Here is a 68,786-nt window from a genome sequence, read left to right as displayed (position 1 = left end):
TTAACCTTAAAGTGACCCACCAATGTATTCATCAAGGTCAACGCTGAATAATTTGACGCATTTACAGGAAGGTCGTGTAGTTTGATCCAAATTACAGGAAAAAAAAAAAAAACTTTTTGTGTGTTAGCTCAATTTATTGACGTTCCAGGTGAAAGTCCCCGATGAACGTTTAAAACTCGTGTATTTATCGCTGGAACTTTATTTTTTCCTTCCACATTTTTCATGTTTAGCTCACGTGCTCAAGATTGTGTTAGCTTAGCATTTAGCTTATTTAATAACAGGAAGCGTAAAAAGTAAGCACTTTTAGTTTTACCTGTCATCAGCAACAACGTTTGTGTTTCTTTCCAAGGAACTTCTCGGGATGATGTTTGAAATAGATAGGACTTTTTGCATCTGTAAAATACTTCACTGAAATCGCCTCGACATAAAACACAAACATCCTTTTCACGATAAAATAACACATCAAATGACGCAAATAAAGAGAAATGACCAAAACTGAGGGTGTGGTTCTTTGACTTTCGCTTTCCAAAAATGGAAAAGTGCTAAAGTTTCACTTGTGCCACAAAGTGCCAGGTTGTTGGGACTAAATTAGGAGGGGACACTTTTCTTTATGGCTTGTTTTCAGGCTCGTTAGACTTTTATTTTTGTTGCTGTAACGTTGAGGAAGAAGTGGAGGAGTGTTTTTCATTTTCCAGATATTATGGTTGGCCAGCACAAAGCTGCAGAGTCAAAAGGTTAACTGTGTGACAGCGACATGCGTATCTTCGGTTTTATGGCTTTTAGCTCATCTCACTCTACATTTTTCCACCTTGGATGCAGATGAGCGAGGCTTCTGAAGGTCTTGACGTGGAGGCATCAGAAGAGCCTTAAGAAAGCAAAGCGTGCCATCTATGGCCGGTGCAGCTCTGGCGGTGAGTCACCGGGCAGACGTTAAGACAAGTAGCTTAAACAAAGTACCATCTTACACGTCGCTCTTGTTTTTTTTCTCCATCCTTCATTCCTTTGTATCGCGGTTGCCATTCGCTTGGAACGTCTCAGGATCGTCTTTTCCATTCCCAGACAGCTGGAGCGAGTTACTGGCTGCCTGGCGATCAGGCCGGCGAAGGGAGGGAGGGAGGGATGGAGGCAGTGGTGGTGGTGGCGGGGGGAGGGACGCAGATGGTTCAATTCTCATGTCACCCTGTCTGCTTGGCAGAGACGTTGCTGAGCAAGTGGAGAAGGATTTACTCACACACAACACATACATTCATACACAGGCCCATGCACACACGCACACAAATAAGATCCGGTGCATACGGAGTCCCGCATGGATGTGTGTGGAGCTCTCACACACATTTTTTCCATTTACATGGAAGGCTTTTCACTTGACACTCTCGTCCGGAGACACTTGAACAGAGTGAGTTTCAGCCGGAGCCACCAAAACAAGGGAGACAGAAAGGTGCCACAACATATCGAGGGGATCACGTATCGTACACAAACAACCGCATAAACACTTTGCAGAAAGGACCCACAAGTGTTTCCAATAACAAATCTATCTTGGTCAAGGTGGAAAAGCCACAAAAACAACATTCAGACCTTTGGAAGTTCGGATAAGTGATTTGTAATCGCCACTTTTGGAATCAATGTCGTTTTTTGTGTATTAAACGTCCAGTGTTTGACTCTTTTTCCTCCATTTTACTGGAATAAAATGACATGTTTGCAGTTTTGGGAAGCAAAAATCATCTCAGTACAGTTTGAAATTTCTTCTGTCAAACGTCTGGTTTGCTCTCTTCTGATTGGCTGGCTGCTTTCTAAAGGGACTGGATGAAAAACAGCAGATTGCAGGTAAACACTCCCATCATGGACTCTGTGGCTCTATAGATTGTAATTTTCGTAATTGGATTAGTAATTTTATAATGAAATAACATCAAAGACTGAACAATATTTCAAAAAGACCCATCACATTTTCCCAGAGCTTAAGGGGTTGCGTGTTTTGTTCAACTATTCAAAAACCCCAAATTATTCAATTGCTAATAATTCAAAACAGAGAAAAACAAGCAAGTCCACAAGAACGAAGAGCTGGAATGAGCAAATGTTTTGCATTTTAGCACGATAAATGGCTTCAACGATTCTGGAAATTGTTATCAGTTGATTTTTATTTTCATTTTTTTTTCTGTTTGATTAATTGTCTTATCGCTCTTTTTAAGCTCATGGAAGTCGTATCTGACCGCCGTCCCCCCTCCCCCCTCCCCCCACCGCCTGACGGGAGGTCTTACATAGTGTTGGAGAGAAGAAAACAAAAACACAAATCATGCATCCCCAAAACTTAAGAATATTTACCTAATTATGACCACATTTTTCACATTACAAGTGACCGTGCCATGCACTGCGTTCGCACTTTATTCAAAACATGCGTCGAATCCAAAAGCTCTGACTGACCGATTCCATGGCGGTGGGGGCCGGGGGGGATTTTGGAAAAGCCCTGAAATTACTTTGGAGAGGAAAACAGTTTTGGGTCTCCCCTTGTTGCACTCAAAAAGTTTTTTATCTCTTTTTCTAAAAGTTTGTTTTCACAGAATGGGCCGTGTTACAGTTTCCCGAGTAGCTCCGTTCCAATAATTGTTTGCCGAATGTTTTAAGGTTTGTTGTCGTACCTAATTCTGGCAGAGGGGCAGCCTGCATTCCTGCGGTGCACGGCTCGGTCATTGTGCTCATCGAGGCCTCTCTCCTGCTGAGGAAGGGGACTACTGTTTGTGTGTGTGTGTGTGTGTGTTAACACTGCACACACAGTAGGTGGGAGGTATCCATAGCAAGACGACCCTGCTGACAGCTGCAGACAGGTGGGAAATCTTACAACAATATTACTCTGCAGTGAAGGGAATGGGTGTGTGTGTGTGTGTGTGTGTGTGTGTGTGCACGTACGTGCTCTATATGAATGTGTACAGGTATATCTGCGTCAGACTGCTGACATGTTTTCATGAATCAGCTGATGTGTAAAATCTGTTTTGTGCGTTCTTCTGATTTGTGTTTACCAGAAAGTTCCATTATTGTTTTTATTCTGTAGTTGCAGTCTTATTATTATTATTATAACATTCACAGATCTCTTCTTTCAAGCTTCGCGGCTGATAGTTCGCCTTGTTGTCAACATATTTAATTAGCGTTTGTCTGTTTGTCTATTTGTTAAGTTCATTTATGACGTGTGTGTCCATATTTGTGTAGCTCATTGTGGCTTTGGCTCGTCGGCGACACAAGAGGTCAGAATTGGTGTCAGAGATGCGCCCTGAATCTCAAACTTCCAGTTATACTGTGCAGCGCTTCGTCACCTAAACTGATTCGCAGTGTCGTGTGAAGCTTTTGGACTCATTAATCGACCGCTCGATTAATGAGCTGATGTCGTCTGAACACCTTTATGGTGTAAAATGAGTAACAAACACATAACAAACAGAAGCACAGAGCGGTGAATCTGCAACAGGTGTTGAAATAGCGTAAAAGAAGCGTAACATCTCGTGAAGAGTACGTTTGACTTTTAATTCAGCGGCCCAACCAACAATGAGAGCTTCATTCGACACGTTAATCTGTTTTACAGTTTTGACTTTCAGCCCCCACCGTAGGAGTGGTGGGTTATCCTGCTTTAAGACAAAAAAAAAAAAAACGTGCTGAACCCTAAAATGATTTTATTAGTCTGCATTACAGTGGAGAGTTTTAGTGTCCCATGAAGGTTTTAAAGCCTCACGGGTTTTTCCCACAGAGGTGGAAAGAAAATTCCCAGGGAAACTCTGAATTCTTGTCATTTTTTTGCCCATCACGATTTGTCAAATTTGTGGATGTGGAACATCGAGGCATGATATCCGTAACAGCCTGTGGAACTGCGTTTGATCCTCACCTGTCTCACCTCTTTCATTACGGAGAGGCTGCTCGGACACGCCTGCAGTGGGAAAACTTCACATGCAGGGCGAGGCCTGCGCTCGATAACAAAGCAGAGAGTGAAAAGGACCCCCCCCCCTCCCCCCGGCCCCCTCTGCTTCACAAACGTGTGCAGGACACCCGTAACTGAGCTTTTTTATGGTCAGACAAAAGAAAGCCAAGGAGGTTATCTCCAATTCAGCTGACATTCCAAGTCAGAGGATGGTGTTGACTGCAGCCAGCTAATTGAAGACACATTTGAGAGACGTCCTGCCGTTTGCCAAACGGGCTCCGACCGGGCCGGCAATCCTGGTGCAAGAGGGACCTCCAGTGGCCGGAAGCAAACTCCGGGCTCTTCACATGTCAGATGTGATGAAGAACATACGTCTGTGACTGAGTGGAGTTCCTGCAACCTACAGCAGTCGCCTTGATTGCGGTTAAAATTGTGCGCATTGAGAGGAGGTTAAAGGTCACTGACAGATTGAGCGAAGTTGACTGTAAAGTGAGGCGTGTGTGAATTAATTTAAGGCAACAGCTTCTTCTTTTTTTTTTTTTTTATGTTGCACCTCAGTTTACTGACTTCAGACCATCAGCTCAGTCCGATGCTCGCACTTTGTCAGATTCTTGGACAAAGATGGTCAAAGTAATTTTCATTTTTCAGATCTACTCCGTCGTCGTCTCCGTCACGTTCTGCAGTGCAGACATGAGGAGATCCATTTTTAATCAGCTGAAATATTGGCAGGAAAATATATTTTATCAGCGTTTTGGTTGGTAAAATCTATTTCCCAAAGCCAAAGGTCACGTCTTTAGCTGCTTGTCTCTTTCAAGCAGAAAGCCAAAGATTCCTTATTTGTCACCAGAGACAAAGATGCTGGAAGCAGAGAATATCTTTTTCCCAAGAAGTGACTGACAATTATCATATTAGTTGCAGATGAGTTGTTTCATTGGTTTATTATTGCAACACTCAACGTCAAACGGAAACGCTTAACTTGCAACATTAAAATCGCAAACAACTTCATTTTTAAAAAATTCAAAACAGAACAAGCTCTTGTTGATGTCTTCTTTGGCCGTCCACGTTTGTCGTCATAAATCAAAGTGGAGATGGTCAGGCTGTTGAGCATTACGACGCTAAATGCGAGACTCAGTTTTGTATTGTTTTTTATTTTAACTGCTCTTTTTTTTTGCCGAAAATCCTCTCTTCTGGTTTACGTCTTGTTTGAAAATGTGAGTCTGGCAGTGAGCTGACTGAGGCTTTTTAATGCCTGGTTTTACCGCAGCTTTCATCGTGGCTTCGCACGCTGAGGAAGACCGTCCTGATTTAAAGAGTACTGACAAATGCCCACCAAGAACCAGGCAGCAGTAGCTGAAGTCATTCTTTAATGGCCAAAGAGAGACAAAGCAAAGAAAGACATGCCCTCCCTCTCTTCTGATGTCTGACAAAAACCTTTGACTTTCTTCCCAGGATCCTTCACAGGCCTCTGTCTTCTCGTCCTCTGAGGTGCCAGAAAGAAAAGAAGAAGGAACAGAGATGGAGTTAAAAAACAATCCTGCACTGGCACACAAAAGGCATTTCAGGTCTGAGAGAAAATAGATGGCAGATGTTTCTGCCAAAACCTGAGGAGGAAATGTTTACAGCCTGGTGCACCTTGTATACCGGATGGGAGCCAGCAGCACAAACTCAGATTCGACAGTTCAAAGACGATCGGTATCCGGCATCACCACGTCAGATCAAAGTCGAGCCCTTAAAGGAATAATTGATATTTTGGAAACTACTATATATGACTCTTCATCGCTGAAAAAACAATATATTTGATTTCTTGCTGCGTTAGATGAGACAACATCAGACGGTTAGCTTAATAAAAGAGACTGAAAACAGCGAGGGCCTGCGGGGCCAAATGATGCGGCCAAAAAATTTAATTTATTGTCTTTATTTTCCAGGGAGCCTGGGGACGAGCCATATTTTAATCTTTTTATTTGCAAAATGCCGAAACTAAAACATGACATTTTCCAGGACTTTGTGGGCAAAGCAAGCAAGCAAAGCGTGAAAAAGCTTCACACACACAAATCAATGCTATATTAACATTTATTTGGTTTGAACTGTTAAACACAAGCGTGGGGAGGGAAAGAAATGCCCATTCATTTACTGTCATTGAGCTACGATAACTCAGACCTTCTGCAGCATCACTTATGAACATGTTGTATATGTATATATGTAATTAAAACGTAAAAACAGGCAGCGCAGACAGAACCTGTTATGATGGATTTGTTGGTGCTTCCCCCTCTTGAAGGATTAGTCTCCCTATCTGAGTGTCAACAAGTGATAGAAAAAGTTGTGTATGTGCTGGCTGAACGCAAATCGAAGGTTCGCTGTCTTCTTGAACTTTTTGTCCCCGTTCATGTACCTGAAGTTTCGAGAAAAAAAATTTCATCCCCACCATCATCATCTGTTCACCAATGAGATCATAAGAAGTCGATTTAATAGCTGAAAATCAAATTAAGCTTGCGGCTTTCACCTCCATCCATTTGGTCAGCAGGTCATCCTGGAAATCTCCTTCAGAGCGATTTATCAATAAATGTAAGTAATAACAATGAAATACAGCCACCATAATGTCGGTCTAAATGGCCTGCCAGTGTAAACACTCCATAGAGTGGAAAGTATATTTCTCGACATAAAACACATCTGTCTTCCAGACCATTGATATTAGGCTGCGTACGACAGAGAAGGGAGGCTTTTCCTCTCAGCTGGCCAACGCTGGAACAACCTTGTCGCTGTGCTTCACCTGTGCACTCAATGGTCCGGACGGCTTTCAGCATCTGTCTGGAGCTCTCCGCTGCTGCTGCACACACACGCTCACAGTCACCCTTCGCTCACCCCGTGTGCTGTAAAATAAGCTGCCGCCACATGCCAACCAGGGGTCAACGGCGTGTCAACATCTTGTCTCTGTCACGCAAGAGAGGACGCGCGTGCCCGGGGCGTGCACGTGCACGTGCAGCTGCACGCGTTTTGGCGTTGCTGCAGCTGGGGAGGGCCTTCATTGTCTCGCATTCACTCCCCGACCTCAAACCGTTCCCCTTCCAGGCCTACATGCTCAAACCGCAACTTTTACCTTAAACTAAACCCGAGCCCAAAACCCATAAACACTCCTTGAAGAAGTGAAGAGCGGCCAAAACAGACCTCACCCAAAGAAAGAAAACTCGCACTGGCCCTCGTTGGAGTAGCTAAACAAAAAAACACAGCCACTCAGATGGTGTTACGACTGACATCAATCATTCTTCGTGGCTGCGGGGAAACTATTGAATCCATACGAGCCAGAAAACAGCAAGTTCTTCAGTGTATACGTAGTGACGGCGTTACCACAGACGCTCAAGGTTGTCAAAACCTTTATACATTTCTACATTTGGATGCGAATGTGTTTGGCCCTCCGGCTAACGAACACGAACATACTCTGTTTCCTGTTGTTCCTACCGACAGATCTCCCGTTGAACCGCAGACGCCTTCAGGTCGGGCCCTGATCATCGGCTACATTCGGCTTTTTGGCGTCCAGTGTCAAAAACACACCAGCCACCGGACGAGTCCTGTGTGATGCTGAGAAGTATGAGACAGGAACTGAGGATGACATGCAGGAAGGAGTCCAACACAGCCGGTCTTCCTTTAGTGGATTTGAAACTGCAGAGGACGCACGTTTAATGTGTTGTGACAGGATACCTCAGTATCTTCATACATTATTGAGTCGCTTACTGTTCTAATCTGTAACGCTGAATAATATTTATGTTTGTGGTGCATTAATGTCACAATCTAAGAGGAAACTAGCAGAGCTAGCAGAGAAGATGCACATGTTCACCGCAAAGACGACTCCCAGCATGCATTTGTGTGGAAGTAAATAATTTGTCAGAGCCCAAAGTTCTCCTCTAACACTGACCTGCATCGTGTTTTGTTTGGTTTAGCAGAACTCTGAAATATCTTTGAGTTCTTCTGACAACCCTGTGAGTGTTGTAGTGTGGTGGTGGAATCTGGACACTGAGTCCTGGAAAGGCTCCCGGTGAGATGGAGAAGATCTCGGTGAAGTGAAGCGCACGTCTGTCTTCAGAGGCCTAATTTTAGCTGTTGGTTTTGGAGTTCCTGCCAAAGGCTGACGTAAAGACGCAGAACTCCCTCTGGAGCTCGCTGCCAGGCTTGTTTTTTCACTTGTTTGCTGGATTTGTTTACGGGGAGGATTCCTGCGTGACGTGATGTCAGGACGTCTTTCGGGTCAGAGTAGCTTTTGTGTTTACATGCGGTCGTATATCGTGAGCTAGCTCGCCGTCCGCGCCCCGGGCGTTAACAGCGACGATCATCGGCGGCCAAACAAGGCCCTCTCTCAAAACCCCGACACCTAACTCTTGTGTGTGTTTACTCACGCCGCCGTTAAACATTTACATACCCGTCCAAACAGTGTCAGGGGAAAAAACCGCATCGTCCCGCTCTGTCTTGCATTAGCATGCAGCTGAGCAGTCCGCCGCTTCCTCAGAGAGGGTCCCAAAACACCCATAATAATCAATCTGGCGAAGCCAAACGGCTTCATACACAGAGGACACGGCGGAGTAAACAACCTTTAGCTCAGATGCGTTGAAGTCTCATCTCCACGACGAGGCAACACAACGTGACTCCGGGATTCAGCAACATTTTTGTCTCTTAGTTTAAACTCCGGGCCGCAAACAGCCGCATGCCGAGCACATCAGAGTTTGTTTTGTGAGTTTAGACAGAGGGATATTTCTCTAAACGGACCCTGGCGCTCGTAAATGTTTCATAAACGCTTTCTTATTCACGGCAATTGAACCTCCTCCAAAACCATGTGTTATTTATAATCTGTTTGAGTTATGTGCAGTATGTGCTTTTACCGGATAATCCGTGTTTGTATAAGCAAGTACACAGACAAAAGTCACACATGGAAATACAAGTCTCCTGGTCTCCGTTTTAACAAGTCTCACTTTTTTTTTAATGGGTATATCCTGGTGTTAAATATCTGTAATGTGTTTTCCCTGGCCGTGACGAGGTTCAGGCATAAACAAGCTATTCTTGCTCTGCCTATAATTGTTCTATTAATAACACCTATAACGTCTGGGTCTCGCTCGGCCTCGGAGGGTGCAGCAGTATTTATTGTGTGCAAACGCGACCTGTTTCCAGCTGCCACACGTTGTTAATCTCTGGCTACACCTCCGCCATTCACAGCCCATTTAGGTCAGACTCCTTCGGCGCTTGGCGGTCAGAGGGCAGACTGCCGCCACCTGATGTCCCTCGCGGTCGAGGGAGACGCGACACCGGTTTCCCGCAGCGTGACACAGAGAGAGGCGGCACCTCTGCCTCCGTTTACGTAGGCCCCAGCCTGGTTACACAACCCTCATTGCCGTGCGCACATTCCTCAGAACTCCGTCTATAACCCGGTTAGTGCCAGAGTCTGGAAACTCATCGGCCCATCGAGGGCGAAGGGTTCACGTTAGAGTCACCAGTTCACCCAAAGCTGCATGGAGAGTCTGGAGAACACGCATAGGGGTTCAAACACAGGACCTTTGTGCTTTGAGGCTACAGCGCTAACCGCTGCTCACCGTGCCGCCCCCCGAGTGCAACCCACATTATCCTTGAAATTGAATCAAGATCTATCTTTACTTCCGTCATCTTTGGCTTTTTAGCTCGCTGGACTCTTGGTAGTTGTCGGTGTGTGTTCTCGGCTGTGCGTTTGCTGGTTGTGTTTCAGTCCTACTGTCCATCCATCCGGCTGGCTCCTCTTCCACTTCGGCCTTAACATTCACACGGACTTGAGGATGAACTGATTGGATTTTGGAGGTCAAAGGTGAAAGTCAACAACCTTCTACGACTCTGGATAAAAAGAGATGTAATCTGAAACTGAGAGCTGTTTTCCTCCTTCTGTAATGATTTAATAATAATTATCTGAGTAAACGTGGCTTCACCCTAACACTGCTGATGAAAAGGTTATACCAACTATGTGGCTGGTTCCTCTTATTATCAGTTCCTTAGCAACTGAACTGAACATACATGTCACACGTTTCATCATATGGTTCAAATTTTCGGAGTCGTCACGGGTGCGTGAAAACATTTTCCTCACATGCTTTTTAGATTCTCGCCAACGAGGAAAAGTGATTAGTGAACTTTACTAATCTTCAGAGACAAAATGCAGCAGACTCTGCGTTTTGAGAACGACCCACACGGCTTCATTATGGCCAAAGCAGCACATTGTTTGTTGTTTCCTCTGTGCACCAGCTGCGCTCCATCTCTGGCGAGGATTCACTGGCAAAATGACAAAGAAGCAAACATTCTCAGGTGCTTTTGCTCTCGGTGGTGGTGTTTGATTACAAGGTCTAAATAACGGACAATTAGGGCAAAATGTGAGCAGAAAATGTTTGGCGCACATGACGTGCATGTGTGACAGTAAAAGGAGGACGTCAGCTTTATAGCGCCGTGTTTAATACGGTCGTATATCACCGTGCAGACATGTGAACAATCGTGGGAGACGAGCTGCGACTTTATGGTTTCACAGGTATGTTTTTCCAGGATTGGTTGGTTTTTTTGTTTTGTTTTTTTACACAATGACTGGGAAGTAGTCCACATAGCTAACAACACACACAAACATCGAGTCATTATCTTGTGGTTTGCTGAAGGTGGGAAGAGCAAAGAAAGATGAGTCCAGGCTCCAGGCTTCTGTCCTCAAGGAGGTTTTTGGTGTCCGTTGATAGGACTCCCCACCTGAGGACAGAAAAATAAACTGTAAGTGAAGATGACCAAAGACAATAAACATAATGTGTGTGTGAGGAGGGAACTCAGGGTGAGAAAATGCCTTCAGGGAAGATGTCCCAGTAAGTATCTGAGGGTCAGCATAGTGAGAGATCCAGGATAAAATTGGGCTCAATTTGGAGAGAAACTGTCTTGACGTCACAGTTCTCCGTCCTGCAGGCCACTGATGGTCCAGCTAATTAAAGCGAAGTGATGCAAAGTGAATTTAGACCTCACACACAGCGGAGGCTGCCTAACTGTAGCTTACAAAGAACGGTAGCCTTGCGGGACAGACCCATTTCTACTTAGCTGATGCTGCAGAATTGCATATAACAACTAATGACTGTTGAAGACGGATAGCTTCCTACAGTGAAGCCAAACCAAAACATCTGGCGGTTGGCTGCAGTACGGGTCATTAAAGGCCGTCCCCTCCATGTTAACGGGTAAGACGTCGAGGCCAAGCTAACAAATCAAGGGAGACGATGATGGTTTCTGTTGTTTTAGGTCCTTCTTGTTCTTCTGTATGTTCAAGTATTTGCTTTTCTGACTGAAGTTTTGTTGGAATGAGTTGTTTGTTGCATTAAACGGGCTCAGGTGGTGCAGGAGTACCAGCCAGAGCTTGTGCCATAAGTTCACCAAGTCTCGTGACGAGTGCGCGATGGGAGCACTCATCTCTGAGACGTCTTTATTTTATTGCAGTGGACAGAAGCGGAGACGTCCGTCCGTCCACTGAGTCAGTCTGAGTGAGAGCACTTAAGTCAGTGGGAGAGAATGTCATCCAAACCCACAAATAATGAACCCATTAGTTCGTGCAGTCATTCATTTCGATCCGTTCTACACACGGAAATGGAAAAAAAGCTTTTTCCCAGCAAGATTTTGACTGAAGTTTAAACATAATTTGAGACACAAACTGAAAGCTCTGTCTATGATTTGCTTCCCATCTCTGCATCATCCGAGGAAAAGGTCTGACGTGTACATACGGTGAATCTGCTGTTTATATGATCATGTCAGAGCTGGTAATGTGTTTTATCATGGCTGTTTCCTTCATGTCTCCGGCAGTCCCTGCTCCTCCAGCTACATTTTCTCCCTCTTTCAGCTCAGCGGGGACTTGAAAAAAAAAAAAAAAAAAAAACCCTCTCTGCATCATCTGCACTCAATCACAATAATTATCCCGAGAAATGCACTGCAGAGCCCGTGAGAGGTGAGGGGAATGAAGCACAGAGGCTATTGGCAATCACCTCCCTCCAGTCATTATTAGTCATCTCTCTGCTGCTTTGGAAGAAGACCTGGACGGTTTTGGGGGGAAGCCATGTGCAGCCGACAGACAGGCAGGCAGGCAGGCAGACAGACAGACAGGCAGACAGACAGACAGGCAGAGGAAAGGCCTGATGTGACTCTGCTGCACAGAACAGTTTCAGTGATCTCTGAAGGCTTCTGGCAAGCACAACAGCTCCACTGGGGACTGGCAGTCATCCGCACATGAGCCTTAGCCTTATGTTCTGTCTGTGAGGCCTCCTCTTATCCGCAGATTATAAAAACACTGAACTTGTCACTCTGAAGAGGTGGGAGCTTTTAAAAATCCAACACCTTTTTTGGGTTCCTCTTTATAGAAACCCTCCAGGAAGATGAAGCATTTGAGGTCCTGTCAGGATTTGTGAATGCTTCTTAAAGTTTGTGTGTGTGTGTGTGTAGCATTGTGGGGTTCCAGTTTGATTGCAAAATGGCTTTGCAATCAAAAAGTTTCTCAAAGCCCTTTAACTTTTTCAAAGCAGACAGAAAGACAGAAAAAAAATATAAATAAAAACGCTGATTGGGCTCCAGTGCCCATGAAGTAAGTATCAGTTTTATGAATGTTCTGGCAGCACTACAAGTCCACAGGGGGCTGGCAGTCGGTCTCTGATGAATATCTATGTGTTTTGAATTTGAATTTCACCCCTGAGATTTTCACTTGTCTCTGCTCCAAAGATTTTATGAGAGTGAACTGGTTACTTTAAAGGTAGAGGTTCTTTTGTAAAAGGAAAAGAGATGCTGGTAAACCTGCATCTCGACTTTAGAATATAAACAAAACGGGCACATTTTGGAGACTCCCTTAAGTTTATCTAAATACTGAGTATCCCTTCAAAGTGCTTATTTGTTTAAGATGTTAAGGAAAACGTTTCTCTGTGATTGTTACTGCCAAAAACACAATTCAGTTTCAGCTCCACTGGATCTTCAAAAGGCAACTTTGGGTGAGTGTGTGTGTTTCTTTTTTGAAGAATCAGTTTTGAATTAAATTGATTTTAAGGGGGAAACTAACTAAGAGACAGTAACATTAAATAGATTTCCAAACAAATTTTGACTGAATTTCAAGAAATCTGGCAAGAGAAAATGAAAGCTAATGCACATTTCCATTGAAACGCTTGTCAAGATTGACGGCTGCAGAAGAAATAGGTCTAAAAAGAGGACGTGATTAAAAAGCGCCAGTCAAACTTCAGATGTTGAAAATAGGATATTTGTGTTTGTTGGGCTTGCGTTGTCACTTGTCGCTTGCAGATAAGGCCCCCGTACACATATCCCCTTTGCCCTCGTGTGGCTGTTTGATGGTGGTGCTGCGTCGTCCGGTGGGACAGCTGAGCTTTCACGCTCCGCCTCTCTGCAGACAAACACTGTGTGGCGTTGCGTGTCCTCGTTATAATAAACAGCAGACAGACAAAATAAAAGCACAGATGAAACTTCAGTGACCATGAAGGATTGGAGTTTTGACAATCCTGGCTAGAAAACGAGCCCCCAGGCTGGCAGCTGTGCCCAGATGAACATTAGCTTTGTGTTTTGGATTTCTTAAATTTCACCCTTGAGAGCTGCTGCTGTCTCCGATCCAGAAATTTTAAGAATACTGGGTCACTAAGTGCAAAGAAAATCATCTCTTTGTTATTATATAAAATTAAGTCAACTGTAGACAGCATGCACCTGTTTTTTTTATAAGATGGCAGTTTTGGTCGACTGGTCAAGTGGCTCAGTTTTCTCAGGCATTCATCCATGAACCCGCTCTACCTTAGTTTGTGTGACTTTCCCGTTCTTCTTCTCCAGAAAAGCCGTTTGGATGGATGATTGTAAAAGCAGATAAAAAGAGCAGCATAAGCGTCCTTTCTTAGATTTGACGCTCCAGTGTCAGAAGCTCAGACATACTGTCGGCATTCATCAAAATCAAAGGGACTCCTTGAAAAACGCTCTGCGGTTTCCCATTAATTGCATGAAGTGTTGCATTCAAGCAACCTTTAAAAGGCAAAGGCGCCGATGATGCTCCAGGACCCGTGAAGTGTCAGCTGGCTCCGTGTCAACTCCTGTAGGGATCGGCAGTCTTGCTCAGATGAATATTAACTGAATTTTTTTTTAGATGTCTTGGATCAGTCTTCATCTCTCATCCAGAAACGTTAAAATACAGACGGGTTTCCGTTTGTTCATCCATTCAGGGAGCGTTTGGCTCCAGCTACAGGTTTCTTTAAGAACATTCATGTTACGGCTGCATGTTATGGATAACATGCTATTTTGATTTGATTTATAGTTTAACTTGTTAAAAAAATATATTGATTATATTAAGGATGCAGAATACATCTTCTATAGTTCTGAGATAAAATAATCCACAAAACAACAGACATATTGGATAATGGCCCCACATTCAGTTGACAAAGAGCCTTAAGTGACCAAAAAGGTACTTCAGATGGTGTTTATATTTAACAGAAAAAACACAGGACCTAAACAGGAACTGCTCTGGGGATACACACCTGCTGGGAAAGTCTCACCTGAGTAATGAGCTGCTCATACAATGGGTCGGACTTCTCCACCTCAGAAACTGCATCTACGCCCCATGATGTTGTGCTGCTGTGGAAGAAAGGCAGGTTACGCATGCTGTGAACACCGTGAAGATTAGACATGCTGAGGAATATAGAATAGTGTACTTCACAGGTGCAGCATGCAGACGATGTGTCGTATAAACAAAAACATAATTCCTCCAACGGTGACTTTAATGCTTCTGTTCATGTGCGACTCTTATTGTTCAGGCAGCTGCTTCCTGTCTGCCTGTCCGTTTTCTCTCACCCGTCACGCAGCTCGCCATCCTGCAGGCGGCGGAGCAGACTCTGTGTGCGATCGTCATCTCCGGAACGCGTCCTCAGTTTCTCAGCTTCCTTTTCCAGCCTTCTGACCTGCTGCACCAGAGCTTCTCTCTCCTCCATCAGACAATCTTTGAATCTGCAGAAAAACAAGATTTCAACAACATCGCTTTCATTTGATCATGCAGCACATTAAACTCAGAGCGCACAACAAGGCTGCAGATATGGCTGATTAAACTACAAAGAGAGCAGCAATACAAATTCTGATCAGTTTATTGAATCTGAGGAAGGTTGTCTTTCATCTCAAATAAATATTTGTTCCAGATTAAGTGGCGCCACAATAAGGAAATACTGATAATTAAAGGCAAGATTAAAACATAATTACGTCTCATGTCTTAGATTGAAACACCTGATAGATCTAATATTCATAAACTGAACCTAATTCATGGTCCGTAATGAAACAGGATGTTGCTTTTCTTCATCTTTAAGATAAAGCAGTACCAAAAACTCCTCAGATCATTTTCACATACAGTGCAATCTTCACGACATCTCTCTACAACAACCCAGCAGCTGGCATCACACTTTGATTGTCAATTTCATATGTTCAAATTTGAATTGGTGCACAGAATCACTTTTCCAACCAGTCACCAATACTAAACAGTGCTGGTGTGTTTGTTACGGGATGTGAAAACTGTTTTTATTGTCCTTTGATCAGGTAACAAAGCTCACCTCTTCACGCAACACATCCAGTTGCGCTGTTGATGACAAAGCCACTCAAACTGCTCCGCTGTTTCCTGGAGTTTCTTCAGACTTCCCTCGTTCACCTGCTGCAGTTCTCTCACCTTCGAAAGCAAAAGCAAGGGCAAGATCATTTTCTGCACCGAGATGTGATCGAGACATGGAGAAAGTAATGGGGCTGCTCGCTGCCTGCACGTCTGTCTGGGCTTCCACATAGATCAGAAAAAGAATAACCCACCGCTGTCATGTGGAAAGATGAGCAAACGCAGCGGGGTCGGACTTAAACTCAGACTCCCGTGACTTTCCCAATAACTCACAGACTCGATCCACCTCAAACAAATGTTCTCATTAAATTTTTGTCTGACATAGGAGCCTGCTGTTTTGTTCTCTTGGACTTGGGAAGATAATGGATTGTTTGCTGTTTGATAGACTGGTTGAAGCAGAGGCCAGAGAAGGGAGTGAGTCTTTGAGGCCAAGTGTAAATAAAATGTTAAATGCCCGGACCGCACACATGCTAACACAAACCCAACGCCAGCAAAAATCTGAAATAGTGTGCTCTCTCTGGAGTGGTAGGTCATTTTTTTTATTTATTTATTTTTTTCAATTTAGTCACGGTACATAAATTTGAACCTTGAGGTTTTATGTTTCATGAAATTAATTATTCTAAGTCCTGAGGCAGCACTAGCTAACTTCAGATTGCAGCAGCTTGGCAGACGCCTGATGCTGGGCTGTGTTATTTCTGAACGCACTGGCCGTGAGCTTGACAAAGAGAAATTTGCACCGTTGACTGTAAAACCATTAAATCTCCATTACTTATCTATTTATGTTCACTCAGACAGGAGCAAAGGATGCTGGGCAAAGTGTCCGAGCCCGACATCTGCTGGACGAAAGCAACATTACAGCCACGAGCGCCGGATTGAGCTGTTGTTTACATGTTCCTGCTGAACAAAGACATTCAAATCTCACAACAACTCTGCCAAGTTCTTATTTTGTTTGTTTATTTCTTCTCATTTGTTAAAATCCAAAAAGCCAAAATTTAGAAATCCAGAATTTAGGATCACTAATCACCAGCTACAATTTCAGCTTTCCAACTATCTCTGGAAAGGAAATCTATTGTGTTTTTATTTTAATCACATCCATCATGTCTCTTACAACACCAGTTTATTAAAATTGCTTCAGGTGCAAAGCTGTTATCAGGAAGTGGCAAAGTCATTTCTGATTGCCGTCACAGCACTGCTGTCGTCCTGCTGTGAGGGTGCTAAACGCTGTCGCCTCTCAGCACGACAACAACAGATGCCCAGTCTGTCATGTAGAGTCTCGTGAAGCAGAGCTGGATGTATATCTCTTTCCCTCACCTCCTTCCGATGAGCGTTGCACGAATCCTTCAGCTCCTCCGTCAGAGTTTTGTTGAGGTCTTGCAGCTCCTGCACCTCCGCTGTCTTACTGTTGGGGACAGACACACAAACGTCACATTTATCTGATCTCTGTTCTCTGTCTTAACACGCTTTTGTTTCTATCTATCTATCTATTTTCCTTTACTGTGGCAGTCTAGCGAAAATAAAAAAAAATAAAATTGGAAATTTCTAATAAATGTCTGTTCAGTGTCTGGATTGCTCTTTACAGTTTCTCATTTTTAGTGTTTTTACAGGTGTTTCTTGCACAGTTGTGTCTGTGAATCTGGATTTCCAATGCTCAGCCCTCACAGTCCAGCGAGAGAGATTTATTAAAGCAGTTTTGTGTCAGTCTTGATAAAGATGCGCTTTCATCTTCTCCCTGGCTGTTTGCTGTGTCCCTGAGTAATAACACGATCACGTACTCTGACACAAAGCCGACTCTCTGGGCTGTTCGGGGATTTACAGCCGGCAGATCTCTGAATTTCTGCCGACTCAAAAATCACACGTTCGATCTGCGTGTTTTTGTTCAGCCTTGAGACAACAGTTTGAGCTGAAGGTGACAGCTTCACTTGGCTCCAGTTTGCTGTAGATGGTAATCAAAATATCATGGGGTTTTTTTTGTTGTTGTTTTTTAATGAAGTTGAATGTTTCCCCTCTACCTCTGTGGCCTTATCTTTCAGGTTATTGCTTCGTTTTTTTTTTTTTTTTTTGGTTCAGTCTGAACAGCTGGGTCAAACTGAGGAATGCATTCAGATCGACCCAGCAACAGTTCAGCACAGCTAAGACAAACATGGAGAGTGGCAGGTTTGTACAGTCATTTCTTCAGCTATTTCCTCCACAGCTTCTTCTCTGCCGAGGAGCAGATTTGATTTAAATGTTCACTATCATTACTGCTAAAGTACATCAAACCGTGAGCGTGCTATGACCACACAAGGGGATGAACATGTTCACTTTTCCCCCTTATATTGTCCCTTAATATGTCTAAAATAATCTTATTCCTCATTAGCTGGAAACATCACATCCAGTGTAAATATTCTAAATGTCTTTGTGCATCATTTGATACATTTCACCATAAATTTGTCCGGACACATCTGGAATCTGTGGAAAAGGTTTGAAATAAAGCTATGTAGGGGTGAACGATCCCTGCTGAGTTTATGATGTCTGACTGACTGGGTGGCAGAGCGGCTCGTCCTCTAATCAACACAGGTTCGGTCCTCCACTCCTCCAGTCTGCTTTTCAACTACGATTAATTCTCTGGAAATGCAATGAATTCATATCAGAGATGTTACAAAGTGCAATGTGTGCTTTGTTTCAACAAATTGTTGGAAGTTACAGGAGGAGCCAAAAAAAAAAAAGGGAGTATTGGTCTTGGGTGAGTTTAAGGGTCAGAATGGTGTATAGTACTAAGTCTGTAATAAAACTCAATTCAAAGTTTTACTTCTTAGGTGTGATCTACAGAGGTGTGGCCTTATTGTTACAGCTATGTTTCAGCAGCTTTAATCTAACTTATTCATGATTAGTTAGTGATGACGGTGATAAGTTGTAGCATGCAGTCTCACATAATGTCGTCTTTGTGTTTATCGGGGCAGCTTTGGGAGAGTACATCTGTAGAGAGAACACATTCTGCTGTCCTTCTTGGCCTGTTTGTTACTGAACACAGACCCAGCGAGCAGTCAGTGTCAGTATTGTGGATTTAAACTGGCACAGTTTTTGTGCCTGCATTTCTTTGTCCGTGTTAGGATCGAGGTGGCAGTTGCTGTGGGCCTACCTGCGCAGCTCTTCCTGGAGACTCTCCGTCAATTCAATCCTGCGTTGTGCCTCAGTGCGCAGCTCCGCCTGGAGGCTTTCCGCCACCTCAGCCCTGCGCTCTGCCTCTGCGTGCAGCCCCTCCACCAGGCCCTCCAGCTTCATCTCGGAGCGTTGCAGGCACAGCAGCTCGGCGCCGACCTGCTGCAGCAGCTCTGCGTCCCAGGAGCTCTCCTCCACCAGCAGGACCACACGCTGCTGCAGGGAGTTCACCAGGTCCTGCAGGAGAGACATGTGCACAGGCTGATGCACAGATCATCATCTAAACACATGCATGGCATTGAGGCACATTATGGTCATAAACATGACCTCTGCAGCATATACTAACTCAAACAGTCCCAATTTATGGCTTTCATTGTTTGTTTTTATTCCCTCACTGTGCAAATCCTGTTTCCACCATCTGTTTTATAGCATGTATTCCCCTAGTTTCATGGTACCTTCATCTCAGCAGTGAATATATATAAATGCACCATATTAATCATACATATTTGTCTATAAAGTGAGAATTGGACTGCACTATTGTACTACGTCATCTCCCTGCGGACATCCTGATCGGCGCGTTATTATCTGTACATTTTTCATCAAACACACCTTCAGTGTACATGCAAGTCAAAGAGCTCATGGCAAGCCCAAACCTGATTCCAAATCAAATCCATGTGGGGGGAAAGTGGGTGAGGCACGCTCTCCAAATCTCTAACAAATACCATTGAAGTTGTGTGGAGGAGCTGAAAAGCCTCCTAAAGCCCCATAATCAAGGCACGGCCCAGTCAAGAAAGAAGGGAGCCAAAAGGCAGCAACATTTTTCAGTTGCACTTTTGTTTTCTCTCTCTAAGAAGCGTGAAAATTAAACCATTTGAGAAGTAAAACGAATCATTTTTTAGTTAAACTGTTCACAGTTCACATCTCACACCCTTATAACTTGCGTCACGCAACCAAAATCCCACAGCAGGGTTGGTAAACTGCTGCCAAAACGCTCTGAATTTACGGTATGTTCACGCTGGTACTTACTGGTATCTCAATTCCAGTGTAATTACAGCAATTGTGGCATAGGTGGCCCAGTCGTATGGTCGTGGCTCTGTGCGTTCAAATTATACAGCTGTAATGAGGTTAAACACTACAAGGTTAAATGACACAATTTAAAAAAAATCACTCTGAATCGGTCTTTAGGTAAGCATTTTCTAACAAGAATCTAATTGCTACAGCAACGCTTGAGGTCGAAATGAAGCTGAATGTTGGTTTGAGAACCATTTTGATATCAATTAAAGTAAAATACTGGCTGACATCTGAACCCAATTTCAACAAATTGGCCTGTGAATAATTTAGGTTAAGGGCTATGTGTTTGTCTCATTATTATAAAAGCTGTAAAGTGAATGAAAGACAAGCGTTTACTCTCTCAGAGAGTAGAGTTCAGCCTTGGCCTCATGTAAAGGTCAAAGTTTTGTTTTGTTTTTTCAAACATCAGGCTATAATAGAAAACGGTTAAAAACAAAATGTCCACAAATGGACACGAGACAAAATGCTATAAAGAGAAGCTCAACCAGATACTCAAAGTGGCCACAAATTGGCACAAAACGACCTCAAAACAACTGCAAAGACGCGCCAAGTGACCACAAAGGATCACGATGAAACTATATAGAGATGTAAAACGACATTAAAATTATGAAAAAGGTTACTAAAAAGATTCTGAAAACAACGAGATGCAAAACAACCAGGAAGAGAAAAAGGAAAAAGGTCTCTGTCTCTGCCTTCTTCTGCAGCGGTTTAATTAAATATGAGTGTGAGATGTTAATTTATCGAATAAAACACAGACGCCTGCTCCCGATAACCAAAACGCCAGGTCAAATGTCTAATCTGTACAAACTGTGTTTTCTTTCCAACCTTTGAATCAGCCAGAGCGCCAGCTTCAGCCAATAAGAGCACTTCTTTCTTTCGTGCACTTAGCTCACCTGTTGCTGGTGGATCCTGCCGACCAGCTGGCCCTGCTTCATCCTCAGCTCGACATTAACTTGCTCCTGTTGGAGGAGTCGAACGTTTGTGGCCTCCAGCTCGACCTGCAGCTTCCTCTCCCTCTCTCTGCACATCAGGAACTCCCTGTCCAGCACCACTGCAGCCGCACCGCAATGAGAGAACATTAACAAACACACACAAGTAAACTTGATGTAAAACTGAATTATTATTATCATCGTTAAGGTTACTGCAGCCAAAGTCTTAGCAATCAAGATGAGTATGATGAGCGGGGCTTTAGTGGGAAATGTGAAGGAGAATTTAAAATAAAATTAATGAAATATTTGGCATGCAACAGGAAAACAGGATTTGGACTTAGAAAAGTCTACAAATGGCAGCTTATTTAGCAGCTGCCGACATTTCACCTGTCGTTTCTGTCAAATGTCGTCCCTGTAGTTGTCATCTGCTACTTGTACGCGGTCATAAACGAAGGTCAGAGGTTTAATTTGGAGCTCTTCCAACAGCCTGACGTCTCCATTTGACTGGTGATCTATCTCTATTTGTGATGATATGTAGAGCTGCGGGTGTTTTAAATTACAGTCATTAAATTTGAGCTGCTGCAGTCATTACAACTACAAATTACACAACGCTAGCTCATCCCGACAATGTATGGAATGATGCTCTGTTAAAATTACGTCGTGGCTAAAAGTATTTTACGTCGTATCTCTAAATCTAGTTTCATTAAAACGTGTCTCTCAGGTGAATTATTTCTAACATTCAGGCAACATGATGGGATGCCCAGAAAAATGAAAACATCTTATTTTGTCTGTTGCTAAATCACGCTAAACACTATTTGAAGGCATTAAATGGGTTGATATGAGCAGCACAATGAGAAGAAAAGCTCCTGCAGGTAGTTTTTTTTTATCTACTATCCATTCTTTATCTCTGGGCCTTTTTTAAAGCACTTTTAAGGGAGAGCTTACCTTTAATTCTCTTAAAATGACTCTCTGCCTTTGCTTAGTACTTTGTAGTGTCCATTTTGGAAAGTTCAGAAATGAACTCCAGCTTCCTCCCACAATCCAGTGACATGTAGGTTCAGTGTATTTGTGACTTTCAAGTGCCCGAAGGCGCCAATGTGACCACGCACATAAACATGATCCTCACGTGTTCAAACATCCAGTAAAAAGCAGGAATACCACAGCAGACAATACATTACATTTCCTCTCTGGAAATCACCAGCCATTGTGAAACTGTGACTGGGCTTTTGGGCTTTTCCTAATTTAACATCAAGCCAACTTAATTACCAGTAAAATAGTGACTTGAATAGTTGACAGTTTATTAGTTAAAACTAACGCAGTCCTGCAACAAAGCAGACCTCCATATTTTCATTTTGTTGATTCTGCTTTGTGTTCATTTGAATTGTTGCACTGATACATAACATAAACCAGCAGTACCACAAACTCCATCCAGCTGGATCGGACTGCGTTACGTTCAGGCAGGTGTTCCAAATAAACTGAGAATAAAGAACACAAAGTGTCACACTGCCTGTTCTCCGTGCTAAGATATAAATTAGTAACTTGACTGTAAGAGGTCAAAGTCCTGACCTTACCAAGGGCTTACCTTTGTCATGAGCCAGGCGGGTGCACTTGGCCGTCAGATACTGGATCTGACTGTAGTCCTCGTCCCGGTGCGCTCTGAAAAACCTCCTCATGCTCATCTTTCTCCGAGCGACTCGCTCCCCTCTAAAACTTCTTCCACCTTTCCATGATCGTCAGGTCCTGAGGGCAGGGTGGGCGTGTCCCACATGGTCAGATAAGACAGGACGTGCACATTTCCTGCAACACAGAGCCCCCCCACCTCCTTGTCTGTCTCTCTGGTACAAAGAAGATAGACAGCAAGTTTAAGCATTAATCCAAGCTGCTGTTTTCATAACACAGAAGCAAAGGGAGCTGCTCTGTGTGTGTGTGTGTGTGTTCAAGGCCTGATGTGTATTGTTGCCATCTGGCTCGCTCCTTGAATAAATAGGAAAATTATGACTTGTTTCATGCAATATTTGAAAGCTTGATTTGACTTTGCATGTGCGTTAAAGGGCAACAAGTGCTGCAGGAGAGAGCTCAGGAAGGCCGGGCGTGTCGTAGCAGGAACAGTTTTATACCAGAAGCCTCAGGTTGGCACTTTTATTATATAGGCTTGTATAGTAATTTGTGCGTTACTTATTGTCTGAAAGGAATGTTTGCCTCATGTGTGCTGATGCGATCCAGATCCTGATCAAAGCTCTCTCTGACAACAAAGTGACTTGTATCCAAAATATCAGAGTTGATTTTGTTGAGGGTTTCTTCTTCCTGTTGTTTTAATTTTAACGTTTAACGTGTGTTCTGATCCAGATCCAGCAGCAGGCCTAATGTTTAAGTGTTCTCAGGTGTCCATAGTGAGTTTATGGCAGAAATCTTTGCTGCTTTATTTTGAAAGTTTACTCAGTGGTTTTCCTAACATTGGCAAAGATTTGAGTCCAAACACTTCAGCTAACATTAAATACCGGTGAAATGTAAAAAAAATGAGGCTACAGGAGGTAAAAGTTGATACTTTGAGAAGTGTGAAGTTGTGACTCCATGCTGACAAATATCTCTCAGGAGAGCGCACCATCCTCTCACGAGTCTGATTTTCTCTACTTCATTTTTAGAGCTGAAGAGTGTAAAGCCGAGTGAAGGTGTTGGAGTCAGCTGAGCAGCTGCAGATGTACCAGCTGTCACACTTCCTCCCAGCTGAGGGAGACAAAGCAAAGATATCCGTCTTTTTTCCTGCTCCCTGTCACTTTACTTTGTACAGCTTCAGTAACACTATATTTTCGTTAACCAACTTATAATTGAAAATATAAATATCTACCCCAGGTAATTTTTCTTTTATTCATGCTGTTTAAAAACCAGAGTTGCTGTCCCCATGATTAAATGTTTTCCTACATCGTCATGAAACGATCCAACTAGTTTTTAGGTTTGGGTGATGCTCACTGGTAAACTATTTTCCGACTTGAACAGAAATTAAATTAGCGGTGGTGCAGTTGTGGGATTCTTTAAGTGGAAAATGAATGTCATGTTGTGTATTACTATTTATACTTTCCAAGAAATCAGATCTAAGCAGCTACAAGCCAGTAAAAGTGAAACTATTACAAAGTGGTGTAAATAAGAAGTGTGTTTAATGGCTGTGCAAATATGAATAACCCTAAAAATAAGGTTTGATAAAAATAAAAACCACAAATATTCAAAATTAAATTAAAACTGACAGGTCAGTTCATTCACACAAAGCTTTCGTCCCTCCATTTAAAGTCTATTGATTGTTGAAAATGTTATCGTCTTCCTCAACCCAACGAGACTGTTTTGACTCTCATTGCTTTTCTGTCTGGAATTTATCTCCTCAGGCCAAAGCTTTCTGCTCGCCAACAACACAAACTAACTAGGCCACAGCAGATGATAACAGTTTAGCTTTTTTCCATGCGAAGCCTCGTAAAGAGTGAGGAATCCTGAGTGTATCTGATGCGGCCACCACCAGTGAATCCAATGCATTTGTAGTCAACAGTCAAAAGAGAGGATGTTCAAAAATGGCGTTTATTTAAAAAAAGAAAACCCACCGTGCTGACTTCTGCCTCATTAACACAAAGAGTTTTAGATAGAAAATGGCATTGGACATTTGACACAAAGCGTCTGATAAAATAAATAAATACAATATTCCCCCCTTCAAGAAACAAAATGTAACATCCGTCCTAACACAGGGAACAGAGGCAGACCTATCCAACAGCTACACACCAGGCTCTGTCACATCAGAGAGTTAACATGAGGAAACAGTCAAGCTTACCGACGGACACCAGCGGGTAAATCTACTGTTACAGCATATTCTTTAAATTCAAAGTGGTGTCACATGATAACATGCACAGACCTTGTCAGTAGTTTTCATCGTTAGGTTTTTTGTTGTTTTTTTTTACGTCTTATCAGCAGAAACCACTAAAATGCCATCACTGTGGTGTTTTTAATACAATCAATGTTTCACTGAGGTTTTGCTCTCTGGAAGAATCAGCGCAGGTGGCATGTTCATCTTTCATCAGTCATAATATTTTTCTCCTACAAAAAACTTTTGAATTTAAGCAGGAGATTCATGTCACTTCTTAACAAACTGCAGCTTTTTGTTAAAGTTCACTGAAAAGGAATTGTGTGACGTTTGAACAAGAGACAGTTAGAAGAGGGGGAAAACAGGAAGTGATTAGCTCAGTATTTAGACTCTGAGCAGAGAAGAGCAGGTTGTCTGACTCATTTAAAAATAAAAACATCTACCAGCACCTTGAAAAGTCACTACACATGTAAATTCCTCATTGAAAATACAGACATACCAGTTTATTGTTTTGTAAGGAGTAATGTGCTTTAATTTCACAAAGTTAGCAGTTAATAGTTAAAGCACAAAAGGGCCACAAAATGCTGTTGTTATATTTGTTTGTGCAACAAAACAATTTAAAGAAATGTAATTAGTGAACTTTAGGGGTGCTCGTAGGCGTACTGACCATCAGACAGAACCAGGCGAGATGATCTTTGAGTGCTAATACTAAACTAAGCTAATCACCTCCTGGCTTTGGCTTGCAATCTAATATGCAGAAAATGTAAGTTGAACTAGTTCTCCTGAGGAAAGGGGTTTCAAATATCTAATTTCACTGTGACTGTAGAACAAAAGGTATGAGTACTACAAGTTTCAGACTTTTCCTTTTTCTCAATACAAAACTTCCACTTAAAAACCAGATCCATAGTAAAAATACCTTTAAGACTTCTATCTTGACTTTATAGCTACAATATCATTTAATTGAGCAAAATAAAATTAATAAGTAACTTTAATGGTAATCAATTAATTATTTATTTAAGACAATTTTCTAGCAACAATTAAGCATCCAGTTTCTGAAATGTGAGATACTGTTGCTTTTTTAAAATATTTTAGGGGTTGGGCTATTTTCTAATTAATCAATTAATTGAAAAAGGAAAAAATTGGCAGATTAGTCAACAATGAATATAAATATTACCTGCAACTGCTAATAACTGAAACTATTAAACCTGAAATGATGGGACAAAATTTTACATAAGATGCTAACTTTTATCTTCCAGAGAGCACATTTTCAAACAGACCTAAAAAAAAAAACCAGACAACAAAATCAACATAGGAACCTAAATGTTGGACAATCAACTCTCCATCCAACACAGCAGTGCTTAGACAAGGCAGCAGATGCTTAACTCCTTGTTTAGCTGCAGCTGATGCAGTTAAACACAACAGGAAGGCAACTGCTGCTCTCAGAGCTGTAACAGATTACAAAAACTAACCAAAAAAAAAAAAAAAAAGAAACTTCCTTCACACAGGCTGGAGATCATAGGAAACCTTCAAACCAAAAAGAAATCATAAAACATAACTTGTTGTTGTGTTTATATCCAGAAAATCCTTTTGTGAGGGAATGCAATGGGATGTGCACCAAGTCTGGACCTAATGTGCTCCATATAACACTGAGCATAGTGTCTGGATTATTTTATACTGAGGCAGTCGGAACAAAGCAGTCACATTCAAAAGCTTAAGGGATGTCAGTGACGGACCAGGTGTTGTTTATAAGTAGCCTGGCTCTTACTGTAGCCTTGCTGCTGTCCTTGAGCTAATCCTACACTAGCTGGCGGCTACTACAGGCCTGTCATGCTTTCTTGACCTGACGAGGAAAATCTATCTTATACATTTCAGTGAGCTGACAACTATCAGATGCTAAATAACATGGTGAATAAGCATTCTGCATCCAGTTGGCACCTAATAAATCACAGAGTCAGTTTAATTTGATCTCTGCAGTGACAGGGCGTTTGCATGAACCCTCATAAGTTGAGAGAGAAAACAAACACTTTTCCAAACTACCTCCTAATTTTGTGTGATGACAAACAGAAAGAAAGCCTAAAAAGACAAATGATTTAAAAAATAACAACACATTGAAAATGGTTTGAAAGGTGTGTGTGGTTGGTGGCAGCAACAGCCCAAAACGCTGATCTTCTGGACTTTTTTGCCAAGTTTCACAGCTTAATGATTTTTGCTTCGCATTAGCAAAAAAGGTGACAACAGCATCTGCACTCAATCAGCTGATTTTTTTTTTCTTTTATTCTTTAAGAGTTTCAAATTGAAATGAAACTTGGAGTTTTGTTCGTGACAGCTCACGTTGTGCAGATCCTCCATCAGTTTTCTGCTCATTTGTTCCTCTGCGCTCTTCATACAGAAAAAGCTTTGTCACAGCATTTTCAGAGTAACGGAGAAAATAACAGGAGGCCAGACATCCTTGACTCCCTCCTTTTGGTGATATTAGACAATCAATTGGATTTTTCTTTTCCAACATATTTTCACAGATTACACAACTGGTGGTTTACCATCCCTTGAGTTACAACGCTCAAAACGGAAGCAGACACACAGATGGAGAAAACTCACAAACACTGAAGTCAGAGTGCAAAACCTCAAAGATGGAAAAATCCAACTGAAAATCAGCACTTCCCATCCCACTAGTGTCAGTTCAGTACGATGAAGACAGTTAAAAAAAAAGAAAAATATTGCACTGGTTTGGAGCGAGTCTATTGATGGGCGGTCATCATCATATAAATAACAACAACAAGAACCAAACAGTAATACCATAATAATAATGCTAATAAAAACAGTTCAGACTAAGGTCTCCAACTCCCACCTCTGCCATTTTACCACTGCTGCCAACTGAAGTCGTCATTTGATCCAAAGACAAGGAAGAAGCCCAGGATGGTCCCGAAGATGACTACATTGCCTGTTAGCACGAGCGCACACGCGCCCCAAGCGATCTGTGAACCAACATGTTCATAATTAATTCCGTCATGAATAATATTTTGGCCAAGCTGTAGTGGTGTCAACAACAACCGCTCACAGAGTCCTGTCCATACCCTGCTCTGCGCTTAGCAAGAGCAACAAGTGATGAACAGTTTGGCCTTTCCTTTTTTGTTTTTAAATGTATTTATTAATTTCCTCCATAAGAAATAACACAACTACTTGATGCTGGCCTGTAACTGTGGAAGCAGCATTAAAGCTACAGCTCAGAAATCTCTGAATTGTAAAAGATCTTTATTAACTGTTACGACTGAGGCCATAAGTATGTTTTTTCCTGGTGCTGTTCATTTTTGATTGTATGTATTCCATTTTGTCATTTTATAGCTTCTCTCTTTTTTATGTTACTCCTTGTATGGTTGTCTCAACATGACAAAACCAAAAGGATACATAGAACATAGTGGACAAATGTGGAAATAACAATAAAAACAATAGAAGTCAGAAACATTGACAAGAATAAGTATAAATCACTACAAATCTGAGCTGACACAACTTACAACTTCAGCTCTTGCGAAGACAATGGGCAGGCCAAAAGCTGAAATGACGATGCCTGTCGTGAGGAAGATGGCCAGCTCTTTGCAGGCGTTGCTGGCCGAGTCTGTGTCATCAACTACCCTCCGTGAGATGCAGTAAGGGATGGGAGAGAGGATGTAGAAGAAGAGGAGGAACAAAGGCCAGTATCTGCTGCAGAGAGACATGCAAAGAAAGAAAGACATATGTACAGTGTTATGAAATTGTTACTTGTTGGCTACCAGATACCAATTCTGTTCAATAATCTTAAATGGGTTGATAATGTCATTCAGCCTCTACTAATAATCACTCATTGCACTTTTAACTGTCTCCCTTGCCAACATTCTGCTGGTCTGAAGCTGTCATTTCGTGTCCTGATAATGGCTGAGAGGAAAATTAGATTAGATTACAAGAGCCAGATCTTTTGCCAGAGCTCGTCCCCACACACAAGGACTGAAACACCCTGTCACAGCCGATTGGAATAAGGCAGTCAGCCGCATCCAGCTATGCTTGAGCAGCGTAGTGTGCTGCAAATACACAAATTTAAGGTTACCAGGGTTTTTTTTTCCCTGTGATCAGTTGATAAGATAGTGTGTTTGAATTCCACTCAATGAAATTATGAGCAACATTTTACATCGCAAGAAACACAAACAAAACCCAACCCTCTAGCTTCAGTTTTACCCTGCTCCCCTTCCGTCCAAATATATTTGCTCTGTGTCCACAATGTTGTCTCTGGCTCTGACATGTCTGTCATGCATTTGCCTGTTTTTTTTTTCTTCCCTCTCTTTTTGTTTTTCCCCCCACCCCATATTTTCTGGCAATATTTTTACATCCCTCCTCACCAATCCCCTCTTCAGTGTTACTGTTACTTCACCGTGATATTTGAGATTCAGTGTGCAGAATGGTGAACATGTTTACTTCATTTTAACAGGTTTCTCTGTCCTCGCCTTTAATGTGGAGGCTTGAAATCTCCAGCATATGTACACAAACACCGAACCTTTGAGCAAAATGTCCTATGTAATTCTAAACTCAGATTGTGGATTTTTGACTGAGGGAGAACAATGACAGAAAAACCACACCACACTTTAGATGTCACCAGCATCTAAAGCACCAGAAGGTTAATTTCACATGTATTTGAGCGGCTCTTTCAAAGTAGACTGTCCACCGGTCCAGTAGTGCATTTAAAGCTCTAAACCTGTGATGGGATCACCGAGGCTTCACCTCGGTGCCAAGTGTGTATAGTGTTCATCACACAAACACAAAGACACACAGACAAAGATATAATGTGTGATGTTGGTACTTACTCATACACAGGGAGGGCACATCCTAGCATGAGGAACATGAGGCCAATAGCCCCCCCAAAGGACAGGCTGATGAGAGCTGCAACAAAGACAGGAAAGAGGGGGAGTCAGCATGGGTAAAGTCACATCTTCTCTTTCTCTCTTTGCATGTGTGGCCCCCAAATCCCCCTCCACATCCACAATATCACCCGAATAACAAGCAGGGCCCCTGACTGCTGTGGTTATCATGTGATGAATCAGCTGATTTCACGTGCATCAGCTCCACTGACAGGGCAAAACCGCTATCTTAGGACTCGGTGACAAAACTCCAAGAAAGTACAAACACAGTCCGTGTGGTTATTTTGTTGACAGTAAATAAATTAATCCAGTCCCAACAGGCGGAGCATCTCCATCAGCTGCTGAAGTTAAGGTGCAGCTAGCGTTAGCATCTTCAGGGATACCACTACGTTGGTGGACAATTAAGAGGAATGCAATGAAATGCGGGTCACGATGAGGCAATGTCACGTCGGCAGCTGTTGTGAATGTGTGTTTAATTGGGCCGATAAATAAACTGGCCACAAAGACAGATACACACACAAAGTGCAGGTTAGCATCAGCTAGCTAGCTAGCTAGCTTAGATGCTAACTAACGGCTGTGTTGGCCCTGCTGCTGCCTGCTCCGACCGTTAGCTGGCGGGACCTTGTCCAGCCGTATTCCGGGTTTTTTTTTGTTTTTTGTTTTTTTTTTAACGAACCGAAGGGAGGAGGTGGGCGTCGGGCGTTTGTAAGGGAAACAAAAAAGTTTTAAAAATGTATACAAACCTTTAATCCCGGCCATTTTATCCTGGACAAAAGCTCGACACACAGCCGCGGCGGATGACAACAGCTCGGCCTCCCCGGCTCAGAGACGGAGTCCCAAACAGCTGCCTTCACGTACCACCGAAAAAACCGGAATTGCAAACACACTTCACACTGGAAAAAACCTACAAGGGATTTATTTAAATTATGAGAGAAGAAAAAGAAAAAAAATATCATAATAAACGTTTAATGCCTTAAATACAACATTAGATACCAAACATAGCACTGCTTCGTGTCGTTTTGTTTTATAAATTGTCGGTTTATTATTGCTACTTAATAGAGGTAGTTTAATTTGTAAAAGCTAACTGTGTAATTTAGAGAAATCGTGTTTTGTTTAAAATCTTCATCTGCAAAAAAGTTAAAGGTCCTGAAGGATATTTCAACCTAAAATTAAGAGTATATGAAGATAGAGAAAAGAGTTATAATAATCAGTAATCAAAAGGATTTAAACTATAGTTCAGTACATAAAGAGAAAGAGCCAGTAGTGAAAGTGGCATGCAGAGAAATTTGAATGTTCAAATATTTTTTTTTTCTTTGTTTTGAGCGAAGTGACAGTTTTTCATGGCATAGCATGTTCGGCAGTCAAGTTATTTTTATAATTAGGTCAGTCAAAAGTACATTTTTTTCAAATTGTCTTTGAAGGTATCACCTGTTGCGTCGCTGGTGAATTAAAAAAACATATTTTAGAAAAATCAAATGCTTAAAAATATCGTAAACAACGTCTTAATTTATATTATTTTTTAATTTTTATATATTTTAATCATTACTATTTATTTTTAGATTTTTTTTTCCATCGCTAGGCGGAAGTACATCGTTTCTTCTTCCGGCATTCTGAGTCGCCCATTCAGCCAAGATGGCGAGCGGAGGGTTGTCCGTGGCTTCGCTGTGGACTGAAGTGAACCGCTGCGGACAGAATGGAGACTACACCAGAGCTCTGAAAGCTTTGACTAAAAGTAGGAAACCGTGTCTGTTATCGTTACTTCCGAGCTGATAACTCGGCCGCGGCCGGCCGCGTTACTCTGGGGGTCCGTGCAGCAAGGCCAGCTGTTAGCATGTGGCTAAGCTAGCGGCCGTTGCAGCTCCCTCAAACATCAGCCAAGCCCTGAGTGTCAACCAGTTGTTCATAAGAAGTGCACAAAGACCGCAGCTAGAATCATAAATCGGCTTTCAGTGTTCTTTATGTGGTTAAAAAGAGAAAATCATTAGCCTCAGATGAGCCGTCCTCTGACCACTGACGTGTCCCTAACTCTGCTAACTTCTGATGGCAGCTGATCAGCTCTCAGCCAGCAGTCACAAAACCCGTAGAAAGGCCATTCAAATGTCAGTTTCAGGCTATTTAAATCATAACTTGGAGCTGCTTCCTTGTGTGTTTTGCATCACTTACTGAAGGGATGTGAAACCTGACGATCCCAGCTATTAAAGCCTTTTCTGTTATATCCACTGTAAGATTTGTTAAACTTTTCTTCTACTTGTGAAAACAAACCCAACCACTTTTATTGCCCCTCCCCCCCGGAGACTACAATGGCCCAGGTTTACTCCTATGTTTTGACCTCAGAAATAATTAAGATTTAAGTTTATTTTAGCTCTGTCAAACCTTCTTTCTAATTGTGAAACAAACCAAAACTTTCTCTCTGTATCTAAACCACATCAGTCCAGCTCTAGATCAAAACTTGCTAAACCTGGACTGTGAAATCTGAAATATTAACACATTTAGTGTAAAGATTGTAAACGTAATCGTGGGTTTGTGAAAACAGAACAGCAATCTATCAGAATTCATTTTCCTGATGAAATCATCTTTCTCCTTTCTCAGAATCCAAAAGTTTTACTTCTGTTTCAGTCATATAATCATTTTGTATTCTGCTGACTTAATCTCTTAAAGCCATGTTGTTGCTGCAGTACTTTAAAGTAGCAACATTACTTGTTTTGGTTTCCAGAAATAAAGGTTTTAAAGAATTGCAAAGCATTAAGGCTTTAACTAGTATGTCTAACAACCACTTACAACAATTTGTTGTGTCGAAAACACTCTAACTGAAGCTACTCTTAACTTTTTGATGTCTGTTTTCGTAAAAATGGATTGTTTGTTATTGATTGCTTCGTGGTGTGTGCATTCTCTTCTGTTACAGTTTTGCACGAAAACAGGGATGATGTGACAGCCCTTCACTGTAAAATAGTTTGCCTGGTTCAGAATGGCAGCTTCAAAGAGGCCTTGAATGTCATGAACACCCATTCGAAGGTGCTCAGCAGGTAAACATCACACTGTTATTTTCCTCCTCTGCTGTTTGCTACATTTTTACATTATTTACACCACTGCAGCTGAAGAAAATAGCCAGTCAGTGGCATGGCAGAGATTTATTTCCACAACTAGTTTGAATAATTTTAGTTATTTAATTAAGCAAGACAGTGAACCATCTGTCTGATTTTAAAACCTGAAATGTGAATGTAAAATGCATTTTTTAAGGGTTTGAACTTTTAAATAGCAGACATTAAACATTGCCTGATGTTTTCTTCCCTCGTTAGATTGTTCAATTTTACTATTAACTAGTAAAACTATTTCACTATTAACAGATTAGACTTGTTACATACTGGAAACATGTCACATACATTTTAAGTAACAATGAAAAGCTTCATTGACCAGGATAACAATCATAAAGTCAGTGCAGTGAAATAGTTGAAAATCAGCATGATGTGATCAAATTCAAACCCATGATATTTGTGTCCAACATCAACAGTTAAACCATGCTCTATAGAACTTTAATTATGATTCTTACCTGTTGAGTTATGTCTTGTGGTTGACATTGTCTCCGAGATTAAATGATTTGTATTTTCTCTTCTCCATCAGTGAGGTTGTGTTTGAGAAGGCGTACTGCGAGTACCGACTGAACAGAGTGGAAAGTGCCCTAAAGACCATCGAAGCTGCTTCTGAGCAGACAGACAAGCTGAAGGAGCTTTACGGACAAGTGGTGAGGCTTCTCTACCAGTAATTGTAATACAGCTTGAGTGGATCCATTTGGTAGATTTTACACATTTGAGACTGTCAAGGTGGACGGACAGTGTTCCTGCCTGCCCAGTTTAGAAATATCTAAACTGGTGAATCTTTTTCTACTCACTGAAGCTTGCGGTGTTTAGTTCCCATTATTCTGGCAAAGCTGAGACCTCTGCTGATGTGATTCATCATTTTTAATTCAGCTGTACAGATTGGAGCGCTACGATGATTGCAAGTCTGTCTACACAGACCTGATCAGGAACTCTCAGGATGAGTATGAGGAGGAGAGGAAGACCAACCTGGCTGCTGTAGTGGCTGCAATGAGTCAGTGGGAGAAGGGCCCAATGGTACATACCCCTCTGTTCTGTTCACATTTTAGACTTTTTGTTGGCGCTACTAAGTTTTAAATATGTTGTTGATCCTGTCTGTCTTATATTTCACAACTTTTCCTTCATCTGTACCTCATTTTATATTATATGCAGGAGGATCTCGGCCTTCCTGAGTCAACATATGAGCTGTGTTACAATGCTGCCTGCTCTCTGATCGGCCAAGGACAGCTAACAGAGGCCTTTAATAAATTACGACAAGCAGAGGGTCAGTCCTGAACATATTTCCTTTTATGTCATTTATTTTTGCCCTCTCTTGATTTGATCTAAAGTGGTTTGTTTGTTCTTTTTCAGAGCTTTGCAGAGTCTCACTAGCAGATGATTCTGTAAGTTTTATTTGTTTTTCATTTAAGTAACATTGTTCTACTTGCATATATTTTTTAGAAAATAAACCAAAGACATTTATTATTCAGAAATAGTGAGTATTGAAAATTAATTCAGTCAAGTGGAAAATGAACTTTTGTTTGAACATTTTTGACTTGATAAGTTTTGGAAAATTCACTAACATTTGTGCTATCATCACTGTTTTGTTCTTTTGTAGGACGTAACTGAAGAGGACATTGAGTCGGAGTTAGCAGTCATCCACTCTCAGATGGCATACGTCATGCAATTACAAGGTCGGACAGATGAGGCACTGCAGCTCTATAACCAGGTCATCAAGCTCAAGTAAGTTTGGGATAATGATTTGGTCGCAAACAAAAGGCTTCAGATTTGAAGTTTAAAATCGAATGGGTGCTGTGATGCAAATATAGATAAAGAGGAGATAACAGGTTGAAAGGATGTTACTCTCTGAATTTGTATTTTGATTGTACTAAACTGAAATTCTATCACAAACAAGGGAAATGGTATCAACAGGCTTTATAGACGTTTTTATAGTTGCTGTTTGTAAAAAAATTATTGAATCCTTTCAGACCATCGGATGTGGGGCTTCTTGCTGTGACTGCCAACAATATCATCACAATAAATAAGGTGAGTGGGCAGCAAACCTGCCAGCTTTGATGTTTACTTAATCTGTAATGTGACCTAACGACAAACCTTGATCACTTAATTCTTTGCCACGAAACAAAAAGCCCATAAAACTGAACTCCAGCTGGAGCCAATGATGCTTTCATTAACTCTTTGTCTTTTCTTTAAGGACCAAAATGTTTTTGACTCCAAGAAAAAAGTGAAACTCACGAATGCTGAAGGTGTTGAATACAAGTTGGCAAAGAAACAGCTGCAGGCCATTGAATTAAACAAAGCTCTTCTGGCCATGTACACAAATCAGGTAAAAGCTGTGACCAAAAAAAAAAAGCAAAAATGTGATTCAGAGGAAGGAAGAAAGTGGAATAAAGGCTGCATTTCATAGACTCCTGTGAGTTATATTTAACTCTTCCATTTGTCATCAACAGGCTGACCAGTGCAGGAAACTGTCATCCAGTCTTCAGTCTCAGAACCCGGGTCACCCACGACCGGTTCTCATCCAGGTCGCTCAGCTGTGCAGGGAGAAGCAGCACAGCAAGGCCATAGAGCTGCTCCAGGTAAAGATGACTGAGGCTGCCTGATTTGTCTTAAAAACTTGGCCATCAATTCTAAAAATGTACGTGCAGTGTGAAAACAAAAGTCACTCCCTTCACACTTCACCACCACAGCTTTTTTTTTTTTTTTTTTCAGTCCACACTTTCAACTATTTAAAATAAATTAGCTGTCTCTTCATTTCCCATCTGTCTGCACTCTCCTGTCAAAATAAGTGTAAAAGTGCTTTTAAAAAAAAGTTGTTAGGTCTTCTGTTTGTCTGTAGCTCAAAAAAATAATTTTAAGTTAAATATATAAAACTTAATTGGAATAAGTGTGAATCTAGATTTATAATTTTTTTCCCCCGTCCATCTGCAGCTGCATTATCTAGTGCTTTTTAAGAAGGAATATAAACAACTGACCTAATTATTTTTAGGTGAAGAGTTAATTTAGGTTATTTAATCTGTATTTAATCAGGTAGTCTCAGGGAGATTAAAATCTTTTTGAGGACTGACCTTAGAACAGGAAGCAATGCTGACACTGTTGTGTGCAGTCTCTAATTTCTCCTTTCAAAGACCTTGCTAAGTGCTGCTTTGTGTTGCAGCAATTCTCAGATCAACATCCAGAGAGCGCATCTGGCATCAAACTGACAATGGCACAACTCTATTTAGTACAAGGTATGGACAGATCTTTCTTTGGGTAATGTATTGATGCATTTCAGACTGACCTTTACTCTCTTGACACGGATAACATTTTCCTGTTTGTCACATTTCCAGTTGTTTTGTGCGATTTGACAGCTAGTTTGCATTATGGGACTGAATTGATAAAGAACCTTGTTGTCTTGGTCCTCAGGTCACGTAACAAAAGCCTGTGATGTCCTGAGGTCCATTGAAGAGTTCAAGCACAAATCAGGGATGGTGAGTCTGGAAAGAAAACATATAATACATGTTTCCATGAATGTAGATTTATTTATTTTTTTCTCTAAACGTCTTCGTCTTACTCAGTTAGCTCGCATTAATGTTGATCTTTATTAACTGCAATTTCTAATTCTATCCACCTGAACTGTGTCTTTGTTTCCACAGGTCTCAGCTCTGGTGACGATGTACTCCCATGAAGAAGACATTGACAGTGCTATTGATGTTTTCAAACAAGCTATTGGCCACTACCAGTCTGAAACGGTTTGTGGGCTTGTTTTTTTTTTTTTTTTTTCTTAATTATTATTTTATGGCTGAGTGATTATGTGGTTAACGGTGATGAGTTGATTAACGGCTCAGTGGCTGATAAATGTGTAGTATTAATTCTTTATGGATGGATACAGAAATTTCTCAGAAGTTTCCTGGGAAAAATCTGTACATTTCCTAGAGTACCTGCAGCTCTTGAAAGCACTTAATTCCCTAAAAACGCTACAATTATTTTTTGTTGTTAGTTCACCTTTGTTAGTCTCATTTTAATTCACCTTGAAAAAGTAAGCATTCTTATTTTGGTTTATCCATAATTCATTGAAATATTTGTATCCCTTTTACTGAAAACTAACGTACTTGCATTGATTAACTCACTCTCCTTCTGGTTTTCCACCATATTTTCATACTTCTGCTGGGAAACGGATATTAAATTGCTGCGTATGTTTTTAAAAGAAGTTCTTTTACAAGTCTGACAGATGACCTTCATTAGTTGAGGCTTTGGGCAACGCTGGTTTGACAAAAGAAAAGCCAGAACAGACATCAGCCTCCTGATAGCTTGAACATGTTTCCCCGCTCTTCTCTCCTCTACAGCCCGGATCTGCTGCACACTTGGCTCTTGTACGAGAAGCTGCTGATTTCAAACTGAAGTACGGACGGAAAAAAGAAGCCATCAGTGATCTGGAGCAGCTGTGGAAGTGAGTTAAAGTCCTCGGGTAGAGACTGTGGTGAAAAGAAAACCACATATAGTGACGTCTCTGAGCTGCTGATGCAGCTTTTTGTTCAGTCATCATGTCAACATGACGTCAAGGAGCTCAATTATTTATTAACTTATCAAAGAGCTTGATGACAGGACATGTGCTTGTACATTTTCAGCCTTTGCTACAACACAGTTTAACTTTATACATTTTTCCTGGAACAGGCAAAACCCAAAGGACATCCACACACTGGCACAGCTGATCTCGGCATACTCTCTGGTGGACACAGATAAAGCAAAATCGTATCCTCTCACCAGCAAAAAGGCTGAAATGGAAGACAGCAGTTGATCAATCAATTATTCAATCAAGGGGAAATGATGGGGCAACTGTTTTTATTCTAGATTAATTGTGGGAACATATTTAATCTTATGAAAATCTTTGTTGTTTTGAAGCAGTCAGACTAAACAGGGAATAAGAAAATACTACCGTAGTGTCTAAGAATGTGTAATTATTCCATATTTTCCGTAATATTTTGGGATATTTTGGTTGGTTGATGAAAACAATAGCTTGGTTCATTGATAATGAAAATTAAATTGAGAGATGATGCTGATTCAGAATATCACCTGCTGATGAATATGCTGTTAGCATTGGGGCTCAATGTGCAAGCATCCAAAGGTATCATTCAGGTATATAATGGGAATAATTTAACTTCCAGTATTTTACTAACTCATGCAGGGACAACAGCACTGATGTGTTCACAGTATTGATGCAGAAGAGCAGAGAGAAATGAGCGATGCTCTGACATTTGGATGAGGGAGTACTAGCAAAATGCCAATGAAATAGTTCCTTAGTGTGTCTTCTCCAGCCTCAGCAAACACCTACCATCTGCAGACACCATGTCTTTCAACGTTGACGTGGATGAGCTGGAGAACTCCCACGGAGCCACATACGTCAGGAAAAAGGCGGCTAAAGTCACAGGAGAAAACCTGCCTAAAGAACAAGGGTAACCCCTCCGTTTCTCTCCGACTTACTGTAGACTTCAGCTTCATGGCTCCTTGGTCCTCTTCGTGTTAGCTCATATGCCTGCGTCTCCTTTACAGGCAAGGAGAGATCAAGAAGAAGAAGAAGAAAAAGAAAGGTATGTCACAACCTCACCCACACTGATTTAATGTAACATTTGGTTATATTGTCTAAAGTCATTTGCTTACTCTTTAAAATACGCCAGCATAGCTTAGAGCTGGCTTTCAGATGCTTCTTCATCTGACTCCTTCTAGGCAAATTGCCCAAGAACTATGACCCCAAAGCAACCCCTGACCCCGAGAGGTGGCTGCCCATGAGGGAGCGATCCTACTACAGAGGCAAGAAGAAGGGAAAGAAGAAGGAGCAGATAGGAAAAGGCACACAGGGAGCAACAGCAGGAGCTTCCGCCGAGCTGTGAGTAAACTCCACAGTAACATCCACACGCACATCACCTGTGTTCTTGTTGTTCCTACAACTGAAACGTGTTGTTAACTACTCCAATGGAGGAAAAGCACCTGAGATCGTCCTCTTTGTTTCACTGCCAATGAGTCCTCGGTGGAGATCAGTTCATGTGTTGTTTAGGTCCAAATAAAAATTATTCTCAGTCTCACTTGAAGGAAAAATCATCAAAAATTAATCATCTTAGTATCCAACATGTACTTTCAGAAATATTTCATCAGGTTGATTCTGTTAAACAGAAATAGTTGGTCCTTTTTTGCTGTGAAAGTGAAACAAGAGCTTTTATTTTGAAGAAACATGTAAATCCCATCTTTCTTAGTCTGTCCTTTTGTCTCTCAGTGTGCAGTCAGATTTCTGTTTTCCTTTTTTCCCAATCAGAGGAACCTCTTCTGTGACACTGCTAATTCTTGGCTGCCTGACAGACGGTTCAGTCTGGTTTGTTCCTGCAGTAAAAATGTCAGATGCTGTCAACTTTGTTCTGTAAATTAAACAGAGCTTCAACTCCATAAACAGACGTGTTCAAAAACCCGTTTAGCCCCAAAGCTCTGAAAATATTTGTGAGCATTCTCTGACGGTATTTTGGTGCTGCTTCATTTCCAGGGATGCCAGTAAGACAGCCAGTAGCCCCCCTACCTCCCCCAGACCAGGGTTTGCATCTGGCTCCTCTGCAGCCGCCAGCAGCAATGTGGTCCCACCACGGCAGCAGAAACCCGCAGCCTCAGGGGCCACGCGCAAAAAGGCACCACAGAAGAAGAAGAAGGGCGGGAAAGGTGGCTGGTAGTCAAGCGGAGGAGGAGGAAGCAGCAACACGTGATGAAGAGGAGCCGCAGGATCATCCATGTGGCTGAGAAATCACCAAGAAATCATAAACACTCATTTTTTTATGTTTCAGGGTTCATTTCACTTTTGTTGTGGCCATTCATTTAAAAACGACAAAACCAAAATATTCAATATCTACTTCTTGTTGTTTTGGCTTTTTTTTTTTTTTTTTAAGGGCAGTTTCACTTAAATTAACTTTCGGTTGATCTTCAAAAGCAGATGTTTCTTTTAGTGCTGACACCTTCTGGATTCAGGATCCTCAAATGAGGGGACCACCCCATGACGCTCACTCTGACCAACAGGCTTCTCCTGATTCATGAAAAAACTCTCCTTAAGAAATGAGAACATCGTCCTGTTTGGAGGTTTTTCTCTCAGCTCCTGAGCAGCGAGTCCAAACTGTAGAGAGCAGCTTATTCGTCTCCTCTCGAGTGCTTCGTCACATGGTTCTTGTTTTGTTGAAGGTCTTTATTCATCTTCTCCTCTGTGAGTTCTGGAAATTTCTATCCCCAAGCTCCTTTACATTTTTATTCAATAACAGAGTCAGTATTTGTCATTTTTGGGCTGAATTCATCTTAGAAACCACAAATTGGTTAAAAAACTTTTCAGATATTTTACCCAAATAGCTGCTTTTGCAAAGTAACTTGAAGTTTGATTTATTTTCTTTCCCTTTCAGTAAACTAGCCTTCACCATCCACTGGGGATTGGATGTTATGTTTAAGAATATTTATTTTTGAATCCCTGTGTCGGTCTAAATTCAAGCAAAAGAATTTTAGTTCTTAAGTTTCATTATGTCGGATGCATGTTTTAGAAAAGGAGAAAGAAAGAAAGACTATTTTGGCCAAACAAGTGTCACATTTTGCTAAGTCTTAATAAAACTCCTGACAACAGCGACTTCAGACTCCTGTCTTATTGGTTTGTGTGGTGTTTTTTTTTTTTTTTGTTTTTTTTTTTTTTGGTAATCATTTCTGCTTTTATTATCAGACAGGAAATTGGGCTGAGAGAAAGGAAATAAGAAGCAATGTGTTTTAGTTTGACAGAATAGAAATGCATCTGCTTTTCAAAGGTAAAACAGACAGATTGGGAAGATGCTGCAGGTTCCCCTGTGCTGAGTATGGCCTTTAAAATAAAACCAGAGTTCAACTCTGAAAAAAAGAAATGCATCATTGTAGTATTAATTTGGCTGACAATAGGAAAGTATCTTAGTTTTTCCATTGTATTGAAGTCTATAGGAAAATGATTTATTAGCTCAGCAAATAATTTCTTGTCTTCAATACAACATGCTTCATCTTCTAAATCACTTGATTGGTTAATCACCAAAACTAACCTCACCTGCTCCTGGACTCATCTCGCTGGTGATTGATTGGTCAAGAGGAAGCTTCACCTTCCTCTCTGAGCTGGGCTTCACTCCCAGACACCTGAAGTGCTGTTCTGTGGACAGGATGCCTCGTTCTCTGCCCATCTACTCAGATTTCTTCTACGGCCCTCTGACAGAGGATGTGGAGGAGCTGCTGGCTCGGTTCCAGCAGACCGACTCAGTGAGATTCGAGGTGTTTTCGGCCATCTGGAGGGAGATGTGCTTCTCGGATATCTTCTTAGGAATCACTAACGTGGCTGAGATGAGGAGATTCTGCAAAGTGGCTTTAGCCACAGCTGTGAAGTACTTCCTGCCGCCACACAGCTACCAGATCAGAGTGGGAGGCTTGTATTTGATGTTTGCTCTGTATAACACACAGCTTACCTTGCACCCAGTGATGATTAGACTGGCTCTGAAGGACTGGGCTCTAGTTCAGATGTTTGTGAAAGAATCTGTGGCCTCCGGCCATCAGGATGTGGTGTACATCTTCAAGAGGCTCGTCGCTACCAAAGCCATTCACTACACCGCCATGCCGCATCTGCTCACCTTCCAGAAGCAGAGAAACCCAAAAAAGCAGCCGATGTGTGCAGAGTTTCTGGGCAGGACCACAGCGGTGCAGGACTTCATGTCTGCAGAGATCCTGGAGGAGATGAACAACATCCAGACCAAGTATGAGAAGATGAAGGAGGAGACAGCAGGAGTGAGCCGCGAGGCCACCATGACCCACCGAGAGTTCACCTCCCAGCTGAAGGGCTGCATGTCAGAGTTCATCAAATGGCAGCAGAAGACTTTCTCGCAAGATAAGGAGGGCGCTGGTGCTGATGAGGCGCTGCCTGAAGACCAGTCCAGCAGCAGCAGGGCCAAGCTCCTGTCCTCCATCAAGAAAAAGAGCTACTGCAGCGTCCAAGAGGCTTCCAAGTCCCGGAGGCACCGCCAGGCCGAGGTGGCGGACTCGTCCAGCTTGGAGGGCGAGACCTTGGTGGTCACTTTGTCTGTACGGAGAAGGAAGGCTCCATCACTGAGGGCCCGGACCGAGAAGAACCTCAGTGTGACGGAGGACAAGAGGAGGCAAAAGGCCTGGCTCCTGAGCGCTCCACAGAAGATAGACAGGGTCCCCAAGAAGAGGAGGCTCCAGGTGGAACCGTCCACACCATGATGGGAGGAGAACTTCAGCTTCAAATTACTTCACTTCATTTGAAAGGACATTTTAATTTAATAAACACTTTGAATTTATTCTCATCTCTGTTTTGTTACCTGACATTTATTTGTAAAACCTTTTTTTTTCGTTTGTTAATAAATGTACTTGTTCAGACCTGAGATGCTGGAAATCCTGGTTTCATCTCAAACTGCAACATTTTATTGATTAAATGCTTCAGTTTATTTGGGGGGTGGGCGGATGCTTTCTTTTTTTTTATTTATTTGTATTTATTTATTTATTTTTTTATTGTAACATTTGAGTGTTTGGTTTCCTCTGTGCTGTTGGAATGGGATTTTAATGGATTTAAGGGCAGTCGGCAGTAATGGCGGCCCCTGCCGGCCGGACTCCGGTACTGCACCCACAGAGACCAGCGCGCTTCAGCCCGGAAATATCGTTAGAATAAGTTCTCCGAGCTTCCTGTGTGTTAATCCACTTGTTGAAGAGAGGAGGAGGGGAGGCGGAGAAGTTAAGTTACATTAAAGATTATAATAATAATGTCCGTCTAATCCGAGCGTAGGACGCCGCAGGGACAGCACCATGTTCGGCCTGAGAGTCCTCGCCGCCTCCGCGGCCGTCGCCGGTGGAGTCGCCTATCTGATGTGGACCTCCTCCGGGCAGAAGAGAGCGCCGGAGCCGCCGGAGGAGACGGGCCCCGTGGAGGGAGGAGAAAGAACCGAGGCTGCTGCTGAAGTCCAAAATAAGGTGACAAATACTGGACACACAACCACCCACACACACACACAGGTGGAGAGTGTGTGTCATGATCCCTGTCACCAACTAACCAGCAGGGGCGGACCGGAGGGGGCCCCAGGGCCCGGGCAATTTAAGACCCCCCCCCCCCCCACACACACACACACACACACACGTTTTTATTCACTCTGCTCCTCTTTGGGCTGCCTGTCGTCACTCTACACACGTTGTTGTGTCCTCTGCTGTTGGTTTCATTTCACTCTTTGACAGTTTTGCATCTCATCAAAACAGTCTCGTTTGAACTCTAATTGATTTTATAATATGAAATATTACACAGACCTGGGCCTAAAAATCCCAAAGTGAAAAAAGAAACGGCAGAGGGAATCTCGTATAATAACATCCATTCCCTCATAAAGGTTGTTGTAGGAGTAAATTAATTACTGTGATAAATTAGCAATGATAATTAAATTTATAATCAAAAAACTGACATACAGTGGCGTCCAAATGTCTGAAGCCACTTTCCTCTTCACTTCAATGAGACTCTCTCCAAGCTGAGTCTTTTTTATTATAATTTTTATTATAATATATATATTTTATTTATTGTTTACATGCAGATTCTACCATATCTGTAATAAGTTAGTCAGTTGAGTTTCCCATTAAAGAAATTTTTTTTTTTATATCACGTTTATATAAACTGGAGATTTTTGATACAGAGAGCCAAATGCTGTGTGTTTGTAACCCTTGGAAGCTGAAGTGCTGGTGTTGTATCTGTGCAGCAGTCCCGGGGGACGCAGGTTCTGGTTCTGGGCCTGGATGGAGCCGGGAAAAGCAGTTTGCTGCACTGTTTTGCCACAGGCAGCCCGGAGCAGGACATGCAGCCCACACAGGGCTTCAACGCCGTGTCCATCAGCAGGGAGGACCTACACATCGAGTTCCTAGAAAGTGAGTCTGAGCTCCGGTTCAACCCCGGCAGCAAACAAACGCAGAGGTGGCGGTGAATGTGACGGCGTTGCCGTCTGCTTTCTGTCTGTCAGTCGGCGGTAAAGAGGAGCTGCGGCCGTATTGGCAGAGATACCTGTCCAAGGCTCTGCTGCTGGTCTTCGTGGTCGACTCCGCCGACCCGCGGCTCTTCCCGGTGGCTAAGAAGCATTTACACGAGCTGCTGGCGTCTGATCCCAGCCTGCCGCTGATGGTGCTGGCCAACAAACAGGTGAGCCTGACAGAGAGACACTCCAGACTGGCTCCAACAAACCGGCCACAGCGAATCATTTGGTCCAAAGTAAAGCTCCAGAAAAATAAGGAACCAGAATACAAACGAATTATATGAATAGTGGATCAATTCAATAAGCCATAAACAGTTAATAATGTAGTTTTTGTCAAATACAAGAAATAAATCAGTTTCATTTTAAATTTGCTTAGAAAAACTCCAAATCCTGTTTTATCAAACTCGTTAACATCAGATTTTTGTTGTCTGTGTTCAGTTTTAGTTGTAACTTGTATAGAAAAGGTTTGTCTGGATTTATGAAAATGAAAAAAATCGAAAGCACCACCAGCATTAGAAGCTGTTATCGTTCACACCGATCATCTTTCCTCATCGAATCTCTCCGACTGTTGTTCCTTTTTCTGAAGTTTGGGTTTTTGTGAGATTTGTTTTACGACGTTTCCGCCTCCTGTGCTCGTTCTGTTCTGTCACTGGATCGTGTTTAGTGCTGCAATTATTTGTGCATTTATTTTATTTTTTTCATGCCAATCTGAAGTCGCTCAACTTTGTCAGTGGCAAAGTTCCTTTAACACCAACTAAGCAAATTCTGACCAAAAGGACTCGGCTCTGTGGATATAAATTATTACCACCACATCTGATCCAGAATCTAAAAAGGCTTCAGATCAAGTATCAAAACAATCGGAGGCCGATCGTATGTTTGCCTTCTTGTCTGCAGGATCTTCCAGGCGCCTGCAGCATCACCGACCTCCATGAGGCCCTGTTCCTGTCCGGGGTCGGAGAGCGCCGGCTGTTCCTTCTCGGTACCCACGTGAAGAAGGGAGAGGCGGAGCTGAGCTCGGGCGTCCAGGACGCTCGGGACCTGATCACAGAGATGGTTTGTGGAGGCAGATAAAACGTTCACACACACACACACACGTTTTTGTTTCTTTGCACTGAAACTCTTTGAATTATTTGTGAGAAATGTCTGTTACAGTTGGGATTAAAGACCGTTTTTGTTTAATTGTTACCAAATAACCAGCTCTGACGGATTTTTATATTTTTTTTTTTTTTTAGGTTTTATTTTTTCAGACTCTTTATTTATTGAAGGCAGTTTTAAAAACACTCTGATCTGACGGCTCTTAATGCCGTTAATGCGGTCCGATGGCACGGAGTCACAGTGGATTTACTTCAGGCCGTCTGGCCGAGCGAACAGTTTGTTTGCGTCATATCCTCTTTTTTTTTTTTTTCTCTGAAGACCAAAGTAGAATATCAGATTTGCATCGTAATCCACAGAATATTTTAACACGTCAACATCAGTACGAGCTGGGTGATATCGCCATGAGGGGGACAAACACATCAGTCCCAGCTCAGCATGTCAGACTTTCAGTTTTCCTTTTGTACCATTTGGGGCCGCCAACACTCAAACTTGTCGAGTGCAGTTTTGACAACAGGACGAGCTTCCTGTTCAGCAGATGGATCTGAAGTATTCAGATGTTTTTTTTTTTTTGATGATTTACCCAACTTTAACACTATACAGCTGCCTTTTCTGACCAGAGGTGGATTACATCTTAGAAAACACTTTCATTTTGTCTCTGTCTGATTTTATCAGGAGAATATAAAACATATGATTTTTTTTTTATACATCCTTTGAATAAAATTTCTGTTTTACGTAATTACTGTCTTGTTTTGATGAAACTCACTCAGCTATGTTGTGAAATTGTGCTCAACATCCAAATGCACCGTTTTTTGGGGGGAATGTAAAAATTGCAGAAAAGCACACTTTATGTGAATTTACATCCAAAATGTTGTAGCTTTTTCCAATAACAAGTTAAAGTACCGTGTTAAGAGGTGCTTCCCGGTTTGATACGGTTTCTTTAAGTGTTTAAATAAAATGTTTCCGGTTAAACTTCTGTGGTGTTATCATTGTATATACAGGCTGTATAAATAATAGTCACAAGGATGCGCTTTGACCTCTGAGGTGAGGGCAAACCTAGAAACCTGGTCCTGGCACAGCGCCTGGCCCTTTCTGATCTGCGTCTGGAATCAGAAGGAAACGCAGCCGACCTCAAAGTATCAACTTCCTCAACGCTTCCTACAATGAAAGTGTTGAGAGAGTGAGATGGACTCCGGTTTTCAAGGAGTCCGTGTGTGTGTGTGTGTGTGTGTGTGTGTGTGTGGTTGGCTGTGGGTGTGGGGAGCTGGTTGCTAGGGATCAGTGCGTTGTCGCCATCAGCGGCTGACAGGTCGACTCGTCCAGCCCACAGCCGAGATGGTGTCCGACAAAACAGGTAGATTTTAACTGAACAGATGTTTGTGGTCGGATGTTTTCAGCCTCACGTCTCCTGTTGTTGATTCTTGCAGGCAAATATCACAGACCTTCCAGATTTGGTCCATCAAAGAGGTGAAGTAGCACAATTTTTATTTATTGTTATTCATTTCTAACTTTTTAAAAAAGGCATTTATTCATTTCATTCAGTTTAAGATGTTAATGTATAATTTTAAGTCCATATTTAATATTTGAGGGGTTTTTTTACTGCAGTTTTTTTTTTTTTTTTTAAGGTTTAAGTGATCAAATAGATTAAATTGAAAAAGATCCACATTTATCCATTTATCAGTAGTGTCAGCTTTTATTATTAGAGTTTTTATGATCTTTTTCCTCAGGTTTAATAATGACAAGTAGTTTTCATTTCAGCCAGATTTCTAGAAAACTGAAGCTGTTGTTGTGTGAGCACAAGCGGCCACATGGTGGCGCCATTTTTAAGGATCAAATTGCCAACAGGTCACGCCCCCTTGCTCTGTTTGACTTTCTGATCTGACACAAGTTTGGCTTAAAGTACTGGACGAAAAAAGTGGTGGCCAGAGTTTCACCAGATTGGTTCAAACGGGGTGGTGGAGGGTGTATGGACCAAAATCTGAGGTGCCATGTTGATTAATAAAAGCAGGCAGGACCTTTTCATCAATGATGTAATATTTTCAGTCTTCGCTCAGTTTCACAAAAAGCTGGAATGAGCCAGAGTTACGAAAATTGGTACAATAACTGGAAACAGTGATTCTCAAAAAAGATGATTTCATCAGACTGTTGCTGGCACCATAACTGAGTTTACTGTTCAGAAACTGACAGACGCAGACCTGATGGTCAACCACGGCTCTGACCTTTCCCCTCCTGGGGGTCATGAACTCTTATCTCATTTTCACTTTACTTCTTTCACTCCTGTGAGGCAGAGCTGTAATATGAAAAACCTCTGTAAATGAAACTTTCAGTTTGATTAGGAGCCAACTTAAGAAACAGATCTGCTGGGTGTTGCCAGAAAAAGTAGAAAAGGCCTTTTGAGGGGATCACACGTTTCCTTCCATGGACCCAAACTACCTGAAACACAGTACAAGACAAAAGTATTTAATGCTGATATTCTTTTTGTGTATGTTTTGTGTTTCTTTTTGGCAGAATCTCAGAGCTGGCGCAGCACAAAACCTCCAAAACAGTTTGGGCCACGACTCTGTGCTGAGAGGCCGAGCCGTATGAACTTCTCTGATACCGCAAGATGCATCACGACGGCCTGGCGTCCGTTTGCCTGTTTGGTTTTTAGAGCTTTTCAGAATTTAAAGACGGCTTCTCTTCCAGCTGTTACATCATATGAGGTTGAATGTTTGTTCGTTGATCCAACGCTAAACTGACTCCAGCAGCCCAATAGCCTGTGTGGTCAGTGTCGAGAGAAGCCTCGCTGAATCGGCGCAGTTAAAGACAGATGTTTGGCCTCCAGGGCGCACGTCTGATTGAGAGAATTGGAAAATATTTGTTCAGCCTCTCCATAGTTGCGGGTTCTTCATCAAAAACTTTCTTTCCTTTTTCTGTCGTTGGTCAGTGAGAAGCTGAACTGGGGCAACCAGGAGCCGATATGGCCCCTGTCCGCTTCGGCCCTCGGAGCCGGTCCAAGTGCAAGAATCCATTACCTGGCCCAGCACAAAAGAGGCTTCTCAGCAAGGGAGGACCACCGGAGGTAACCGGACTCCATCAAGAAGGCATGAGAGGCTGTGCGTGAGCTCTCACTGACATTATGGTGGAAATGTTTGAGTAATGGCTGCAGTCGGCCCGATGATTTGAGAAAACCGTCAAAGTGATGTTCAGGACCGATGCCAGCTGCATCACAGACAAAGGCGGCGATCACCCCTGAGAGCTGTCTAGGCTCAATTAGCTGCAGGAAAGACTCAGATGGTAGCTCCCCTCCCTCTCCCGAGGCTTTCATTTCTGATATCATTTGTTGCTTCCTGACTCAGCTGTCACATTAAAAGCAAAGCGGCACGCAGTGTAATTCAATCACACAGCCCCCACAGGAAGCTCGGCCTCCAGGAAAGAAATAATAATTAACTGTAACTGATGATCACCTGCTGGTCTGGTTCAGACCAGGATCAGAGATTCGGGCCGTGGACCATGTGATGCGAGGCGATGCTGATCCAAGCCGATGAAAACTCAGGACGGACTGCGATGAGAGTGTCTGCAGCTCTGTAACGTCTGATAGCGACGCAGCTGCTCCACATCTAATCAGTCTGCAGTCCGGAGGTCTCATCTAATTATCTCAGATAACAAATTGGTTTATACCTGGATACCAACAGTGTGACAGCTGGTGCCTTTATTCAATACACATTTATTAATCATATGATCTGTAACAAAAACCCCAAATATGCTCAATAAAGTTTAATTTCATGTTGATCGACGATTCAATGAATCGTTTTTTTAAAGAATAAGTGATTAATATGTTATGAGAATAACAGGAATAACCTCATGGTGGTGATTTTTAAGACAAGATAGCCTTTATTGTCAGTACACAGCGTCTTTACAACAAAAGTTTTATTTTCCCCGTTAGTCAGAAGTAAATTTTATTTTAAAGATTTTAATAACCAAAATATCATGTAGTGGAGTAAATACTGTATTTTAAATCACTCAGCTCTAAAGAGTTGAGGACTTTTCATGAAATTCTTAGTGAACAGCCGTTAAAGATAAATGGTTCGGGGGGAAAAAAAGGTAAAACCAACAATGTGTTCATCCGTCTCTAAATTTATCGTGTGTCTAACTTCTGAGACCAGCAGCTGGTTTTCAGCTGTAGTTTTCAGCCATGTGTGTGTGTGTGTGTGTGTGTTGGTGGATATCTATGAATCAGATCACACTCTGATAGACGCCTCATGTATAACTTTGAGAACAAGGACTAAATTTGTCAGCAGGAAACAATCCGCAGTCTAAATTAAGAATTTAACCAGATTTATCTGTTTCTGCTGCTGATCATTTTCCACTCATACCTTCGTCATCAGCTGAGTTATGACACTCTTCCATTGTTCTTGGCCTCCTCCTCAGACATTGTTTTGCCTCCAGGCTCACAACACACCACATTATAATGGATGTGTTATAGCTTCCATTTTCCTGCAGGAAGGAGGAGGCGGTGAGGTTCTCCAGGAAGACCCAGCGTCCTTCCTCCAAGACGTTCCAGTACGAGAACATTGTCCGCCTGTCAACACCCAAAACCAGGAGCAGCAGCTCCCAGCAAACGGGTTTAGTCTTCCAAACTCCAGCAGCGACGTTTAACTGAGGCAAAGCAGCAGCAGCTCCAAAGTCCAACGGTACTTTCTGAGATGAAGTTATTTTCAAATTCAGCTGAAAGGTTAAAACAAAACTTTCCTGTCGTGTAATTTTAAACTGGTCGTCGATCCACGTTTTCCAAATGATTCAAAAATATTTTCTCATGGAGTTTCATGGAGCGGCGACAAATTTTCACTGCTCCTCTTCAGACATATCGCAGGTCTGTTGGTCATAGATAACGACGACGAGGATGCTGGATGAGACGTCAGGTGATCTCTTCCAGTCCGGCCAACAGTGCATCAATAAATGACTCCGAAACTGTGCAGTTTTAGCAAAGTGCTCTTAACAAACTGATAGCTGTCTCTAAAATTCCAATTTTATTGGTCTATGGATTTTCATTTCTTAAATGATGAGCTAATTAATCAGTTTGTCCAAAGACAGGAAATAGAATGCTTTTTTCTTCTCCACCCACAGAAACAGACTTGAATATGTTTCATATCAAACTCCTGCTTTAATGCGGATAAATGTTTTTTCCAGCAGCTCCGTGACTCCACAGCGAGGTATCTGTTTTACAGATTATCATCCGGCTCTGCAGTAGACCTCCATGTCACCAGACTTTTGGCAGATTTGTGACTCTAAACTCCAAAAGTTTTTCACTCTCCCTCCAAATACGAACCAAAGTCGAGGATTTAATCGCTGCAGAATAAAACAAATCATAAACATGAGAAGGCCAAGAAGAGGGCTCCCATCCAACACTAACGTCTCCGCTCCGAGGAAGCCAGAGTTTGGACATCTGTTATTTCAGCGTCAGACTGTGGGAGTGTGAGGAGCCGAGACAATAGAGCTCATTGTCCAAGTTCAGGACCCCGGGGACAATCGGCAGGCAGCAGCCACAGAGCAGGGTGCTGTTGGGCACTGATGAAAATTCAAAACATATTATTCATATTATTCATATTCTGAGCCCAGTGCACAAAAATGAACGTTTGCTTGGCTCATTTAAACTGTAGATATTACACAGACTGCAGTTTGAAATGCACTCCCCAAAAAAATAACATCACCAGCGATCTGAAATGTCAACATCACATGCTGCTGCTCTGAAGGAACAACACGGAAAAGGGAAACCGACAAAACCACAAGGCAGAATCACAAGACTGATAAAAGTCAAAGACTGAAGTTAAACAGGTCAAAGATATTTTTGTAATAAGAATCCATCTTAGGAAGGGAGCTCAGCGCGTTATTAGGAATTTCTAATGAAAATGTAAAAGTCAAACCTCCATAAGCACCGAAGAGTAAAAATATCTGACCTTTAAATGTAAGATTTGAATGAAATAGTCAGATAAAGTGTGTTTATGAGCCAAACAAAAGCTGAAAATGTAAAATGTGAAGACCTGTGAGACATATCTCACCCTTCTTGTGCTTTTTTTTTTTTTCTAAAATAGACCAGAAAGCTGATTATGGGCCATTAAACCACCAAAAAGCTCCCGGACCATGAAACTGTTTGAGTTCTGTTGGTGGGGAAAACACAAAAATGGAGACAATTATGTGTTTGTTGTGCTTCACATTGAAAGGTGTCTCTGTCGGTCCCGCAGTGTGACATCAACTGTCCCATCTGGCACGTTGATCCCCGACCCAAACGGATCCATCCAGACTTCCAGAGCAACAGAAAAACCTGCAGGCTGATAATTTTGTGTGTGTGTGTGTGTGTCGGCCCCTCAGACTGCTGCCTCCATCGTGTCCTCGTCATCCTGAAGAGCCCGGCTCTCTCAGCGTCTGGTCCGGCCGTCGCTGCCCAGACTGAGGCAGACCAGCATCTGCTGCCGGCTCGGACGTCCGGAGGAATCGATCTGGACTGTAAGAACCTTCCCTCTGGAAGCCCCTCGTGTCCGGCCGGCTGGCAGGCGTCAAATTAAATGGAAGCTGGGGCCTTTTCCCCATAGACTTCAACACAGTCTTCCTTTCTGTCCCTCTGACACAAGTCAACTTCTATTTTCATCCTTTCAGAGGAGATTTGGACTTTTTGGTGTGTTCTCTAAACAGAGAAAGGATTTTAATGATGCCAGTAAAAAAAAAAAAAAAACAACCCAGAAGACTCAAAACTCAGAAAAACGAAGTTGAAAGATTTGAAACATTTCTCTAAAACCAAACTGTTTCCTCAACATGACTTTTTTTTTTTTTTTTTGTCGTCAGCCCGATGTTTATTTGATGGATTCTCTGCTTGCACGATGTACATCTTCTGTTTTCCAGTCTGGTTCTCATTCGACTTTGGCTCAGCTTTCTCGGCTTTTTTTTTTTTTTTTGAAGGCTGCTGTCATTATAATTCACATTACCACACACACATCTGACATTATCTGTGAAATCAGGTTGCGGGAGCCACAGTGGAGCTGGAGAAACACCAAGTCAGTGCTGGTCCACCTTAAACAAAAACATGATACCCCATTCTGATTTTAAGATTTCATTTGTTAAAGTGATGCTGAATACGTTTCGATCTTCAATCTTTCTAAAGATCCTCAAACTCTCTGTGATACTGAAAACACTGAATAGTTTGTTGATTTTTTTTTTTTTTTAACTCTGAATCCTGGTCCAGGTCTCAGCTGTGCTCCGCTTAGAGGTCCTGACTTCCTGCTGCGGTTTGGGAATCCACTGTGAACCAACACGGGACAGTGTGTCAGTGCCCTGAGGGCCGAGGGCTGGGGGGCCAGGGGCCGAAGGCTGAGGGGCTGAGGGACTGGGGGCCGGGGCCCGAGGGGTCAGGGGCCGGGTGCCAGGAGCTGAGGGCCAGGTGCCGGGGGCCAGAGGCCAGGGGCTGAGGGACTGGGGACCGGGGCCCGAGGGGTCAGGGGCTGAGGGCTGAAGGGGCCAGGGGCCAGGGGCTGAGGGCTGAGGGACTGGGGGCCAGGGCCCGAGGGGTCAGGGGCCGGGTGCCGGGGGCCAGAGGCCGAGGGACAGTGTAGGTTTACGGCCCGGCTCCGGGCCTTCAGAAGGGATTGAACCCAGGTCCTGCTGGGAGGCTAATCTGGGATTAACCTGCTGCGATCATGACCTGGGACTGTACAGGAAGGAAACGTGTGTGTTTGGGGGGGCCACAGTGCATCATGGGAATCCACCGGATGGGGCTGTTTTTCCACCTGCTGTTGTTTTTTCATACTGTAATAACTTTTTGAAAATGTCTGAACGGTCAGGTGGTCAGCTGCTGTCGTTTGTTTCCTGTCAGCCTCACTTCAGATTCGCTCCTCGACGTGTGGAACAAAGCAAACGTGATCAAATACAGCTCTAACTGATCGTGGATGTAATTCTGGGTAATCTCATGTAGGCTGCGTATTTATTGTGTCCTCCATCAGAGATTACAAAGTGAATGTTGCAGGTTTATCTGTTTGTACGTTCACTTCTTATCCTAAGTCCACTGTGTCTTTGTGTTGTGGTGGTGTTTTTTTTTTTCCCTTCCCCTCTTGTTGTCACACATTTTGTGCCAGCAGCCTCACACAGGACGTTGTGTGCAAATAAACACAGGAAGTGCTGCAGTTAAAGCCGGACAGCCAGCGCTCTGACACTCACTCCTTTCTGTGTTCATACTTTCCAGCTTTGCACCGACGAAACACAACTCGGACTTGACAGTGACGAAGAGCCAGAATGTTTTAAAGCCAGCCCGGTTATGATCTGTGTCACAAACAGCTTGAATTTCATTTCTTTGGTTTGCATGGTGTAACCGTGCCAGGGTGGAGTCACAGGAAGCCGCCGCAAACAGAAACCTCCCCTGAGCAGAGAGCAGCGACAGGAGAAACAGACGAGTGCAAAACTCTCAATCTGACGAATATCAACTAATCGTCAGCCGAGCGACGGTGTGTAAGTTTAGGTCCTTTAGAGGAGGCTGTACCTTCCCTTTCACTGAAACGAGGCTGTAAATCCACCAAAACATCAGCCTGACTCACCCCAGGGTGGAGCGCCACACTATCAACACAGTCACAGTCCCAGCTGTGATGAATTTTATCTGTTTGTTTGGAAGGATGCAGTCGCTGATGGAAATTCTGGATTGTTTTGCTGAATGCTAACTCACTTTTCCGATGTGGCAGCTTTTCTCCTCATTTTTCTCCATCCAGCTTCTTTTCACTGTTGCTTTTTTTTTTTTTCAGAGCAGTTTTTTTGTTTCCTTCTGCGTTTATCACGTTGCACTGTGAAAGAAAGACAGGACCGCGTGCTCACAACCAAAATCTAATCTGAACCATTTCTCATTTCTCAATCAATTAATCAAAATTACCAGCCATTAATGTGTCAGACCATAAACTAATCAAACGTTTGACAATCAAAAAAAAAAAAAAAAAAAAAGAGTCCCAGTAGAGAAATGTCAGCTTGACGGCGAGAGCGAAGGCGACGGGGCGATCGGGTCGGCGTCACTTTGAGGGGAAGGAAAAATCAGGTTGCAGAGGGTGACGCAGGCCGAGCCTGGCAGCCTCTAAATGACAGATTCCTCACCGCTCTGCCGAGTTTTCTTAGCAACAGACAAAACCAGACTCCATTCAAATTCTGCCCGCGTGCTCGCAGGCTCTTATGGCGACGCATCAAACGCTCAGATCGCCTTTTCACTGCAGTGACTCCGGGAGAAACTGCCGGAGAGGCGGCGCACGTGGAAAGGGGCCTCTGTGACCTCTGACCCTTCACTTGGTCACATTTAATTGTCTGTAACAAGCAAAACAACATGATTAAAGCTGATATGTGAAATGATAACTGTATTTTATCTACAGCTCCAGCTGATGAACCTGCGTTCAACCTCTTTTAGCTTCTGGTTGGGGCTCCGCCACCTGCTGAGGGAAGCAGCTAGCCGTTTAGCTGCTACACGCTCCACCTTGTTTGCTTTGTTCTTTCGTGAAGTTGTGAGTCATAAAAAACCGAAACACGCTCAGTAGAGCTGCAAGTAAAGATTCAGAGTCGAATTTGGCAGCAATTTCAAGATTTACACGAGACGTTGCAACACATCGCTACGCAAAAACGACGACTATACTCCAGAGCTGAAAATGAAAATGTGACTGTGCTGAAATGTGTGTTGTGAAACAATGAAGTTACACAAGCTCGTGTTGAGGTAATAACGTTGTTCGATCTGCAGCAGATGGACACAATCATTTAAGAAATAAAGACATCAGCATGTCGTCAAAGAAATCATTCAGACTGAAGGGTGAAATTCTGATTTATGGGGGGTGGGGGGCACTGTATGTTTTCAGTGGGGACTTGAGCAACATGTGTGTGATATTGTGTGTTTTTTTTTCTTTGCTGGGTGTTTCACAGTCAGATGAGCAGAGGAAAACACCCCGGGCTCAGGAAACACACACCACCGCACTGAGTGTGTGAGTGTTGTGTATTTCTGAGAGGCTCAAATGTCTTTTAGAAGGATCGAACTAAGAGGTGTGTGTGTGTGTGTGTGTGTGTGTGTGTGTGCGCAGCTGATCCAGCAGAAATGCTGTGCAATGTTTTATGAGCAGTGGAACTACCTGTCGGGTCGGTGTTGGTTTCTGTCGAGCTCGTTGTGCTTGTTGTTCCCACAAACGCAGCGCTCACACTCACAAACTGAACCGCCTCAGGATATTGTCTAGGATATTAAATATTTGATGATATTCTGATCTAAATGAGATCATTAGGTTCTATTTTTTATAGTTAACCTTTTAGTCTCTATATAACATGTAACATGACACAGCTGCTCATTATAAGGACACAATCTTATTGGCTTGTGCCACCTTTCACTGCTACACAATCCTTTAAAGGAAATCATTAAAATGAGATAAATGAACTCTTTCATTCTGTGAATCAGTTTCCAGCTAAGAATGAAAACATTTTTCTTAATTTCTGAATTAATTTCTTAATTCAAGCAGATGCAGCAATGAAGAAATTCATAAGAAGGTAGATAAAATATTCATGAATGCTCTTTAAAAAAATAAAACTAAACTTAAATACGGCTCAGTAACTCGTGTTCTTCATATCTGGGCAACAGTAGAACTTGTTAAAAATGGGAGATCACATCCTTTTTACAAAACACGGTCACAGGAGAGAAAAAAAAAAAAGGGACAATGACGTGACATCACCTGCCGTTTGTTTAGGCCATGATGCCATTTAGTTCATCCGGCTCACATGTCGTCTCCCCCCCCCCGCTACTATCTCTGCTGCTGGACCCGGTCCAGATCTGTTCCTGGGCAGCAGATTCCAGCAGCATCTATTGTTGTCCCAGCGCTTCCTTACATCTTTTATAGCCCAGTGAGCAGCTCGGCGTCCAGCCCTGCTCCCCGCTGATGGACACGCATGTAAACAAAGCACGAAAACAAAAGCACAAAAGCACAAAAGCCCCCCCCCCCGCTGCTGCCCAAAACGTCCTTCCATTGTTTAACCTGCCTTCCTCAGTGTGTTTGGATCCCACGTGTACAGCACGGCCTGAGAGCAGACTCCAGTCAGTTCACTCTTATAACAATATGTTTATTTCTGTAAACACGGCGGTTATAGTTGGCAACAACACTCAAACACCTTCACATTCTGTAAGTTAAAATAGCTTCATAGATACAAAAAGAGAGATGAACACACGGAGAAGGGAAGAGGTGGGGAGGTCCACCTGTTCAGGGTCAGCACTGAGGGGGGAGGTGGGAAAGTCTCAGTCCAGCACCGAGCCCAGTTCGGCCGGAAGACCCTCCGCCTGCCGCCACTGTGCGTTCCGAAGCTTGAACCATTTCTGCAGGAGACAAAAGACAAACGGGTTCGAGTGAAAACCAGGTGACACGAACACGAAGACCTGAAACATGAGAGCGATCAGGAAACCGGCCCGGCTCCAAAAAATACAATCAGGACATGAATATTCCTGAGAAATGATGCCGGTGGAGTCCCGTTATTGTCAACAGTTATTTCACCCTCAGATACATTTATCTGTACGGAGACAATAAACAGACAATAACATGTAAGTTATACGAGTCTTCATCAAATAGAAAGTCAGACAGGAGCCGGCTGTGAATAAACTCTGTGGTTACTGTGGCTGAAATAAAGTTGACACTTAGTAGTTTAGCATGCTAAAGTTAGCATGTTAGCATCCAGGGGTTTAACAGGCGGCACTGAAAACATGTAAAATCCATGTTTAAAAAAAAAACAAACAACCATCGAAACAACGTGTAACGTTGAATATGACCCAAAAAAGGATATAACACGATTTACAGGACGGCTGAGGGTGACTTAATGAATCTGAATTAAGATATCAGATAATCCTTTATTAGTCCCTCCGTGGGGTTATATATATTTATATATATTTCAGTAGAAGCTATAAAAATAAAAGGATATATAATGACAAGGTTTCAGGATGAAACTTAAGTTTAAGCTGCTCTTAAGTTTGAACTTTTGATCCTCAAAACAGAAATATTTTGAACAAACTGCAGCTTTTCCTTTCTGACTCTCGTCGTCTTCATGCTCACATTACAGTCACATTTAAATGTGGTGGCTGACTCCTGTGGCCCCAGCGGTGACCCCGAGGTGACCCCGAGGTGAAGCTGTGTGGGAGAAACCGCAGAAAACCAACGTCTCCACGTCACTTTAGCTGAGAATCGGGGACGTGTGTCGTTACACACTGAGAGCTGCGACGCACACCCCTGACCCGCCACATCGCTGTTTTCACCGCACACGTTGTCAAGGGATCCACAACAACAGTGACATCATCCTGATAAAGCTTTAAAAACCCCAGAACACGTCTGGATGTGTCATTTCCACATTTTCTACTGACCACACATGAAATTCCCATTTGGAGTTCAAAAAAAAAAAGGCAGGGACTGAATCACTTTCAGAAAAAAGTAGTTGGTCATGAAATCCTGTATTCTGGGGATTTTTCAAAAATGGAAGTTATTGTCATTCTCAGCTGAAGCTGGTTTAGTCCCTAAAAGTGTAATTTTCTGTGGAAGTCAGCAGCCAAAAGACCTTTGGATGACTGTATAACTGTGACACACGTGCCATTTCTGAACAAATATCTCAAGATTTATGATCCCGCTCGCCCATACAAGGACGCTTGTGTCACGTTTGCCCAGTGACCAAGAATAAATTACATAACAGACTTCGAGCACTGAAAACTTATAAAATGTGTGAAAGGAGCTGCAGCTTTCCTCAGCTGAACTTTCTCCGACAAAAGCGGTTACCAAATCCGACCGCTCAAACAGGAGGCGTGTGGCAGACAGAGGACCAGGAAAGAAAACATCAGCTGGGACTGAAGAGCGGCCAGAGCGTGAGCTCACCGTGCCTGGACCGGGTTTCCCCCATCTCTCCCACCTTTTGTGCACGCTGAAAGGTTAGACTCAGCAACTCCAGAGGAGGACTTAGTTTAAAAACAAAACGTTCTTGACCTATAAAACACTCCTGTGATTATCCGAGACGATGACCAAATCCGTTTAGAATCGTTTTAACAGGAAGGCCTGCTGTTGGGATTGACTGCCAGGATAACGTAGAATGCCTTTCTCTGACTCCACATCCTGACGAGACAAACATTCAGCTTGTTTGGTGTGCACATCTGCACAATGCATTCATTGAGTTCCAGTTCTCATCGGCGACCTGCGACCTTACCCATAACCCCCTTTTCTGTCAATGGTTAAATGGACTTCTAGTCTCACTGGCCACTTTACACTCAGGAGCCACATTCATGCACCCAAACGCAGAAACAGCCATCGGAGATCATTTCGGGTCCAGTATTTTCCCCGAGGACACTTTGACCTGCAGACCAAAACGGTTCCCACGTTGGAGCTGCCGACCTTACACCGACGGAACGAACTCAAATCGGCTTCAGTAACTTCTTCTTCGCAGATATGAAGGCTTTCAACCGACTGTTTCCATTTCTTAGTAATTAGGCCATTTCTCTGTTTGGTGGGATCTTAGTGTCAAATCAAAGATTTACCCGATTTACTATCACTGAAAGAAGAAATTTGGTGTTGGCGCAACTTTTACATAATACCCCATAAACTCCTCATGTGAATTTTCTTTCTCAACATGAAGCAATTAGTTACTCATCAGTATGAAATGTGAGCAGAGCAGTATTTTTTTTTTTTTTTTTTTTGTGCCCTGAGAAATCCTGAGGAACTGGTTTGTGGAAACAGCAGTGACAGAAAACATGTCGGACGTGCGCGAGTCATCGATTGGTGGATGCTTGTGCTGGGATTGCTCTCTCTCTCTCTCTCTCTCTCTCTCTCTCTCTCTCTCTCTCTCTCAAAAACAACAAACACAGAAATTTGCCTCTGAAACAAACTCGATGTCTCGCCAGCGCAGGTGACTGGAAGAATTTACATGTTGGGCTTCACCTCGCAGCACACAGTCAGAGTGTTCGCCTGGTAAATCCTGCACAGGAAGGAACAGCCCACTGATTCTTATTCCAAATGAACACGCTCACTTTCACAGTGACCTCTGTAGGAGAGGAATGCTACTGGAGGTGCCTGCATAACTTCACTTGTTGTTATCGGCGCTCTGAAGCTTCACATCTGGCTCCTGATGTGACAGTTGCTCTGACTTTGCAGTCGGCCAAAGGCGTTCCCCAGACAGACGGAGAGTGGGAGTCTATAGGAACCGAATTCCTCGTTAATAACGTGGTATTACAGTTATTTCCTCTTTAAATCTCTCAGTATATCATCTTCCTGAAAGTGGAGTGTTTGTTGTCGTGTCCTCATATTTCTTTCAATGTCTAATAAAAGTTAAAGGACACAGAATCAAAACCTCATCGAGATGGATGAAAGCTCTGGAAAACAAAGACAGTGGACCTTTAAAATGCTGTTTCTAACAGCAACAACGAACTTTCACACCCAAACTTAAGAGTACGACGGTTCAACATGTAAAACTGTCTTTCTATTCCACTAAACTACCGCTGAAACCATTTATCCTGTCTGCGGTTTCCTTTCCCGTCAAATCAACTTGGAATTTAAAAAAGACGTTCAGCGACTATTGTTGGTCGAGTTTTGTGGATTTGTGTGAGGGCCCATCGAGCCTCGTGGATTGCCACCTAATAAATAAATTGAGCGACAGCCCAATCCAAAAGACAGTGAGTTCACTGAAATCAGGGACCGTTCTGAACTTTTGCTTGATGTTATTTGACATCAACTGCTCGTTTCAGGCTTCACTCGTCTTTTCGTACTGTGGCTCGGACTGCAAGGCCTCTTTGAACCTGAAGCCACCCTGAACGGATGAATCACCGTTTGTGAGGCAGAACAAGAGTCGTTCTCAGAGCTGGAGGGGCCTTGTGATCAGCGGATCATTTCATCGCTCAGCACCGTCACCGTCCACCTGATCCACCTCGGCTTGTGTCCAGGATGGTTGTTTCCTCAGAAGTCACCTGACTCAGACACTGATAGTGACTCTGATAACCTCCACGACTTGTAAACTTCTTTACTAAGCTGTGACACCATAAAGTGACACTTCCTGTCCAGGCCTCCACATTTGTGGAGTTGTTTTTTTGTTGTCATGGCTTGAGTGCACAGAAATTAAATAATAATAATAATAATAATAATAATAATCATCATCATCATTTAGATACTTGCACTGATGCTTCGCTGTATTTCAGAGTAAAGCTGAATTATTTCATTTTACTTCATAAACTTCACAAACCTGCAGTTTCAAATGTTGTACCTGTCCTGTTTTTAATGAATGAACTGCCTTTAATGTGGGATTTTAACTCGGCTAAAGGGAATTTACTTGGACTGGAGTCTGGTAACATTATTCTTTTTGATTAAAATCCTCCTCCAGCCCTGAGAAAAGCGGTCGTTTCAAATCTGAACACTGAATGAAGCGCAGAGACTCTGATGGAAACAGCTGCCATGAGTCTTTGTAAAGATATCAGAGAATTTAGATCATAAATAACTGCAGAAGAATCTCCTTCAGCTCTCCACGTTCAGCCAAATGGAAAAAATAAAAATGCTGCGTAACCTGTCCGAGCACGTAAATGTGCCAAAAACAACGACCGAGCTCCAAACCCTGGACAGACAGAGGGGGTGTTGGCTCGGTGTTGGCTCGGTGTTGGCCCGGTTCACTCACCTGTGTGTCCTCCTCTGACAGTCCGCACTCAGCAGCCACCAACATCAGCGTCGCCCCGTCCGGATGTTTGCAGCCTTTGAAACTGTCCTCCAGCAGTTTGAGCTGCTCCTCGGACAGATTCAGACAATCCACAGACTTCGTCGCCATATTCCCGTTTGTTTGTGTGTATTTTTGTTTTATTTAATTTTTTCCTCCCGGTGTGGGTGAAGTTCGGCTTCAGCTCTGGTCAGCTCGGAGCTCCGGAGCGGCGCGGCGGTGCGCAAAAGACGCGCAAAACTGGAGGAGACGCGTAAAGCTGGACTGGGGAGAGAGTGAGAAGTGAAGTGTGTGTCCGACGGAGGGTGTGTGTGTGTTTGGAGGCTTTACTACTGTCAACAGAGGCTCGTCCCACCGGCAGGACACGCCCACAAACAGCAGAGGAGGGGCGGACTCCAAACATCCAGCATGTGGGCCGGATGACAAGTTTTTATTACAGTAACATCCACTCTTTTCTGTTTGTTTCAGCTTCCAGTTGTATGCAGACAAGACAGAAATCTGATTACTTTTTTTTTTACATAATGTAATTTCATCTTTGTTTATGATGAACCTGTCAATAAATTACACGGTTTCTGTTTTGTTCTCCCGCTAAGATGGTTTCCTTTTTGATAAATGGTGTTCAAACAGGCAGCTTCTGCTCAGAGTCAGTTTGTGCTGTTTGTTTATGTTCAGTTGTTTAAACAGACTTTGTAGGAAACAGCCTCAGATTAAAGACAGCAGCTCTGTTACTGAAGAGGCTAAATGTTACCCAAAACTAAATAAAAGCATCATTAAAAAAGTGGTTGAATTCTCTTCTTTTTTTAATAAAATGAGAATTATATTATTTTAGCGCCGGTTCAGAAACGTGCCTACAAATATCTCACAATTCAAAAAAATGTATTTACTTTTTGCCCCCAAATCTGCACGAAATGTGAGAAAAGTATTTTCTGGAGTTGTCTTGTTGTCATAGCAAGTTGCCAAGCAACCAGCAACAAGGCCTCTCTTCCTTAGTTACCGTTGCTAACAACTGTTTGGTTGTTCTAAAGTAAAAAGTGGGGGCAAATTTAGCACTTTGAAACAACCAAAGCGATAAATGTCTCCAGCTAGTTACTAACATTCACTTATTTCATCTTTTTCTTTTGCTAAACTGGACTCCCTCTAAAATGTCAATGTTTTTCCATAAACTCAGACATAGCCAACGTAAAACAATCACTCTGCTGGCAGAGAACTGAACCGCGGGTTCAAAGTTTTACTCGGAGCTCCGCCCGAAAACGCCTTAAAGACGGATGAAGGTCACTGGAAACAGAAAGGTTACACAGCAGAGGTCAGCCGAGGTCAGCCGAGGTCGAGGTGCGCTGGATCAGGTTCAGCCTGAAACAGACTCCACGCTTTGGGAGGCGGCTGTTTGAAGCATGACTGCAACAACACTCCCTTCAAATCATGAGCACACACAAACACACACCCATAAAACAACGTTTTTGTTCCACTGGATCTTCTTATGTCATTTTAATGGCAGTCAAATGAGTGGAACATTTACAAGATTCACTCTGATCAGATAAATAAAGGCTGTTATGGGGACTTTATCCTGACAAGCATGTGGAACTTCACATGGGAGAAACTGTAAATACGGGTCTGATAAAGCCCCCACACACACACACAAACACACACACACAAAGATAGCATTGCTTCTGATGCTATCTTTGGATTTTGATTCAGCTCATAATTATGTGGTACTTTTACTGAAAGCTTGACTTAAGTGACTGCAAAGTTTTCTGGGTGCTTCACTCTTGCCTGCCAAATAATAATAATAATAATATTAATAATAACAATCTCGTCTATACCAATCCAGTCCAAATCTCAGCTGTGAAGCAGGCAGCGAGTTAGGGCGAGTAAAGATACGTTCAGTTTTAATCCAAGCTCTTTACAGTCTAGCTGGCCTCTCTAATCTCGGGCTTTGTAGGTTTGAAGAAACATGTTTATGCTGCTCTGAAAAGGGTTTCCTGCTCCTCGGAGCGATGCCCCATTAATTCTAAAACAATGCTGGAGAATGCACGGCTGTTTTCTGCTCAGCAGGACTGAGGCGTCGTTTGTTTGTTGGAAAGGAGACGACATCAAAATGCTAAATTTGCACGGGGCTGATCGTCAGGCTTTAAAGGATAAACTACTCATTTCTGTTTAGGTTCTGTATTTCTTTGGCTTCCTGTTTCTTCTTGTTTTTAATCTCTTCGTGGAGTTTTTTTGATTGATTTCCAAAGAACAAGACTCCCATTAAGTCACGTCTGACTGACTCCTTTATCCCGAGGCGCCCACACAGACACATCGCTTAATGTTGCTGATCATGATTGAGACATTTGAGAGAGCATCTGTTGAAAAATGTTAGATCCATTTAATAATTTAATAATTTGGTTTTATTGTTTTAAATTATATTTTGCTTACAACAATGATCTCAGCCATTTTGAAAAAGTGTGACCCCTCTGTAACCAACCGGTAGAGGCAGATTGCTGCCCCCCCAGCCTGGTTCTGCCTCTTAAAGGAAGTTTTTCCTGCTCATTGGGGAGAAAGTGGTGAGAACAGAACCGGACTGGCAGGTTCCAGCTGTTGGACCTTGAAGGACACAAACACGACAGTAAAAGCGAAGTAGATTCTCATCACGATTCAAAAAAATCATACATTTTTCTGATGTTTTAGACTCTTCACCGTTACAAACCGGAGGACGTGTCAGTCGTCCTCAGCAAACAGAGGACGTCACAGTGGATCCGCTGATAACAGCATGCCAGTTAATGACACGGAAAAGGACCTCAGATGGTACACAGAAGTGCCGCCGGTCGCAGCTGATTGGCCGCTGCAGATCGTCCAGGTCGTATTTAACGATAAGAAGAGTAAATCCTCTCTGACGGTTCCAAAGGTCGTTCCCCCCCCCTGAGCCTGAAGGTGCTGCAGATGTGTCTGCATGTGACGGGAAATAAAACACTGTTTACTTTGGTGGTGATTTCAGGCCCTGATAATCACACAAAAAAGTCCCCCTAAATGAAATAACACAACAGAAAATTATAGACCTCATTTTGTTTTTTTTTCCATTCGCTCATTTAAAAATCATGAAAACTTGTAATACTTAGATGGTCTGTTTAAAGTGTAAGTGCCTCACACACACTTTCACACGCATTCTTTCTGTATATCACACTGGATCATTTGTCTCCAAATAATGATGAAATAGAAGCAATTTTTTTTTTTTTTTGGTAAGTCACACGGGAGGAGTTTTATTTTAGCTGTAAACAAACTTCCATCGGTTTGTGGTGTGTATGATGAATATGTGAAATGCTGCTGAGGGCTGCTGGTTTTCTGCCTCCTACGTGTTGGATAACAGAGCCTGAGATAGAGAAACACCGTGATAACACTGAGCGGCTGACGGTCAACGACAAGAGTAAAAATATCTGTTTATTTCGGGGAGGTGGAGGAGATAGTAAAAGCCATGAGGCAATATTTGGTGACGCGACACAAACAGGTTGGCACCGTTACCGTTTGTTCCTGATACGTGGTATCAGCAATGGATCCTCCTTAGAAGACTTTAAATAACCTTTAACCTCATGAGACTGAACGTCAACCCAGCAGCTCAGTTATGATCCGAAACTGAGGTCTGGAAAAACTACCACATCAGAGATGTACCCGATTATAATCAGTGAAGCTTCAGAGACTTCTCAGTGCTCCAAAATCTCAAAATATATCACAGCCATTAAAACTGGATGTTATGTAGAATCTCTGCTGCGCAGAATACAGTCAGCAATCAGACCTGACACTACTTATTATTCTGATCAGCGATCTAAAACTATAAAAACAAAGGATGTCGTTAGCTTAAAAGAGCAGAAGTCAGATGCGTGGCATGAAGTGGATGAATGGATTAAACAAATAAAAATGATTAAAGGCCTCGATAAAACTGGAAAACCTCCCTGTTACTGTTACTGTCGGCCTTAATATAAACCGGAAAACTGTGAGAGGCAACAAAAATGATCATAAACTAACTGAAGATCAGTGGAATAAATTATGAATGAAATTTATTTGCTCTTCTCATCTTCATTGCCAATATTATCATCCTGTCGCCTCCTTAACTCTCCAGATAAAACTGAAACGCTCACTTCACTCATTGAAGGATAAAACAAACAAACACAAAATAAGCACTCCATTAGTTCAGTTTGCTCCGTTCTGACTATCTTCATATTCCACTTTGTTCAAAAGACACAATCAGTTGTGTCAACAACGTTCATGCGCCGTTGCACACTGACGTCCTCACCCACCATTCAAATGCATTCAGGAAGGTGCGCTACAATAACGCGCATTTGTGTGTAACTTTTCTGGGGTTCACTCACTGTAACACCTTTGGCTGGAGAACTGTTCTTTCTTTTGTCAGGACAGGAAATCATTATACATTTGTATTATTAGAACTTTAATCATCATCTTCTGGTTTTTCATTGCGTAACTGTGGTCTCATCACCAGCTTCTGTCAGCATTACATGAAACTTATAATTAAAATGTGACTGTCCAGACTTGAGCTTTGTTTTTTTTTTTTTTGTTTTTTTTCTTAATGAGACTCAAAAAGGCCCGTTAACGTCCTGAATGCTGTCTTATCGGTTTAAAATTGAGATAAATCTGGCCCAAATGACCTGGACTGAAAAGATACGAATATAAATGAGGACTGTTGGTTTTATCTGGGCTGGTGGAGCCTGCAGGCCCCCTCTGTGGAGAAAATAAAACGAGCCTTCAGGTCCTCGCGCCTCATGACGAAGCGTGAGTCATCGTGATCCCGTGTGGCGCTCCTGTGCAGGCATGTTTTTAAAAGGTTTGTTTTCAAACACAAACGCCTCATCACTGGCGTCTCCCAGCCGGACTGACAGCTGTTTGCCGCCACAATCAGAGGGTGCTGTCACCGTGGCGGCACAGTTGGCAGACACGACCTGTTCACATCTGAAGTCCTCCACTGCAGATTTCTCTCATTATCACATTTTTAATGTAACGATTAATCAGCAGCTCCTGTCGGAGGTTTGACGGCAGGAAAGATGTGACTCCTAAAAAAAGCGTCTAGCTGAGGTTTTGGGTGATAAACTGAATTCAGATGGGGTAAACTTGGAAGAGTTCAAATATTCGATTCCTTAGTTTATCGTCACTCATTCCTCTTCCACCTCTTATGCATTGCTGGAGTGCTGGAGCCAATCCCAGCTCACTCCGGGCGAGGGGCGAGGGGCGAGGGGCGGGGTCACCCTGGACAGGTCGCCAGACAGAGACAACCACTCAGACCGACGGAGGCCCCAGGTCGGGAACCAAACCCCCAACCATAATTACTGTTGGATTCCTCAAAATACCACAAGACTTAGTGAATGGATGATTGATTCGTGTTTAATTCCTTGACAGTGCAAACTTCAACCCCAACAGGAGATTTTGAATCAACATGGTCTATGAAGTTCTTCAGACATTGTCACATGCTGCCGTCAACGAAAGCAGTCATCAGCCCAACTAACACCGTTCGGCATCTTTCCAAAGTGAATGGGGTTAAACGAGGTCAAAGGAGTCTGGTGGAAAATAGAGATGAAGAATTTGTTTAAAATAAGAAGAGCAAAAAAGCGTGTTTAACCAGAGACCTGAAGAAGAAATCCAAGACCAACACTGAGTTTTGTTTTCAGAAAAGGAGCCTCATCCTCCTCGTGAGACAGCAAATCCGCAGAGAATCAAATATGTACAAGTAGGTTACTATTAATAAATCTCCGGCTCCTGTGGGAAGAAGACAGAACAGACGTGTCCTCCGTCCTCATCGTTTAACCCTCCCAATTCACACAGCCCTGTTTTCATTAAAGAGCGGCCGCGAGCCGAGGCCTGGAGGAGGGAGCTCATCGGTCGGCACATGGCCCCTTACGTAAGGCTGGGCTCCCACCCGCTCGCCCACTCCGTCACCAAACAAAACCATCTGGGAACGCACAATCTAATTCACATTGACCTGAGAGAGAGAGGGAGTGAGGGAGGGAGAGGGAGAGAGAGGGAGAGAGGGAGGGAGGGAGGGAGGGAGAGAGAGAGAGAGGGAGAGAGGGAGGGAGGGAGGGGAGAGAGAGGGAGGGAGGGAGAGGGAGAGAGAGGGAGAGAGGGCGGGAGGGAGAGGGCGGAGCGAGGGAGGAGGGAGGAGAGGAGAGGGAGGGAGGGCGAGGGAGAGGGAGGGCGAGAGAGAGGAGGGAGGGAGGGAGGGAGAGAGAGAGGGAGACGAGAGAGGGAGGGAGGAGGGAGAGAGGAGAGGGAGTGATGGAGGGAGAGGGAGTAGAGCGAGGAGAGAGGGAGGAGCGGGAGGAGAGGAGAAGTAGAGTGAGAGAGGGGGGGAGAGAGAGAGATGATAGCGAGGAGGAGATGATGAGAAGGATGAGAGGAGAGAGAGGGAAGAGAGAGAGAGCGAGGGAACGGAGGGAGGAGCGGAGAGAGAGAGAGGGAGGGAGGGAGGGAGGAGGGAGAGTAGAGTCGAGGGAGGAGGAGGAGGAGAGAGAGAGAGAGAGAGAGAGGGAGTGAGGGAGGGAGAGGGAGAGAGGGAGGGAGGGAGAGGGAGGGAGGGAGTGAGGGAGGGAGAGAGAGAGGAGAGAGGGAGGGAGAGACAGGGAGAGAGGGAGAGAGAGGGAGAGAGAGAGAGGGAGAGAGGGAGAGAGAGGAAGTGAGGGAGGGAGAGGGAGGGAGGGAGTGAGGGAGAGGGAGAGAGGGAGGGAGAGACAGGGAGAGAGGGAGAGAGAGGGAGAGAGGGAGGGAGAGAGAGAGGAAGTGAGGGAGGGAGAGAGGAGGGAGGGAGAGGGAGAGAGGGAGGGAGAGACAGGGAGAGAGGGAGAGAGGGAGTGAGGGGGAGAGAGAGAGAGAGAGGGAGTGAGGGAGAGGGGGAGAGAGAGAGAGAGAGGGAGTGAGGGGAGAGAGAGAGAGGGAGGGAGAGAGGGGGAGAGAGAGAGGGAGGGAGAGAGAGAGAGGGAGAGAGGGAGGAGAGAGAGAGAGGGAGAGAGGGAGGGAGTGAGGGAGGGAGAGAGGGAGGGAGAGAGAGGGAGAGAGGGAGGGAGGAGAGGAGAGAGGGAGAGAGAGGAAGTGAGGGAGGGAGAGACAGGGAGAGAAGGAGGGAGGGAGAGCGAACATGGCTGCTGTGTTCACATTAAACTGATAGAGACTTGAGGTCAAATTAAGTTTAATAAAATCTAGTGACCATCAGGTGGCGGGCGGGAGCGGGGGCAACTTCATTGTAAAAAGAAGTCAGACTGTGTTGAAGTCTATGGGGAAAAGGCCCCATTTCTTACTTGATTAATTATCTCAAAATAATTATTTAGCTCACGACCATCCGGTGGTTTTTGAGCTGAAGCCTCCAGTTTAACTTTTCCGTCACCATTTTGTTCGGTTCTTTTAAACCTCAGCTGGCTCTTTTCAGCATGAAGGGGGAGCAGCTCCAACCCTTCATGTCAACCTTTCCATCCGTTTAGAGTTTTTGTTCGATCGTCGACCACTCTGTGTCGATCTCAGGTTCGTTCTTCAGTAAAGCCAGAAAAAGCTGTGAGCTCACAGGCTGGAGTTTCTTCAGAGAAGCCCCCGCTCTCCATGTTTTTACAGCTAATCCAACCACGTGTGGTTATTTTTAGCCTCCCCAGCAGGATGGGAGTCCCGGACCACGGTGGTCGAAGTGCCGAGTTGGGCCCGTGTGGGAACGTGGACGGCGGCAGAGAGATTCCTATCAGTTGCTTGGGCTGAGGAAGTGCTGAAGACGGTTTCAAACAGCCAGAAGGGGAAGCTGAGGCTTGACAGCAGGAAGCGATTTCCTGAGTCGATTTGAGGATCCAGCCAATACAAAGGAAGCAGAGAGTCTTGAGGAGCTGAACTCTGAGCGGCATAAAGGCGGGATCTCTTACGTAACTGGGAGGATTGATTAACGCCGGGGGCCCTCGGTAGGTAACGACTCTCAGGGAGGGGGGTTGAATCTGAAAACCCAACGGGTGCTGCAGGCCAAATACAACAGCGAAGCGAAGACCTGCCACCATTTTATGGAGACGTATTAAAGGAGCTGTGAAAGAGCAGCTCCCAGTCCACTAAACTCCAACAACAAAACCGTTAGGCCGGCGATTTGTCGGCAGAGCCAGCTTTAAGAAAGTGTTAACTCCTTGGAGAGAATTTAATGCCTCCGTTTTACACAACCCCATGAAATATTTCTCACAGTAGCAAAAACCGAGAGCTGATAAACTTTAAAAACAAAGTGTTCAACTTGCAGCGTCTGTAAGAGGGGAGAAAAAGGGTCAAAGACAATAACGTTCACATTCAGAAAAAAAAGTTTCATTATGTAAAACAGAGATAAGAACACCCACCTAAGTTATTGGTATGTTGTGCTAATGGCCGAGACAAAAGTCCAAACAGACGCTGGAAATAATACGACTCTACGCTGAATGTCGGTCTAATTTCCAGTGAGATTGTTAACATGTGATCTGGAGGATGTGGAAATCATTAGAGAAGATGTTTCATGATTGAAGATTCCTTTGAAATGTTTAGTTTAGCCGCAGCCAGATTTAACACTAACTGGAGTCTCCT

The 68,786-nt window shown here is 43.1% G+C and overlaps 6 protein-coding genes across 13 annotated transcripts; 3 read left to right on the top strand and 3 right to left on the bottom strand.

The window, feature by feature from the left end:
- Positions 1-10,337: 10,337 nt before the first annotated feature.
- On the bottom strand, positions 10,338-22,375 carry LOC115050119 (early endosome antigen 1). 3 transcript variants are annotated; one of them, XM_029512860.1, is made up of 9 exons: positions 22,239-22,359; positions 22,073-22,131; positions 20,621-20,778; positions 18,637-18,893; positions 16,830-16,917; positions 15,466-15,578; positions 14,723-14,875; positions 14,428-14,506; positions 10,338-10,621 (listed from the first exon to the last, which is right to left on the bottom strand). In XM_029512860.1, exons 3-9 carry the CDS (start codon positions 20,753-20,755, stop codon positions 10,583-10,585), a joined length of 864 nt encoding a protein of 287 aa, XP_029368720.1. In that variant the 5' UTR covers positions 20,756-20,778; positions 22,073-22,131; positions 22,239-22,359; the 3' UTR covers positions 10,338-10,582. The 3 variants fall into 3 exon arrangements, with proteins under 3 accessions (XP_029368720.1, XP_029368717.1, XP_029368718.1); XM_029512857.1 differs by lacking the exon at positions 22,073-22,131 and having other exon boundaries at positions 22,239-22,375; XM_029512858.1 differs by lacking the exon at positions 22,073-22,131 and having other exon boundaries at positions 14,428-14,503; positions 22,239-22,375.
- A 1,821-nt stretch (positions 22,376-24,196) lies between these two features.
- On the bottom strand, positions 24,197-34,984 carry leprotl1 (leptin receptor overlapping transcript like 1). Of its 2 annotated transcripts, XM_029512380.1 has the most exons (5): positions 34,968-34,984; positions 34,579-34,601; positions 29,321-29,396; positions 28,004-28,190; positions 24,197-27,466 (listed from the first exon to the last, which is right to left on the bottom strand). In XM_029512380.1, exons 1-5 carry the CDS (start codon positions 34,982-34,984, stop codon positions 27,350-27,352), a joined length of 420 nt encoding a protein of 139 aa, XP_029368240.1. In that variant the 3' UTR covers positions 24,197-27,349. The 2 variants fall into 2 exon arrangements, with proteins under 2 accessions (XP_029368240.1, XP_029368239.1); XM_029512379.1 differs by lacking the exons at positions 34,579-34,601; positions 34,968-34,984 and adding an exon at positions 30,118-30,189.
- On the top strand, positions 30,989-40,081 carry srp72 (signal recognition particle 72). Of its 3 annotated transcripts, XM_029512377.1 has the most exons (20): positions 30,989-31,106; positions 32,277-32,397; positions 32,480-32,486; positions 32,997-33,113; positions 33,340-33,483; positions 33,619-33,730; positions 33,817-33,848; positions 34,064-34,188; positions 34,434-34,491; positions 34,658-34,789; positions 34,914-35,042; positions 35,621-35,693; positions 35,869-35,933; positions 36,099-36,194; positions 36,789-36,892; positions 37,117-37,194; positions 37,758-37,895; positions 37,993-38,030; positions 38,167-38,326; positions 38,972-40,081. In XM_029512377.1, exons 1-20 carry the CDS (start codon positions 31,007-31,009, stop codon positions 39,150-39,152), a joined length of 2,010 nt encoding a protein of 669 aa, XP_029368237.1. In that variant the 5' UTR covers positions 30,989-31,006; the 3' UTR covers positions 39,153-40,081. The 3 variants fall into 3 exon arrangements, with proteins under 3 accessions (XP_029368237.1, XP_029368236.1, XP_029368238.1); XM_029512376.1 differs by lacking the exon at positions 32,480-32,486 and having other exon boundaries at positions 32,993-33,113; XM_029512378.1 differs by lacking the exons at positions 34,064-34,188; positions 34,434-34,491.
- Positions 40,082-40,629: 548 nt separating this feature from the next.
- LOC115050367 (snRNA-activating protein complex subunit 1-like) lies at positions 40,630-41,700 on the top strand. Its single transcript, XM_029513204.1, has one exon. It carries the CDS (start codon positions 40,630-40,632, stop codon positions 41,698-41,700), a length of 1,071 nt encoding a protein of 356 aa, XP_029369064.1.
- Positions 41,701-42,122: 422 nt separating this feature from the next.
- On the top strand, positions 42,123-48,338 carry arl9 (ADP-ribosylation factor-like 9). Of its 3 annotated transcripts, XM_029512484.1 has the most exons (7): positions 42,125-42,444; positions 43,209-43,374; positions 43,467-43,642; positions 44,370-44,528; positions 45,995-46,034; positions 47,076-47,131; positions 47,493-48,338. In XM_029512484.1, exons 1-7 carry the CDS (start codon positions 42,280-42,282, stop codon positions 47,502-47,504), a joined length of 774 nt encoding a protein of 257 aa, XP_029368344.1. In that variant the 5' UTR covers positions 42,125-42,279; the 3' UTR covers positions 47,505-48,338. The 3 variants fall into 3 exon arrangements, with proteins under 3 accessions (XP_029368343.1, XP_029368344.1, XP_029368345.1); XM_029512483.1 differs by having other exon boundaries at positions 42,123-42,444; positions 47,076-48,338; XM_029512485.1 differs by lacking the exons at positions 45,995-46,034; positions 47,076-47,131; positions 47,493-48,338 and adding an exon at positions 44,708-45,986 and having other exon boundaries at positions 42,126-42,444.
- A 7,290-nt stretch (positions 48,339-55,628) lies between these two features.
- hopx (HOP homeobox) lies at positions 55,629-60,559 on the bottom strand. Its single transcript, XM_029512605.1, has 2 exons — positions 60,207-60,559; positions 55,629-55,899 (listed from the first exon to the last, which is right to left on the bottom strand). Exons 1-2 carry the CDS (start codon positions 60,351-60,353, stop codon positions 55,822-55,824), a joined length of 225 nt encoding a protein of 74 aa, XP_029368465.1. The 5' UTR covers positions 60,354-60,559; the 3' UTR covers positions 55,629-55,821.
- Positions 60,560-68,786: the final 8,227 nt, after the last annotated feature.

This window comes from Echeneis naucrates, chromosome 10, assembly GCF_900963305.1.
Source record: "Echeneis naucrates chromosome 10, fEcheNa1.1, whole genome shotgun sequence".
NCBI classification, from domain to species: domain Eukaryota; kingdom Metazoa; phylum Chordata; class Actinopteri; order Carangiformes; family Echeneidae; genus Echeneis; species Echeneis naucrates.
This window is presented reverse-complemented; position numbering and strand designations above follow the sequence as displayed.

Coding starts and splice junctions, on each gene's coding strand:
- LOC115050119 (XM_029512857.1), bottom strand. CDS start 22,335: ATGAGCATGAGGAGGTTTTTCAGAGCGCACCGGGACGAGGACTACAGT. Junction 14,876..15,465: donor TGGATGTGTTGCGTGAAGAG/GTGAGCTTTGTT, acceptor GTTTTTCTGCAG/ATTCAAAGATTGTCTGATGG. Junction 10,622..14,427: donor ATGAGCAGCTCATTACTCAG/GTGAGACTTTCC, acceptor TTCTGTCCTCAG/GTGGGGAGTCCTATCAACGG.
- srp72 (XM_029512377.1), top strand. CDS start 31,007: ATGGCGAGCGGAGGGTTGTCCGTGGCTTCGCTGTGGACTGAAGTGAAC. Junction 34,189..34,433: donor AACCAGGTCATCAAGCTCAA/GTAAGTTTGGGA, acceptor GAATCCTTTCAG/ACCATCGGATGTGGGGCTTC. Junction 38,327..38,971: donor GCAGGAGCTTCCGCCGAGCT/GTGAGTAAACTC, acceptor CTTCATTTCCAG/GGATGCCAGTAAGACAGCCA.
- leprotl1 (XM_029512380.1), bottom strand. Junction 29,397..34,578: donor TATGGGCTTTTTGTTTCGTG/GCAAAGAATTAA, acceptor TCTTTGTTGCAG/CTCTCATCAGCCTGTCCTTT. Junction 28,191..29,320: donor TGTGCCCTCCCTGTGTATGA/GTAAGTACCAAC, acceptor GTCTCTCTGCAG/CAGATACTGGCCTTTGTTCC.
- LOC115050367 (XM_029513204.1), top strand. CDS start 40,630: ATGCCTCGTTCTCTGCCCATCTACTCAGATTTCTTCTACGGCCCTCTG.
- arl9 (XM_029512483.1), top strand. CDS start 42,280: ATGTTCGGCCTGAGAGTCCTCGCCGCCTCCGCGGCCGTCGCCGGTGGA. Junction 43,375..43,466: donor ACACATCGAGTTCCTAGAAA/GTGAGTCTGAGC, acceptor TCTGTCTGTCAG/TCGGCGGTAAAGAGGAGCTG. Junction 46,035..47,075: donor AGATTTGGTCCATCAAAGAG/GTGAAGTAGCAC, acceptor TCTTTTTGGCAG/AATCTCAGAGCTGGCGCAGC.
- hopx (XM_029512605.1), bottom strand. CDS start 60,353: ATGGCGACGAAGTCTGTGGATTGTCTGAATCTGTCCGAGGAGCAGCTC. Junction 55,900..60,206: donor TGTCAGAGGAGGACACACAG/GTGAGTGAACCG, acceptor TGTCTCCTGCAG/AAATGGTTCAAGCTTCGGAA.